The sequence below is a fragment of the Cyclopterus lumpus genome, chromosome 22 (assembly GCF_009769545.1).
Source record: "Cyclopterus lumpus isolate fCycLum1 chromosome 22, fCycLum1.pri, whole genome shotgun sequence".
Lineage (NCBI taxonomy): Eukaryota > Metazoa > Chordata > Actinopteri > Perciformes > Cyclopteridae > Cyclopterus > Cyclopterus lumpus.
In genome coordinates this window covers 14691544-14763632 of record NC_046987.1, presented here as the reverse complement: position 1 = coordinate 14763632, position 72089 = coordinate 14691544, and the positions used below count along the sequence as shown (strand labels likewise).

Genomic DNA, 72089 nt, shown 5'->3' with positions numbered 1-72089 from the left:
ATATTGGATATGTGCAGGCCTAACATCCAGTGACACGAACTCCCTCAAATCAAAAAAATGTTCATCCATAAATATCCAAGGTAATCATCTCTAAAAGCCAGCAGAGGGAGAAGAAATGCATTGGCACGGACCAAACCTAACATGGCCCTCAGGTCCTCTTTATGAACTTGCGCCTTTTGTACTTTTATTGAGCTATATCATTTTTTATGGTTCATCATCATCATCAGAGGATCTCATGTGAGAATCAAAGCCTAATGTCAGTGTTGAGGGAAGAAAGCAGTCAGGCTGAATGCGGTCTTAGCCCCGGGTTTCATTTTCAATCGTCCTTTTTTTCCCCCCACACGTGCCTTAATTCCCTGCCAGATGCGATAAAACGGATGTAGCCTGTGGAAAGCGGGGTGACTGTCTTATCTACAAGATGATATTCACTGCCTTGCTCTTTTTTTTATCACCTTTAAAACTCCCTCATACTTTCACACAGCCGCCTGGATCGTATGGTGCCTCTCGTCAAAGGCACAAGAGACACACTGAAATCCATCCTCACCTCAGTGCTTTTGAATTAAATTTGACAAATTGCTAATTTTAATTCCCAAAAGAGAATATGCCCCAAAGCTTTTACTCTATGCGTTTAAGTTACATCTTTTCCATCAGTCTTGAATTTGAAACAGTTTTGGAAGGGAAGTCGAATGTTGATGATTCATGACTTTGAAAATGATTTTTTTTTTTGTGTCCTAAAAGGGAAAAAGCTGTATGATCATTAACCTCTGGTTCTGTTTTGCATCTCCCATGTGCATACAAGTCATGGTGGAAATATGTGAGGATCCTGTTTAAACTGACATGACCTACACAGAGGGAATAATAGTGTAGAGATGATGGGGGAGGAACAATTCATAAAGTCTCTTTTAGTTTATGTTGAACTATTTCCACCTGTTCCACCCAATTTTGCTCTCAGAGAAATTTTCTATCGACATGTAAAATATTTTGCTGCCCCCCTACAATGCTTATCAGAAATGTCAAACTATTTCCTGAGCAACAGAGGAGGACTCGCTCTGTCTCAAGTCGTTAGTTTGTTGCAACACTTCAACTTCACTATTGGACCAAAAGCTCTGGATCTAATGTGAGGCTTGTTATGGAGGAAAGGCCACCTAGCAACCGCAGATGGTCGCCACGTGCCGCCTGTCCGTACATTTGTCTTGTCAACATGGTTCAGCGGGACAGTTATTCAGAAAGTGGACTCAAGGAAATGACATTTAGGATCACACAAACTGAGTGTAGTCTTCTCTGTACTATTTATAGAACGTGTCATTTAACCACATTTGCTTTAAAGAGGAACACCGCTGATATACAAATTAAATAAAAGGAGAAGAAAGTATAGAATAGAAAAGCTGAGATACATGTTTTTATTTGTTTTTTTTAAAATACTCAATTGTACGTCCGACGACGTTATGGAAGTACAATGCTAAATCAATGCAGTACTCTTTTGATATCATGCATCCATTTACAGTTTTTTGAAGGCAACAAACAAGCAATACCAATATGGAGGAAAACATACATATAAATACACATTGTAACTGCAAAATGCAAAAGTTTGTTATTTTAAAAAATTGACTGATGCCAAACAGCTTCAGGCATAATGTTTTTTTTGTTTTTTTTGGACACACAATCCACACATGCACAGACAAACACAGCCAACACATGCACAATTGCACACAAACAGTCCTCCTGTCCTTGCTCTGCCACACTGCTGTTTACTGGGGGTTAATATTCATCCTTTTTGCTGGGTGATTCTGGTGTCCCTCCACCCATAAGTAAGCAATGAATAAACTGTAGCTTCCAATAAACCCTGGATGGTGTGTGAAGTGGATTTGAAATATGGTAATGAGAGCATGTGTGCTTTGCAAGTATTGAGCCTGGGCTGGACCACCAACGCACACCAGAGAGGACAAGCAAAGTTGCACATGACAACAAAGGACTTCAATACCAGTGCAGAAGCAACAATAAAATGGCATCCCTGGGTGCAATTACAGAATTACTAGTGGTGTAGTGGCTTTTTCTCATTAGAATATTACCTCTGGCTCCCACCAGCAAGTTGAACCCCATTAAGATGACCTTCACTGGTACAGCACTCATTAAAGAACGCTGAAATGCTCTTTTTCATCCGTGGCCGTAATGAGAGGACTCGTGTACATATCAATATGGAATTTTATCAAGAAAGGCACAGGCTGCAAATTATAAGGACCTTTTTGAAAAGTTCACTTCTATTATACCCCTCTACCACATTGCAGCCATACTCGCTCCCCCAGTAAGTTAATATCAAATATGAAACCCGATATCAACGGCCCCAGAGACATGTGTGCATGCTATGTGTGTGTGTGTGTGTACATGTGTCTGCATGTAAGCGCTGCCATAGTGTAAGCAGGCGCGTCCTTCATTGCATTGTGTCTTTAATGTTTTGATATTACAAGCCATTCATCATTTCATCTTGACACCTTCATAAAATAAAACATACAGTAATTAATTTTGTTAGACAGAGAGGGAGAGAGATCAGAAAAGAGATGAGGAAAGGACCATAGGAAAAAAAAGGTTTGGGACTCCTAAATTGAGATTTAACTTAATGATATTTGATGTGTTAAATCTCGTACAAATTGACTTTATTTTCAGATTCAACATGTCAAAGGAAGAGCAATGAAGCCAATGGAGTGTAACATGAATATAATCCTGATTGCATTCTTGATTTCATAAAAATCCATCAGATTTCTGATTTGTCTATATGTGTATAATTAAGTTTTAATATTGTACAATCTCCATATTTCACCACTGATACTGTAAATGCCATTGCAACAACATCAATCTCAAATAAAGTATTTTACATCACATCAGGGCATGTTATCTGGTTATCACTCGTTCTCTCTGAAGCACAACTTCTGAAATTTACTGGGGCACATTATTCACTATCGAAATTATAAACACGCAATAACCACAAATATAGAAACCACTCGACAGACTAGAAACTGTGTACAGTATACTTTCATTTTTTATTTTAAAGACATCATTACTCCATCACAAACCCACTTCTGGCTGTCAGTTGTGGGCTACACATCAGCCTGTTTCACACCGCTAAGCTCTGAACCCTCTCACCGTGCTGCAGACAGCGGAGATGGATGCTTACACTGTGGAAAGTATGAAATTAAAAGAAAGAGTCTGATAAATTGACAGCAGGCACCTCAGGATATAAAAGCAGGAGATGGAATGATCAACCTGACTTGAGGGTGGAGCGCTCTGCCGCTGAGGAGAGGCTGATGGATATACAGCAGGGTAAAATGTTTGGCTGTACAAAACGTGTGCAGCGTTGTGTGTTCTTTGTTTCATTTGGGATTTGCATGTTTATACTGTACGCTCATGTTATCAAATCTGGGTTTTATTTAAAAAACAATAAAGCTGGCGTGCCTGCACAAATTGCCTTCATACACTTTAAATCTTTTAAATGAATATAAATGAATTCATCATTGCATTAAGGATTATATATGATATATGATATATATCGAAAGAGGCCTTTTCAAGACACATGGCTGATTACTCTTGAACAAAAGTTGTTAAAGTAAAAAATGGGTTTTACAAGTACGAACATGACTGATATGTTCTACTCAATAAGCCAACAAAAAAGTAAAAATACATCAACTGCGGAGATTTAAAAAAAACAAAAAACTGCCATCTTTCCTTAGTGTAGTGATTGTCTGAAATGCTGCCACAGCCATGTGGTCGCCAGAAGCATTGTACTTGTTCTATGTGGCTGTAGTTGCTCCTGGAAACCACTGCTACATACAGAGAGAGACTAAATCCTCCAAAGTCACAGCAGTGAATCAAATATTATGCTATGAGAAAGGAATCCCATTGTTTATATATCTGACATCAGAACAGGACGGATAGTATCAGCACAAAAAATACCGTTTGAAGAAGTATTATTGAACTAAAAAAAAACGCCAAAATACTGGCTCAGCGAATGTACATATGCCTGAACACATACAGCCTTTGAGGTACAGCGTCACTCTCTCTATGCTGCCCGCACGTGCGTTAATATTGAAGAGGCCACAATCAAGGCGTTACTGTAACTCCTTTCTTTCGAGCTCCACTTCTCTGCAGTAATGGTGAGGATGTAGTGGCCTTTCCAACTGGCTTCATTCTTCACCTCTTGCCTTCCCTTCCTCTTCTAACAGTGGTCCGGCCCTCCCCCCTCCCCACCCCCAGCATACTGCCTGGCTGCTCACCCCAGCACAGGTGTTTCCCATTGCCAGTCACAGCCCCTCTCGCCCTAACACCAACATTGTTTTAAGGGAGAGGACTCTGGGCTCCTTCCACAGCCTCCCGACAAGCCATTGGACCCATGTTTATCTGTACGCATAAAACTGCATGCATCACAGTGTCCACTCACTCAGCCTCTTGGGACAACACATGGTTTTAACATTAGCTCATCCCCCTGAATGGAATAAGAGAGCCACCACAGGAGAGAGCTGAGAAATAGGGCAGGGGACGCAAACAGACTGTTAGCAAGCATCATCCACTGTGTACAGTAGTTGCTTCACAAACACTATATAAAACAAGTGCAGCGTGATTAGGCTATTACCATACCTGAGTTAATGTGAGCGGCATGCATGCAGTCATCTTGATCATTTAATTTAAGTGTGCCCCGAGGTCGAGCAATCTTTATTTCATCATCTCAAAGCAGTTTATTTCATTAAAACGTCTACTTGTCTATCAGTAAAAACCTGTTCCTTTTGAGATAAGCTGGCGGAGTTCATCATAATTGTAAATGTTTGCCCATAATTTAAAGACCTTGTGGGGTCTAGTATTCTTTGAGATGAAAAAGGTTGTCATGCATACAAATAAGAACAAGTGACAGTAATTCCCGCCAACAGTTTTCGATTAGTGGCAATTCATAAAGAAATGTCAGAGTTGGTCGGACCTGCAGGGCATCATAATTTGGCACCACGGTCTCTTTTAAATCTATTATTCTACTTACTTCTGGCTTTTTGCCAACAACGTTACTTTAATTCCGCCATAACTTTTTATTCTTTCACGCTTTTCATCACTAAGTCTCTGACTTCTACTTCTCCCACACATTTACAGTGTGCACATTAATGTACACAGAGGATCACGCACGTATGCACATCAACACACACACAGACACACACACACACACACACACCACACTCCCACACACATCTCATGGCGTAGCGGATGAGAGGGGACTAACTGACAGAGATTGCTGGGTAATTCAAGCCAACATGATTGACTTTATGATCACTTTAAAGCTCCAACTAGTCTTTATGCTTTCAAGAAATGCCAAAAGTTTCCAGCACAAAAGTGGCAGGGAATCGTGAAGGGAACAAGAGGTAGAGAAACCCCACAACTGCTTTCACTTCAGAGCACACCTCCCTCCCTTCCTTCCTCTCGCACTCTTTCACCCTTGGCACTTTTAATGGCATAAAATTATGGGCCTGCAAGAGCGACAACAACTGTCTAGGTTTAAAACATAATACGTTGACAGGAGTGACATGGCCATTTTCTCCTCCTACATTAGCGTTGAGATGTGGCCACCTCCTTTTGCTCTTAAAGAACCAACCGCAGCAGCAGGCCAAAGTCGTCAGACGTCACTTCCTCTGTCATTACTCGCTGACACACTGACTGCTGCTGCTTTTATACTGACACAAAGAAAAAAGTCTGAAAGTATTTCAAGACTGCTCTCTCCTTCTTGTTACATTAATGCACACTAATCACTAGGTGGATGTGAACATTTTTGAAAAATCAGGACGTCTCAGGACAGACATAAAATATTTGGGTGCTAGGGAGAGAGTACACAATCACCTTCAGTATCAAAACGTGGTGATGTCATACCTCACCCATTGTAGGGTTTTCTTATCTCATTTGTCCTGAATGTATAAGGTTTTTTTAGATATTCTTTGATTTATATGATTGTAAACTGAATAACTTTTATTTATTGAACATTACCTTGTTCCTTGGGAAATTATGCTGAGCATTTTTTCTGACATTCTTTCGGGTTACTGATTGGGTTACGGGTGAATTCATTGAAAAACTAAATAGATTAATATATTATATGCAAAAATAACAGTATTTGGTGACTGTAGTTTTACAAGAAGAAACGGACACCATCAGGAACACTGATCGCTGTCATCGTAAGTCCATTAAATAACTCCTCCGCACTCCCTATTACACTATAAATGTTGTGTTGCAAAACCTCCTCTCCCCCATGCAGGATGCCGGGCCCAGTCCAAACCGAGCCTCGGCCCTGCATGGAGCGGTGACGATCCAGAGAAGGAAATCCTTCCTGTGGCTCAAGGGCCTCAGCTTCTGAAGATCTATCCCTTTACGACCACATTCTGTGCTGTTTGCTTCTGCAGCCTAAAAGAGAAAGAGAGAGAGCGAGAGAGAGAGAGAGAGAGAGAGAGAGAGAGAGAGAGAGAGAGAGAGAGAGAAAGAGAGCCATGGAGGGATCTATAATTCAAATAAACAGGAAGAGGATTATCGCTCATAAGCTGCATAAGAACTTCAGTGGGGAATGTTGGGTTTGCTAAGATCATAAATAAACAAGATCTCTAGAAAGGGAAGAGAGGGACCTTCTTGTTCTGGTGTCAGCTTGTCCCAGCGTAATACATGTGTTATTGTTGCTTTAACTTACGTTCTCCCTTACATGCAGCGTTGTCCCAGTTGCATGCTGTAGCAGAGCCAAGGCCTTTGTTTGGCTAATGTCCTGTGGTGGCTTTTGATTCGTCTAAATGACCTGTGACACCTCATTAGCTCCTCAAGTTGGCCGCTCTGCATCGTATTATTAATGGCGACATTGAAAACAGAAGCCATATTAACCACCTCACACTTAATGGAGTTGGTTTTGATTAACATCACCAACACTAAAATGACAGTTAGGTTAATGGGAACTTTGAACAGGACCCCTAACGCACGCCCACGAGAATGCAGACTTGCACACATCACACACACACACACACATCTTCCCTATCTTGGCTGATATCATCTTACCAGGGATCTGGGTGGTTATCATAGTGAGCAAGAAAAAAAAGACTGAACGGCCCAGGAAGCCTCCACTGACTTGTCTATATGCAGCCTCATTAGGGACATTGATGGATGGGCTATTGCCACCAACGGGCTCGCCAGAAAAGCTCTGGGTATTATTAGTGTTTGTGTGTTTATAAACTGACACTTAATTACAGGTGCAAAATCATACCACATACATTAACGAGTCTCGGCCCATTGAGTATAATGCAGCCTGGATATTTAAGATTAAGAAGAACTGACCAATAATTGGTCAATGCTTGATGATTTAATACTCAAAAGACATAAGGAGAGACATAAATAATGCTTTTGGAGATTTAGACTGATTTTCTGCAGGAAATATAAGTTTGAGGCAGCCAAAAATAGAAGCCCTTTCAATTGGGAGAAAAAAGCCTTTGGAAGTTGAAATACAGGAGCTGGCAGCATATTTGTATTTACTCTTTTTATTTCGGGAAATTCATGTGTATTCATGCTAAGTTGGTTGACCTTTCAAATACCAGAGAAAATGGGAAAGGTTTTCTTCTTTTTTTTCCATTATAAATATAATCTTCTTTTGAGGATAAATATCAGTAAAAGAGCAGAAATCACAGTTAGAAAAATTAAATAAATGGTCTCTATTTTGTGGCCATTCCCCAAAAGTACAACTAGTCCAGATGCAAACACAAGTACTGAGATTTCACATTTATCCAGGAATTCAGAAATTTAAAACTATATCAATCGAGGCCTATCAGAAAAAGACCTAAATAATTCTTTTAAAAAATATTTCAGTTTTATATACAGCAATACAAATATTTCTGAAATAAATTTCAAACACTGCGAACAGCTGATCTTTATTTTACTAGTGAGCTCCATGTCATAGAGAAGTCACTTCCCTTCTTCTTCACACACACTACTGTAGTTGCGTATCAGATTTACAGCTGATAGTTTACTTTTATACCAGAGGAGGTCATACAATATGATATTTTCTGTTTCCCAAAATGGCCTCATCCAAGGGCCCAGGCATATAAAACATACTCCTGACAGCGATACATTTCACGTGATGACACTACTCTGAAACAATCTCGATATTGCCTTTCCCTGTCATAAACAAAACCGGACCACAGTCCTGTTCGCCGTGTGTGTGGTGTGTGTGTGTGTGTGTGTGTGTGTGTGTGTGTGTGTGTGTGTGTGCGTTGCTCTCGACGTGTCTATCCAGCATGTGTGTGTGAAGGGGGAAGGAGAGAGGAAGAACGGTGGAGACGAAAAAAAAAAACCTCTCTTATTCTCAGCGGTAGACGGAGTAAATAGATGGGTTCACTCCGGGGAGAGCAGTGAGAACGGTTGTAAAATGCACAACTCCATGGTAACTGAAGGAGAAGTGGCTCTGCTGAGAAAAAGGAGACAGGAAGGAGAGAAGGCTGAGAGGGAAGAGGAAGGAAGAGTGAAAGAAGAAAGAAAGCAAGAGGAAGTTGAGGCGAGCGGACAGACAGAAAGGGACGGAACAGACATGGGGGAACTCTGGCAGGTGCTTCATCATCTGCTAAGGCATTGTCGGGCCGCCCGTAAACAGTCATTGGGCTCCTCGAGGGAGCAACCTCCTCCATAACTAGCACAGGTATAAATCTGCCTCTTAGCCACTAAATTAGACACATTCTTGAGAGAGTCTCGTTCTGCAAGTGCTGCACAAACCTGAGGGAAAAAAGGAAAGAGAGAAAACTAAGCGAATCCACCGAGAGTAGTAAAGGAGGTGCATGAATAAGGTACAGCCTGTGTGAATTTAACCAGATGGCCACTTTGATCTATATGAAAAATTGTTAATGTTTTCACACGCATCGCCGTTATGAATAGTTTCTTTACACTGAGCAAGAATGAATCCCCCCCCCCCCCTCATCTCAAAGAGCTGTCACTGCGTCACGTGCACGGAGCCTGCTGTGCCTCAAAGCCGAGGGCCGAGTCCAGGGTCTGCGCTCTGTCACCTCGTCACAATGTTTATCCTTCATTACGACTCCAAAAACAGCGTCACAAACATTTCTCCCTTCAACGAATTTTTCTAACATCGTAACGTATGTATGAAGTCGTGACATTGTGCGACACTTGGATATTGTTTTTAACACTTGGGGAAGAGGGGGAGAGGTTGTGGTAAAATACACCAAGAAAGAGTGATCTGGTTAAAGTTTTGACTGTATGTGTATCCATACATGTACGGCCATGACGGCATACTGTACTTTTTAACCCTGCCACACATTGCATTCTAAAAATAGCAGGACAATATGTGGACTTCCACTAGACTTTGATGAAAGGCAATTTAAATACACTTTCTATGTGACAAACCCTAATTATAAGAACACTGTGACACATACGGATCTAAAAATAAATACACAATTTTAGACAAACTATAACTCGTTGATAAAGACAGAAATAATTGTTTACTTGGTGTATATTTACATGCCATATCTGCTCCGCTGAATGCTATCTGCTGCTTTGAACAACTTTTCTGAAGTCGGAGGTCACATTTGTCATGGAAAAGCCCCGCAAACATGGAACTCAAGTGTGCTGCGATGTGTTGTAACAGGATGCTAATCTCCGAAACACTCCATCTGTATTTGCTAAAATATTGCCTCACTCACAACACGTTTGCTTAAATGGCACTTTACTCAGTGCATGTTTTCAAAAGGTATCCTGCGGGTCAAAGAAAGGAAATAAAAGGAGGTTAATGTGCAGTTATTTCCCTGTCGGAATTAATAACTAATACTCTTGATTTTTAAGAACAATTGTTAAAGTGTTTTATGAAAAAGGTTGTGTCCTGTTTTGAGTGGGAAATCGCACAAATTAAAAATATAGTACCTTTTTTTAGATATGTTAAGTCCTATTTTAGTGTTATTATACATGCCGGAATTACCACTTTAAGTCTGCACATAGGAAACAAAGGACTGTAATAATCCAGGCGAGTAGTCTCGGCCAAGGCTTTGTCATTCCTCCATTTTAGCGCCACTATTTTACTAGTTCCTCGCTCAGAGTTTCTATAAAAAAAATCCCCACAGGACTTTTTAACATTCTAATAAAACGATTTTACAGAGTGGTGTGAGTGTGAATTTTGAGGATGATTCCATGGAAAGAAAAAGAGGTGAGCACAAGATTGTCAGTGAGGGACAGGAAGAATAAAAGGGGAGATGGTGAGCATACTTTACTCATAAATCAAGAAGGCACAATATGTTAAGTTTGAGTGGAATCATGCTGAGTAATAAGAAAACGATCAGATCAATGCACTCTCCGTAAGTTAATGCTGCCGTACAGTTCAGTACAAACAAATAGTATTGAAATAAGTAATCACGCTGATGTGAACATTTCAAACCAACTTTAAAACTAGATTAATCAAAATGAAGTGTTTTTCAAAGTACAATTTTTCTATTCACATTTGTTATTGAAGAGAGTTTCATTATATTTGTTTGATTGATCACACAAACACTAATGCATACTAAATCAAACAAGCCATAATCAACCTTTGATACAATAAGCCCGGTGCTGACAGAAATAATCCACTGGCCACCTTCTTAATGAATAATTGATGCCTGTCTTAACGGGCTAATGAATGAATGTGGTTTGGGTTTGAGTGATAGCCCTCTCGTTGGAGAGCTATCCCAGGAGGGACGGGGCACTGGAGACAGAGGTGCCATCCTCTATAACCTGTATAATTGGTCTTTTGACATAAGTGACTTGACTGTGTGTGTGTGTGTGTCCGTGTACCGCCAGTGGAGACTGACCCTTTTACCCTATTGTTTATTAGCACTGTTCCAGGTTATCACACCAATTAGGGCTGGGATAACAGTGATCAGGAAAGGGAGAGAAAAAGTACAAAAATGCATACTATTAGCTGAGGGAACGGAGGATCACTTCAGGCACGGCAAGCATAAGAGCGAACTCTTTTGACCTGAATAAAAATATTCTAAAAAGAATAAATAACTAGTAAGCAAATATGGAATGGGATGAAAGGAGTCGCAGTTGCACAAAAAAAAGTTTTTTGTTTTAAAGTGCATGCTGTGTATCTCGACTAAAGGAAGAAAGAAAACACTATGGAGAGGTGACGAGGCTCGAAGGCTGTTCCCTGTGTGCATTTGTGTTGGGCTTGTCCAAACAATCATACTTACATTTTAGCACTATTATGCACACACCCTATTTCCACAGGTCTGATAACATTCTCACTGCAGTTTCGGTGTGGCACTCTCACTAAACAATACCTTATTGACACGAGCTCTGGCCTCACAATAGCCACAAAACATCAGGGTTCCTGTTTTTGTTGACACTGTTTGAGCCGTCCATTGAAGGCAAAAGCCAGTGTGGACTCAGCAATGCATAATTGGAGCTCTCTGTCACACAATACAACAAATCAACCCTTTAAATGTTTGAGCATGATAAGGCAGAGAGAGGGCACAGAGAGGGGGAGCGGGACAAAGGCAGGGGGAAGTCAGGTGAATGTAAGTGTGGAAAGTTGATGGAAATGGAGAGTTAAGAGAGACTATGGAGTTGAGCGCCACTAGGGGACAGTAGTAAGTCATGGACGGCAGCAGGAGAAGTGCACGTGTTTGTGTGTGTTTGTATGCGTGTGTGTGAGAGTGTGTGTGTGTGTGTGTGTGTGTATGCATGCGAGTGTGTGTGTGGCAAACAGTGAACAAAAGACTTTCTTTGTTGCACTCTCAGATAATAAAAGAATTCAGAAATAGCTACTTGACTGCTTTAGAAAAGATCTTGACAATGCGTTGGCCCATAATGCACAGAAACAGCACCAGATTTACATAATCATATGTAATGTAAACCACTACGCAGCTCCACAACCAACAAACAAACTGACTGGGGAGAGGGGGACGGAGGGAGAGGGATCCGCTTTCCCCTATGGACTTCATATACTTAATAAAAGTACATTTTACTTCATCTGCTCACAACAATAGGACGTTTTGCAAATTTTGTGGGATTGTGCTCATGAATTCAACCCCAAAAAAAGCTTCTCAGGTAAACGCCTAAATATACTTAAAGCACAGAATGAGAGATACCAGTTTGAAGCGATTTTTTTTAGATTTTCTCAAAATGATTTATTGCTTTAATTATGCAGTTGCACACAAAAGAGGCACAGGATTTAATGCTGATTCCACAGTGACAACGTAGCAGACATGTTATAAGAAAGCAAGCCTGTGTGTTAATGAGACACAAAAATACAGGGACCTTTCCTTTGACCACAGAGCAAGATGAATGGCCAAAGGATTTCACGGTGTAACTTGAGGCATTGCTGCTTATATTTGCTCTTTTTGTGTTACGTTAAAAGGGGTCATTTGTTTGGTAACTGGTTAAACAAGAGAAGTTAACACCTCCACGTACTTCTGATGTGAGATATAACTGTCAGGAGGGAGCCAGTGTTTCTTTTTTTGCTATGGTAACCAAGGACGTATATTCAAAACATGCTGCCGCCTTCTCCTCCTCCTCCTCCTCCTCCTCCTCCTCCTACAGCAATTAAAAGCAGAACAATAACAATATTCACCAATGACAGCAGCGTACAGTAGTTATGCCCTTCGTTAGTTTCACAATGTTCCTCATGAATTAGTTAAGTCTGTTAATTGCACATTTATTACACTCAAGGCCATAGAGAGATGCACTAAATGGTTCCGGAATAGAATAATACTCGCGCACGTATCATGAAAAATAAATTGAGCTTTTAGATTACAGTTTAACGTTGTGTCGCAAAAAATAAGTCTCAACTAAATTTATTTACCTGCTATGTTGTCTTTTAGAAGAAATTATTAACCCGTAATTGTATTGGTAAATAAAGGGCCAAATTCACAATTACCACTTTTGACTTTAGTCCAAAAAAAATTGTTCACAATATGTGATAATACATTTAGAAATAACAAAATGATATTTTAGGAACTTTTTTTTCCAAGAAAAAAAAAATCTTAAAACCAACAGCCCTAATTATTCCAATATTTACATTTGTCTCGAGTGCCTCCAACACAACATGAAAACAATCATTTTCATTCAGAGACAAGAAAATAAGGCAAATATCAAAATCATGCACCGGCATAATCTCTTTGTGTTTACACTTTATCATCGCCTTTTCTGATCTCCGGCGGGTTTCATTATGGAGTGACGTTTGAGTGACACTGCGCTGGCTGTCACAGCCATGTGCTGAGGTTCCCTCTCATTTCCAGCACCAACAATAATAATGACTATTCAAGTGCGAGTCCCACTATTTGTGCTATTGTTGTAGGGTGTCAGACACAGGCCCTGACGTTTGCTATGCTATCAGCAGGAGTGTACAAATACAAACACATTTGCCTGAGTTATTGACCTTTATCTCCCCACTTTCTTGACAGCCTTCTCCAGTTATTGACAATACAAACACATGGGACGACGCATAACCTTTCATTTACAGAGCACTCTCTCTCTTTTTTTCTCCCTCCCTCGCTCGTTCTTTGCCTTAGTCGGCATCTCTCTGCTCTTGCAATTTGTTTAAATAAAATGGGGCAGACAATGGTACTGCTCATTTCTGCCATTTTTCTTTCACTACAAATTTCAGAGGATAATATCATTAGACCGATACAATGGTTGCTATTCAGCCTTAGATACACAGATATTTCAAGTATTCAATATAGTTTTGACATGCTGACATTAGGGGAGAGGGTTGTTTCCCTATTTGTTTGTTTACAATGTCGATTCCATCATAAATCGTATATTCCAAAGGCAACATGTTTTTCTTTATTATGTTCAAATTACCACAGAAATATACTCATGTCCCATACAATGAAAACACCAATAATATGCAAAATACGCAGAAATAAAAATCATTTAGAAAAACAAAAAATATACTGTTGAAAAATAAATATTTACAGTGTAGCATTTACATTAATGTTTAAACACACAGAAAAGTATGTAGAGAGTAGTTTTATTTATGCAGAATGTGGGCAACATAATTATTCTGAAATTGGGACTGAATCCATAAACCCATAATAAACAGAATAATTTACTGCATCACAATACAGCGTTGAATAACAATGGTCATAAAAACCACTAGTATTCCACTAATGATTCCCCTCCAGGATTTATTGTGTTTTTCAATGTGTGTCCTCCTGCATTTCAGCGTGAAAAATAGCATCCATAAAATACGGGTGTCCCCACCAGTCAGCCCCTCTGCAGGTACTTCAGAGCCCCAAAATTACATTTTAAACAATCCAGACCAGTGTTTGGTGACCATGGTTAATCATCAAGAAACAAAGACATCAAACAATATTTGATAATGAGAAAAATGCCTCCAGGATATTAGGGGATGGGGGGGGAGAGCACAGCGTGAGCCTCGGCAGCAGAGCTAGGTAGAGAGGCCAGACCAGACACAAGCCGCATACATATACGTCTGTGGTGATGCTGTGTGTCTGTGTCACACACAAAAACCTGCACACGCACGCCAACACACGTGAACTTCTGTCTCACACACACACACACACACACACACACCTCTTATGGAGTTAAAAAGCCATTAAAACATTGCCTCTTTTTTTAAAGTTCATGACGAGATAATTAGAATTCAGTGTATGGAGCCAGTGGTGAGATTACAGCTTTGTGAAATTGTGCTTCATTTTGAACTTGCATCAAGCCTCAACCCAATTATCTGCAGTTAAAATGACTTAGTGAGGCTCCAAACTGTGACTGACAAAAAAATACAGACGAGCCAAAAAAGTTTTTCTTTTTAGATAAAAGTGATTGTATTGCCCAAAATGTTCTAAAAGGCGAAACTTCTATTTCATGTATCATTCAAACCAAATATGATTACATTTGGATGACATTAATGTATCTTAAAAGTGTATTCATATACTGGATAATTATACATTTTAAATATTTTTAAAAACATATAATTCTTAAAAAAAACATATACTTTATAAATAAAATATATATTTTTTCTAATACATGTAACCGAATGGTTTAATTTTCCATTAGGGCAGGGTAATTAGTGCTAACTAAAATATGAAGTTGGGCAGACAGGGGAAGGGGGGAGGTGGGGGTTGGGTAATGAGGAGAAAATGTTTGTTTTTTTGCCTCTTCCTCTGCTGTTGGGTTATCTTTGATTGACGCAGCGTTAACGGTCTGGCCAAATCGAGGCAGATACAGCAACCTCGGCCGAACGGCAGCATGTGCAGCCACCTCGGACATGCAAATTGCACCCAGGCAACCCGTTGACTATGATTAATGAGTCTGGGCTGCAGCCTTTGTTTCGCCGTGCAGCCGTTTAGAGTGAAACGCAATCCCAAAATATTATCAATCCTGTGTTAATCCAGTAAATTTGTTCACATCGCACATGTTGTTTTTGAGCAATTTACAGCCAAATGTGTCCATGTGCGTCTGATCCTGTATGTGTGTTTTATTGGGGTGAGCACAATTGCATTTAATTACATGTTGTGTAATTAAATTCATTAAAAGATAATAAAATAAATGGAAGAAACAGCTTTGAACGCGAGGTTGAAACACATGTGTCTTGTCTCCTGTGATGTAAAATATGGATGTGGGACTTTTAGGGGCAGTCATGCTGTTCAGGGGGGAATGCATGAATCCGATACCTTGCTAATACTACAGGCATTTCCTGGTTATGGCTTGCCTCGTGTTTAAACTGTGATTTTTAGAGCTCAGATCCCAGACTCCCTGAAGATTGGAGAGCAATTCTGTGGTGCAGAGGAGTGAAGTCACTGACTTCACAAACGGAAAAAAAGAAACATTATGACAGTATTGCTGACGATCTAATGTAACAAAACGCTCTCTATGTATGGTGAGTAATATCACTGGATATGGTAAGGAGGGACTAATGTGCCAGACATGGGAGGGCTAGCAATTTCCTTAAACTGCGTGATGAGTAAAGGAAATTACACAACCTCACAAATCGTACATTCATCGGCTCAAGATGCTGTCGATAAAAAGGTATTTCTCACGCACACACACACACTTTCCCTCTGCTGCAAGCAAAATGTAAATGTTCCCCGAGCATTAAGGAATATAAGTGTCATTAGTGGCACAGTGCTTAGCACTACAATGGTGTGCCGAGAGCAGTGGAGCAGAGATCAGTGCAGCATCTCCTGGATATCAGAGGGAGACATCCTTTGTAAATTCATCTCCCACTGTGAGCAGGCTTCACAGCTGGTTAACGGCACTGCGTGTACCAGTGCCCTGTTTACACACAGCCTCCAAAGCACTCCTCTTTCCCCTGCGTCCATCCCCAGTATCCCCTCCATCGCCTCACCATCTCCTTCAGCCCTCATCAGCCCACTGTGGCTCTAGCCATCAAAGATGCAGACAAACTGATTCAATACACACACACACACACACACACAAACCAAAATCTCTGATCCCTTCGCATTTGGGGCCATTACAGTACACTGCCTTCCAACCCCTTCTCTGATTTTTATCTTTTTATACCATCACATTACACTGATCCTTTTATACCTATTACACACGCGGCTCCCCACCAAACCCCCTGATCCTCTGATACCTAGATGAGTAAACTGCTCCTCCTGCCCCTGACCTCAGCCCTTTGTAGCAATCAGACCAGACTTCCTCAGAGGCCCTGATCTTATCTGGCCATACCAATCCCACTACACAGCTCCCTTTTGTAGCAGGCACAGAGCACTGAGCCTTTTCAGATCCAGGGACTGTGCTGGTGCACACACAGCCCGAGACCTCAGCTCATCTCAGACATCATACTACACTGCCCAACAACAATGAGCTCTATTTTCTGATGCACCACAGGTCAGATAGAGCCTTTCTGCTCACCGATGCATTGTTCACCCACAATAGAGGAAATCAGCAATGTTGTTGTCAAAAGAATGCTTGACTCTACCACAGAATGGTTTGATGTAGTCAAACCAATGCACATTTTTTGACTAATTATTTGTTGTTACTTATTACGATATTGTTGTTTTATTTATTTTTTATAAATTGGAAAAATCTGAAACTGACCACAAAATGACTGTGATACTTCCCTGCTGCATTGGTCTGTTAAGATTGAAGGTGAAAGAGAAAATCTATTAGGGTAGACTGAGGTTTAGCACTGTTCAGAGACTAATTACACAACAATGCCATTGTAAAATTATATTGATCTCAAGGGCATGTATTTGACAAATTAGGTCTTAAAAGATTTGAATCCTATTGAATAGTCGTCTAAAATCAACACTCCAGTCAGAGGCATCCATATGGTTCAGGGGGAAAGGAAGAAACACAACAAATCAGTAATTGACTATTGTCTATTTTCCCTTAAATAGCAGTTTGCGTTTGTAACTTATAGATAGCTATTTTCATTGAAATGCAAGCAGTTTGGATTAACAAATGTTACAACTGTATGCTTAATAATTTTAACAATATCCTTGTATGGTTTACACATCTTTTCTACAGTCGTACATCATCATCCTTGGCCTAATTTACATATTTCTGCCAGGGGCATTTAAAGCACTACCTTGGTTAGGTGAAAGGTGCTGAGGATTCTGGGGACCCACAGCTGGGGATGGTCCACACAAATGTCTTGTGTCGGAAATAATGTAGGCAAGCCCAGACCAATATTTTCTTAGGGAAGCAGAATTCCTTCCTGCAAATGTAAAAGAATACAATATATACACATTAATGATGCGTCACTGCGTTGTAATTTGGTAGACTTTGTGTTTTCTTTAAAGAAAAAGTAGGCTAATCACTGAACTTAAATGCACTTTAAATGTTGTATGTTGGAAGTGTAACATAATCAAATTAGATAAATGACCAAAACACTTTTAACACTTTTCTCCTAAGATTTGCAGTTGCTTCAACTTTAAGAATGAGGGGAAATTAACAAGAGCCTAAACTGAAGTTGAATGAAGCTCCATGAAAGCCAGGGGAATATATAGTGTGCTTCGCCACTTGATCATTGAATGCAGTTTATTTCAAATAAATATATATATCGTAGCCCTATGTTTTAAGTTGCAATGGACTGTAGGCTGAAGTAGCATTATCAAAGCAACAGAGCACGTTTTATTTGAGAAGCACCATCTGCAAAGAAATGTACGCAAGCACAGAAGTAACGCTGTCACCAGTTAAACTACGACATTATTGACACATAATTCGTGAGCTGTATTTACCGATGTAGAGCCCTGTACACACACATAACAGAAAGACGCCTCCTTCTCTGTTCTCCTTCCACAGTTCCCCTCCCCTCTTTAAAATACTTCCCCTGCCCGTATAGTTTAATCTTTTTATTTTCTGTCGGATTTTAGGGTTATCAACTAGCGTTGCAGCAGAGCCGAAGACGACTCATATCAAGCACCCGCCTGCATTTGACGAGAATCCAGTGATGCTTCCGAGGTGCTGCGAATCAGCAGCATGTCTCAGCTGGGTCTCCGCCTCCGTCCCGTCAAGTAACCAATCACCTGCTGGTATACTCAGCTTCGAGGAAGAATCGACCAATCACACCGCTGCTCACACAAAAGTCACCTCTTCAACTTCCTAGCGGGAAGCCGCTATCTGGAAGTGCACACATGCAGCAGGAATTAATGGTAAACAATCATTTTTACGTGTTATGTATCGCTCTACACTCATATTTGACAATCCGATACAGTCAGTAGTCCTTCAGTACCCTTTCGAAGAGTAGACGAGCATTTTTATTTTGTGGTGTCGCGTTAGCCACAAGATAAAGCTAAGCTTGGCTAGCAAGGCAGGAGGTAACGTTACAGCTGTTTTTGACAGCTCACGTTGTTTACCTCTGGAACCTAGGTTGCGTCCGTTGATTACACTCTCACTCTGTGTTTGCACAGATAGATACAGTCAAAGGCACACGGCCAGCATAGTAATCAAATCAAAATGAGGCTATCCCGAGCTGAATATAAAAAGATCGTGAGATGGACTGATCAACTGAGACCCACCCGCCAATGTATGAAGACGCTGAAGGAAAGATTACCGAAGTAAGTGGTTCCACACTTCTTTCTTCTTTTGTGAGCTCCTTTACTTGTGCGGATGTATTGTGTGTAAGTTACTGCAGGTGTGTGTTTATGCCAGAGGGTAAACACACCAAACTGCTGTGCATAAGCATATGTTATACTTTGTACACTGAGTCATTGATTATTTTCCAAAATGCACAAAATACAATTATGATTAGATAGTAATTTACATACATAAGAGCTCACTTCAGTGATGCCTTTACCATCTGTCTATCAACTCCCAATAGCAGATTCATTTATTCCTGAGTCTCTTTTGTATCTCCTTTTTTTTTTTTTTGTGGATATGTATCATCCCATTTAATTCACCACTTATGATCTCTAATTAATTCCACACAGGTTTCTGTATAGGCTTCCACCACAGCGTTAGCCAATGTTTTGCCATGCAGTGCCTGCACATCCAGAAATCGAAGAGAGAGGTTAATGGTTGTGTTTGCCTTTCTCCTTGACACTGAGGGCCCTCACTTTATTGAACGTAACATGTGTAATCCCCCAAGGCCACCAGGACACCATGGCTGATCCCGCTGAGGTCACTTACAAAGTCGTATGTATTTGGAGCTTCCTACTTCCATTGTGCCCTAATCACCAATCTAGAAGAAGGTATCAGGTCCCCAAAGGGGACACAGCGAAGCTTGAGCTTGGCTTTGTCCTCACTGTCAGCATTTTACAGAATATGTCATGCGTATAAAGTTCATCCAATATCCTGTATGTTTAGGCACCAACACTAGGAGGTCCTTCTCACATTTATTTTTAGTTTCCTTTCTCCTTTTGGTTTCCTAATCTAAACTGTCTTTAACAAACAGTCCACATGCCAGTTTTTCAAAAAGTGGTACTGGTGGGTGTAATAATTAAAGGAAAACATGGGGCCGTTTTCATTCCAATAATTCTGCACGATCTCTCTCTCCCGGAGGTGCTGGCTCTTTTGTTTAGTCTTGCTGGTTATTGTTATCATTTCGTTCACCATAACCAATCTTGGGGAGGCCCTTGCTCTTTAAAATCCCTGAGTCTCGTCACTGGGCCTGACAGACAGGCACGGCAGCAGTGTTTTCACAGCCTGCGAAATTATTCTGGTTGTCCAATCAGCTGAGCTGGGCTCTGGAGGGTTAGTGATTGGACTGGCAGGAAATCAGGCTCTTAAGACATAACATATCGACTAGGCCATCCATCATCTCTTAGCATGCGCTCAGGCACGGCAGTCAGCCACCCCCACCCCACACCCCTCCTGTCCCCTTGGACTGTGTGGGAGCCCTGCCACTGCGTAAATATTGGCCAGGCTCAGGTTGGCAGGGGGAGGGGGGGGGGGGGGGTTTAGGGGTTTGTTGTGGACAAGGCTGCACTCTATCTCTCTGGAAAAAGACAGGTATCTGGATATCAAATCATTTTGCATCGCATGGGTCGATTTGCAAAAGATACAAGCAATGTTGAGTGTAGACTGTAGATTCATGTGCTGTCTACTACTATCATGATGGAGGCTGTTGTAGTTTTTTCAGGGGCATGTGCCACATTTTTGTTGCAGCTATTATTTTAAATGCTAATTTCAGCATAACATGATTTATTCTTTTTGTACTTTATTTAAACTTTTTAAGAACTATATCTATCCAATCAAACTAATGGTATTGTTAGCTAAACAATCTGTGCTGATAGTATTTAGTTTAAATTAGGGTTGGACTATAGTTCGGTATTATCTGTTATTTTCTTTAAGTGAAATCATATTGCGATGATCACGGTTCCATGTTAACATTACATTACAATTTGCTGACTAATGTTTCTTAGCAAGTTGTAATTAAAACACAATACTAAAATGAGTTATTGAAGCTGTGTCTGTAATGTCAAACAGTGGAACATATGTATGCATTATATTATATTATTATCCTTTTTATTAATTAACTTTCCATGTCCTGACTTTATTGATATCAGAAAATAAATGTTTTATTGATATTGTTTTATTTAACTATTGGCCTTTTTGAAATCACCATTTTATATTTGCATTACAATGATTTATATCAATATGAATAAGCATTATCCTGAAATCTCTGAAGGCTGTATTGAGTTCAAACCCATTTCATAATCATTGCTTTTCGGGACTTAAAGGGAGGAACATTTTAACTTTGAATAAAATGACTGTTAAAGGGCCATTTCAAGGTAATTTCCACGGAAAGTCTGTCGGTCTTTCTGTTGTACTATGAGTATGGGTAGTGGGAGGAGTGAGGGAGTGTCCCATAGACAGACAGAAAGAGAGAGATGTGATGTGGAGTCCCTCATCTGTAACGGCTGCATAACACAGATGTTGGGAGTCATCTGTCAGCCTGGCCTCTCTTGCCGGGCCCGAGCTGCTCTGGGGGGAAAAGAATTGGACACGGTGCTGTCACTTTTTACCCCCACTCACAATGGAGGGACATGCAAATATCAACCCCCATTCTCGCCCTCTCTTCCTTGCCCTCGTTTTAGCCAGCCGCGGCGTCCTGCCTAGTATCTGGACCGCGGCTAGGCAGCGAGGGGGGTGGGACGGCTCATCACAGGTCGGTGTGGGGAGAAATGTGACATCAGTCCCATCAGGTCCTTCTCTTGCCACGTATTAGAATTGGAAATGATGGGCTGCTCTCTGAGGCCTTGCCTGGCTTCCCCCGGGTCTAGAGGGGACCCCAGTCTTTCCACCCTTTGTCCCCAGAGAGAGTCTGTGTAAGAAGGGCGAGAAAAAGAGGGAGGGTGTATGAGAGTCTTCTGTGTCCTTCTGTGCTGTATTATGAATGAATTTGGATGTAATGATAACCCCCCCACCCTCTTTAAAATGCCATTCAGCTCACTCCTCATATGGCTTTCACAGTCATGAAAGTAGGAGGTTGTGCAGAAAGGGGGCGATGCCTCTGTTTTGGAAAATGCTTAAAAAGTAAAGTGTGAAGCATCCCTCCCCTCTAAACACAGCCTCTCTCTTTCACACACACACACACACACAGACACAAACACAAACACAAACACACACACACACGCACACACAGACACAGACAGACAGAGCTCCCTGGTGAGGAGTCCCTGAACGTTTTTCGAATCGGGCCCTAATGTGCCGTTTTCATCAGCACTGAGGCGGGCTGCAATATGGTGCTGGGGCTCGCTCTGGGAATATGAATGTTGATTAAGCATGCGTTCAGCCTTTTGAAATTCTGAAGAAGTGTCAGAATAATGGATGTTGAGCAAATGTCAAGCATTTGTTAATTTCTCTGTTATTTGGGGTTTATCTAGCATGATCTTTGGAAGGAAAGCGTGGGACAGGGTTGTTGTGGGATGTGCCATTGATATGGTGATTTCTTGGCTACAGACACTTTGTTTTTGATGGTAATATCTAGACCCGGGAAGAAGCTTAGGGACATGCTCATTGATTATTTATTGTGGCTGTGTTTATCTTGTGTTTTTTACATGCCGGAGGAAGCTTAGGATTTGATAACAGGCACGAAACATTAAATTGGCCAGCTCTGTATACATTTAGTTTAACAAAATCTGTGTTGTTGTTTTTCTATCCTTTTTTATTATTCCTCAGACTATATTTTACAGTGTAGGGCAAAGTTTTGGAAATCCATTTACAGTTATTGTTATGTTAAATGTGTATTGTTTTTTTTTAAGACTCACACACCCTAATCAATTGTCTTTTTCACAATAGTAGGAATCTTGTTAGAAATTCCTAAAGATCTTTTTACAAATCAAACGGCAGAATTATCTTAATGAAAAAAAATTGAAGATTGTCTGGATCGCAGATTTTAAATGTGAACAATGCCTTTTAAAAAGGTGAGAGGACATCTAAAGACTTATGAAGTTTGGAATATATCAAACTCATAAACAGTGCTGGTGCTAAATGTCCCAGTCGGAGCGTTTAACTCCCATTTAACTGTGATCGCCACTATTGTCTCTGTGGAATCAACTGAGTTGCTCTGTTGTAGCTCTTGTGAAGGTAGAATACGACAGCTTTTTTTGTAGCCTGGAAGTGGCAATGACATTACCCAGAGACTGATCAAGTGTAGAGCCTGTGGGGGCAGCCCCGACGGCCTCCGGTGCACAGCCACACACTCCTGGTCGCCCATATTGAACAAAACACAAACTGGCAGTTGGGGCTTAGGGGTACAACCCTTGAGGGCTGAGAGGATGGCCAACTAATTCCACAGCTTTATGTGGTTAGATGAGCATTGGAAGAGTGAAGGGATGAATGAAGTGTAAGCAGAGAAGAGGGATGTAGAAAGCAGAGAAACTGTGCTGAGTTTACAACTTCATGGCAGGCTAAGGAGTTCATGAATAATAGATGCAATCAATTACTTGATTAGGAAGCTCAGGAATGACTACTTTCTCTTCATATCTGAGGGATGTTGTATACTGTGTACAGTAGATTGTAAAGCCTTTTCAGCTCATTGGGCTAAAAAAACACTTAGGTAAGCAGCCTGCTTGTTTAAGTAAGCGATTATAAGGGACACTATCTTGAAGGATGAAAACTCTCTGTTATTGGATTGCAAGAAAAGAATTTGACAATTATCGACAGAAATATGGTTTATTGTGAGTAAGACCATTATATTGCCCGCTGTATTCGTCTGTTTCGTCCCTCAACCCCCAAAGCCAAACGCACACAGAAGGAAAACCTACAGCTGAAAGCAGCGCAGTTCAGCTGGGCGGCTACGGTCGGGCCTCTTGCCCCGGGTACTCTCTGCATACTGGGATCAATTGCAAAAGAAGAATGAAACAAATTGCCCAGAATGATACAAGTTCCCCAGCCACGCTTGGGGGAGTAGGCAATTGGTCAGCATAATGTGTTTCTTTGCCAGACCACTTGAAGGATAACACGGACCTCATTTTCAATTTCCACGCGAATTTGCAGAAGCAACGATGACAATAATTACACGAGAACAATGGCAACGCAACATTATAGTTTTAACATGTTGTGTCACACAGAGAGTCATGAAGACCCTTAGCTTTCAGGAGGAATAACAATTAAGGTGGTGATTGTGGGATCTTTCCCACTGTTTTTTGCCACCGTTATAAAACAGTTGTGACGTCTTGGGGCACCTCGGCAGACAGACTTTTTAAAGATTGTAATAACGTGAAGAGGGCTTTGTAGGGGTCATATTTGTCATCTATTAGGACAACTGTAGGCAGTAAGATGCCCTGTTGTGCTTCTGCTAAAGCCGTTTCTGTCCACAGTCCCCCTCAGGCTTGTAGGTCTGTGGCCCTCTGCAGAGAGGGGGGGGGGGGTGTATCAGTACATGTAGTGGAATTTACTCAGGCTTTTGGTGAATCCTTCTTCAGTTATGGTAAAAGAAAGTATAGAGTATATTGTTCATTTCTCATCCTTTACATGCTAACTAACAAAACTACATAACAAATAAAGAATAATAAAACATTGCTGCGGTTACAGTAAATAGCATACATGGCGGCTGTTGCATTGACTGTAATAGGAAGAAGGCTTTACAGTTGTTTTGCAAGGGGGGGGGGGGGGGGAAGTAAAACTAATTTGAACTGTAAACATGTGTGCTGATTGTGCAAGTATTTGTATGAAGCTGCATGACACACTGAGATTTGTGTTTGTTTCTATTTCTTGTCACAATATATCACATTTATACATTACCGCGTAAAGATTTTTTTTTTTGGTACACATTTGTTTTGTTGCTGATGACGGTAGGCTTAGCTGAGAAACAGATGTTAGCATTTTGCCTATCAGCATGTGTAATTAGCAGCATTTGCATATCCAGAGTGTTCAACACTCAGCTGTTTTTCACTTTATAAAATATTGATCCATAGGAAAGTAAATGCATGATATATTATTGTCAGCACCTTGCTTGAATGAAATTATGTATAAATCCCAAGTATGCGAGGGTAGCATTAGCTAATCATTTGGCCATAAAAGTGTGGATGACAATAGATCCAAGTGTGAAAAGTAAGCAATATTTCCATACACATTGTAATAGTGAATCATTTCATCCATGTCATTCCCTTTCTTTTTTTTTTTTAAAATAGCTTCATTTCCATTAGTAAAAATATGTGCTACGCCTTAATTAGCCAGTTCCATGCCCTGAAGAGTCGCACCATGCAACACTCTCTGCATGCAGATCCACCAAATGCTAAGTACTGTCGCAGCATATGATACCAATGCCATTAGCCAGGTGGCTTTCATTACCTAAATTACAGCTATTGTTTATGATTAATTATTTGTAAATAGGAAGATGTTGAATTTAATTGATCGCTTGAATTTCCCCCATATCCTATTAATTAGGTTGATGGGAATCTCTAGGCTTTTTGTGACTGCTTTCTCCTGTATGCTTAAGACACTGATACACTCTGAATGCACGAGGAGATTCAAATATGAATTTGTCAGATTCATAACCAGTGGATAGCCTAACTTAATAGAGCCTAAAGCACTGACCAGACAGGCATACCAGCCCAATGACAAAGTGAAAGTCCCTAATTGTTTTTAATTTAATCTGCTGCTTTACTATTTTGGGTGCCAGTGCATATTAATGCTCTGTCTTGTGTTGTGAGGAAGGGTAATTAGGTTTAGAGTGAATGATTCCCTAACCACTCTTCTGTCTCCCAACCTTCTGTTTCCCCATGTTCTAAATTATAACCAAGAGGGGGAGATTTTTAGTTTTCTCTTCCCACACAAAGGTCAATGTAACGATGTACTGTAGTGTCACAGACTCTCTGAAAAGTTAATTGTTTGTGTTCATAAATTTAAACAATGTAACACTGGTTTAAATCCAAACTGTCAAACATATTTCTAAATCACAATGTACAATTAAGCAGGCAAATTAAATAGGACAGAGATTGATGATCTCAGTTGTTTACATAGACATCTAACGGATGCGTTAAACTGAGATTTGTCCGTCTGTGTGGATATATACCCTCAGAGTTCAGGTTCTCCCAGACTATCTCTGAGAAGAAAGTTGTTGTTCAGCCTACAGTCCTTGTTGGATTTTTTTAAACTTTATTTCTGTCATATCAACGCATTAAAAATGTTTCATGCAGAAACTAATCCTTCTCATAATGTGCACAAACTTGAATAAATTACGCCTCATTAGCTTTGTTTAAAAACAAAATTTAATCTGGTTTTGGAATATGTATGGAATAGTTTTTTGTATTAGTTAATTTATATTTATAGCCAGTGAGAGAGGACCGAGTCCCTCTAATGCTGGTATTAGGAGTCAAGGTGGTGGATGTGTTACAGCTACTGTTCAGCAGCCAGATCAGATCCCCATTGTAAGACTGTACTTAGCTCTATATTTTAGCATGAAGTGAGCCTACTGTGCCCAGGAGAGCACAAATTGGATATACATTAATGTAAAGTCTGCAATAACTTACTATTAATGTCTATTAAATGGATAAAAGGCCATTATACAATATGAGCGTTGTGTGAAACTTGACAGACTATAAAACGCAGACAGCTCTTGGTTTTGTTCCAGGTATCTGCCCTCATCTCTTTACATTGCTTCATACTTTTATCTTTTTCAAATCTTAATATTTGGTCTTGTTTCGGGACAAGATGTTGAAAAAAAAACTGATAGAGGTAAGGAAGAAAAACTAAACTTCATGAAGTTCTTAGTGTTTTGGAAACCGATATGTTTTCCCAGATATTTAGAGCAGTTTATGTCCCTTTTTAAAGTTAACAGGGTATAGATTTAGCAATTAGGCAGTAATCATGCTTATTACAGAGAGTAATCCATTTAAAACCTAACAGATGTCTGTTCCTACAGGGGGATTTAGATGGTCCCATGCCAACAATAAGGCCTTAATGTTGTTGAAATGCTCAGGTGCAAGGTTGAAGTGAGGAAGAATTTTTTTTCCTCCCTTAAGTGTCCACATGTTGACAGTTGACCACTTAATGGCCCACTTAATTGCAGTGGCCCCTTCGTCCCCAAGCATCATTGTAAATTAATGCTGAGGTAGTAGTGTTTTCCGAGAGTTCCCCCTCTCCTCCTTTACTTCAAACATTTGTTAATTCACCCTTTGACGAGACTCGAGACAAGACTCAACTGTGTGATGGGTCGAGCCCCAGAGAGTTCAAATAGTTGAGAATTAGCTGTTCTCCAGCCAGAGCAGTAAAATTCTTTAAAAATGGCATCTGGAGAACCCAATATGACGTCTTTGGTGGGGCAAGTCATTAAAACTGATCAACTATTCCAGTGGCTGAAATGTTTTTATTAAGATATGGTCACAGACTGAGACTCCAGACGGAAATCAATGTTTGAGATTCCTTTGGTTTTGTTTACATGTCAAGTGGTTGTTTCATGGATTATAGTGATTGATGGTCAAAGACTATGTGGACTCAATATTTCAATGCGGATTGGAAGCTTCATCTTCTCGTCGGTATTTGCATACCATTCTCACGAGACTTGTAATAAAAAGTCCATTACATTTAACAACCAAGTGACTTGAGAAAAGTATATGGAGACACAAAACTACTTTGTCACTGCTTTGAATATCTTCAACCCAGAGGATGCTGTGGGGGTTGGAGAGCGGTATCGAAAGGGCTGTGAGTCCTTGTTGGAGCTGCCTGTTTTCCAGGTTTGCCTCTCTGCCAGGTGTTTGACATTGACTAGAGCTGGTGATGAATGTAACTTATGGCAACCCATGGAATCGACCGACTCCCGGGAGTCCGAGCTTCCTGGAGTGAAAGTTTCCATTTTCAAAGCCCATCAGTTGCAGTGGGAGTGCTTCAGAATGGTCCATATGCCAGCTCTGACAGTGAAGCTGGAAAACGTTCCCCAATCTGTGCATTGCAACACAACTCACACAAACAAGTACACACTCTCAGTGGTCAACTGCATTGCAAAGAGACCAAACAAGGGAGTGTTATTGCCAGTCAACGCTGTCTTTCTCTCAGCGATTGGCCTTGAATCCATTATATCATTTGCATGAATGTCATTAATTTCCCTCCAATTTTGCAATATTTTGTTTGGTTTTGATTGACTGCACTTTACTTAAGAACAATTTAGCTTTCAACACTCTTACTGTAAAGAAAGGGGATAGAGGAAGATGGTCTGTATGAATGAGTGAAAGAAAAAAAAAAAAAAAAGTTTTCTGATCTCTCATACAACACTCAACCTCCCCCTTTCTCCCACCCCCACGCCATCGTGGCAGGAATCCTTTGTCAGAGGTGTTCATCTGGAACAACTTTGCCACACTTGTTTTCATGTTCTTTTAGATTACAGGGCAGCTGGCCCCATCTTTGAAGCTCCCCCTTTCCCTTTGTCTCTGTGCAATGCACTCTGGTAATTAACTTTGTCCTTCTTTTATTTGTTCCAGTCACTCGCAGTCCACTCTTCTGAGCATCTTCTCCCTGGAGTACCAGGTTAGAAGTTTTCTTCCTTTGTGAGCCCTGACAGGTGCCTAATTGAATGATGAATGTCCCTTTATTTCTTTGTAATTGAACTGCCAGCTCTCTGATTGGTTTGGAGGATGCCCCCCTACCATACCCCCATATATTCCACCCCCCACCCCCCCACACACACACACCTCCACCCCCTCCCCTCCATGTTCACGTTGAGGGCCCTTGCCTGCCTGAGCCTCAGTGGATGTCTGCCAAGCCTTCCCATCCATCTGTCTAATAACATCTAGCCCCTGCTTATTTGGTGGACCTGTAATAAATTATGCTAAACCATTATTATTCTGACAATAATAATTTCCCCGTGTAGTGCGGCTGCGTGTGCTAAATGTTTGCTGACTCGCACTGTCACTGCTGCTTTCCCCGCCTGACAGCGGATGATGATAAATGGCCGCTGCCGCCAGTGGCAGAAGGCAGCACAAGCAGAAAATGGAGTCATTTATCATCCCCCTGACAGGTGTCAGTCACACTGCCTGTCTCTGTGGAATTACATTTTCTGTGTGTAGTAGTTTTTAAATAAGTAGTTTTTTAACCAATGCTCTTCCTCTTTTATCCCTTGTCCTCCTCCTTCTCACGGAAGATGGCAATTGAATTGCATGGAAATGTCAGGGTTACATGGAATGTGGAATAGGGTCATTGTTTGATCGAAAAAGGGGAAATGAATACAAGGTTTGAGTGAGGGGGGTAGAGGGGGATGGGGGTTTGAACAAGGTTGTCTTGGCACAGTTTGACCCCCAGCAAACTTATTGAAATTAAATAACTGTGACCAAAGGTCTTTTGCGCTTGTTCATATACAATAATAGAGCATGTAAGAGGAGTCAAAGCTGAACCAGTCTGCATTTTATTCAGGGAAACTGGAAACATGTAAGCTAAAGCTTTGCCTCCAAACAATGTAAATAATGGAATTGTATGGAAATAAACTTTATTATAAGCATTATTATAATCATTTATTAATAGTACATTATTGTTACATTTCTCTTTGGAAGAAACGAACCAAAAGAACATTCTCAAGACACCATGCACCAGAAGCTATTGAAAGCTACTACCAAAGGTACTGTATTACTTTGTATTGTATTACTTCAGCACTCTCTCTTTATCTTCCATTCATCTCTATCACTATTTTTCTTTATCACTCTTTCATCCGTCTCCCACTGCTGTGTTCTCTCTTTGTCTCACCCGTTCTGTGACTGTGGAAGGGACTGGCCAAAGTCATGGAGTAGGTGGGCCACCATGACAGATATAATCTCCCCCAAACAAATCACCACCCTGAGGATTCATTCCAGACCTCCACTTGCACCTGCTAAGCTAAAGCTCTGTTCTCCATGTCAAATTGAACGCAGAAAAATAAATATATAACCAGCCGTTGGATATTTGCCTTACACCGGCTTATGATGGGATGATTATCTGTAATTCAATAAATGCGGCTACATTTTAAAAAGGAAAAACAGGCTGTAGGGGGGAAACCTCTTTGCATATTGCAATTAGCCTTTATCTAGCATATTAGACCATTGTTCTGGGGAAAACAAGGCTGGATAATGCACTTCTAATCCATTTACAACAACAAACCACAGAGACGATCTGGGTAAGATCAGAGTGGAGCTGCAGTTTTAGCTGGCGAGGGAAAAAAGGCTTTTTGGGCGGCAGGGGTTAACTAACTATCACTATCATCTGGCTTCAAGGAAATTTGAATCCCTTCAAGCACGGCTGTTTTAACCGCACCGGGCCTGCCATATGCCACCTAGGGCAAAGTCATCAGGGACATTAGCATGTCTTGGCTAGCCTGGTCTTGTCCCCTCCGACCCTTCTGTCTGTCTGCCTGCCTTTTGTGGGCCATATTTGTTCACTGCTGTTGTTGTTCTTTGTTATAATAAAGGTATCTGATTGAAGCCAAAGCACATCCCGCTGCTCCCGTCCTGCTCGAATTGGCCAATGAGGTAATGGCATAACCTTTAGTTTTTTTTTTTTCTCCCTCTCTTTCTTTTCTTATTTTTGAAAAAATAAATCTGAGCAATTGACGCCCACTTTTGTTCTATTTACAGATAGATAAAAATTGGCTGCAATTTGGCATTTTCTGCCTTGTCTGTTAGTCATTATCAAAATTGGTAAATTGGTCCGCTCCATTATCAATTATTTAATGTAATTAGCCCTCGCCTCCATTAAGCAGATGTTCAAATACTTTTTGTGTTTTATTATGTAATTTTCCAAATTGCACTTCAGACAGAGTTGTCCCAAACTGCGGACAGGTGATAGCTGGGTCATCGGTTAATTCTTCTCTTTAACACGTGTTTACCTTGGGAGGTCAGTGCAGGATTTGTACTCTGGTTGACGTTGTTGCAAACGATTCCCACACATAATTAGATGTGAACTTGGTATAAAACTCAAATTTATGTTATTGGGTGTTTGTACTCTTGGCCACTAGTGTCTTGTTATACTCTTTTTTTGAAGCCAGATACTTTGTCACATATTTATTTATTTATTTTAATTTATTTGTCATTTGAATACATTGTTAGTATTTGTTTTTCCTCGTATTTTGGTTGTTAGAATATGCGGCGTAACATATTAAAACATATAATTGCAGTTTTAAATGTTTATCGGTGCTTACGCCAGGCAACAATATTTCTTAAGGGTTTATTAATCTAAAATCAGAGTAGTTCACATGCATTAGTGGCACCTCAAAGCTAACTGCCATTATTCATTCTCCATTTAATTGACACATGATTTTTTTTTCTCCAAAGGATTAAATTCAGCTCAGAGATAACTGTCTATGAACCATTTAACTGTCATTTTAATATGCTACTTAACATTTAAACCAAGCACTCATGGTCTCCCAGACCGCTAATTGATGTAGTTTCATCCCTTTATGAGACAATATATCTCCAACAGAGGAAAATGATTAACAATGATGAAAACTATTCATGGGTTTCTTTTTTTCTCCAGAAGTCTCCTATGAATCGGTGTTTTAAACTCGACATTTGCTATTTTTTTTGCATGCTTTATATGGAGCTTTATGTAAAGGTTACCTAAACATACAGGTTTTATAACAGGTGCAGTTATGCTATATGTACCTGACACCCATTAGCTTTGGGGTCTAATAAAATGGGAGTTCTACTGACCAATAAATAGTTTTCTGCAGGAGTCAAGGTTCTGTGAATCTTAGTCACATGTTAAACTCATGAAGTGCCGCAGTCTTACTTGAGAATGTAGATGGACTCATGATTAATATGAAAATTAAGGAGATGCAGATACCTGAACTAATCAGGTGGCCCTTATTCAGGCTGGGCCAGCGTTGGTAATGTTGCCATTTTTCATGTGTCAGCTCTGATGCAGGTTTCCAGAAATCTGATGCTCTTCTCTCATTATCCAGAGGTGTGAATGGAGAGCAGGCCAATAAGCACAAAGAGGAAAGGATTGAGAGGACAGAAGAAAGAGAAGATGAGAAGGGTTGGGGAGAGAAAAGGGTGCTACAGTAGCTGGAAGCTACACATGCTAAGTTTAAATGCTAATAGTGGTCTTAATGAAGATATAAACTCTGTGCTCACCCCTTAATTTTTATAGACATGTTTGGCCTTTTTTAGAAGCTGCTTTCTCGCAATATTATGGCGTTGTTAACAAATACTGCTGCGGGTAAAAACAAGATATTGTTTAGACACAAGCCGCTCTGCTCCCAGCGTTACCAGGAAGCATCAGAGGAAAGATGAAACACTCCAATCTCACTACAGGTTGAGGGCAAATTCACTTTTGGTCCCCAATTATGCTACAAAAAAAAGAAAAAAGTAATAAGAAAAACAGATCTTTAACTGCAAGAACGTTTTGTTTCATAACGAGCCGGCTAGGAATTGCTTGTCTTCAAGCAATGTTTTAATTCCTTCCATACTGAATTTAGCGGGGAATGACTTCACGCATCTCATTATTTTCAGTCAAAATGCAACGCTTTTGAAAATAGATTTGCTCATTTCGCTTGCTTCACCTTTTTTCAAAGCATACTGTCGAAACCAACTTCAACATTTTTGGACCTTTTTTATGGATGATGCCTGTTAATTGAACTGAATAATAAAATAAATAATAGCTCTTGGTTTTTCATCACATGCCATTCTAACACTTTCATGATAATGTAATTTATAATGTGTAGGAAGGCATTGTGCTTCTCAGAAAGTGGTCAGATAGACACCTTCAGTATCGGTCATTAGTGCTCCCTTTACCTGTCAGGGCATCTGCCTGCACTCAAACTAAACACATTGCACACCTCTCAAGGTTTGTGTTCAAAGTATGCTGGAGCCATAGGCCCTATCCTTCCTATTAAGGGCTGCATTCCCACGGTCCCTCTGGTGTGTCCTGTTGGTTCCTGAAGTTTTGCCTTGCTGATCATCCCATGATTAAAGCGCTCCATTGTCTCTCGCTCATACGAGATGAGAGCCTGCGCTCGTCCGTCTGACAGAGGCGAAGGCAATTCAGTGGGGTAGCTGTGTAATTGGCAAACTCTTGTTCCTGTGGGACAGGTTATTGCAGAGCAACGCTTTCAATGACCAATTTTCACAGGGATTGTTGAAAGTTAGGTCAAGGTTTGGAAACGCAATAATATCATTTAGAACCATTACAATCATTATTATTTTTGTGACATCAGCCAAAGTTAGACTGGCCATGTAATTTCAGCGCGGTAATTCTTAGGCTCTTTGAAGTATGCTCGCACTTCCTACTAGATATGTGGGATTTAGTCTGAAGGTTTGTAAATGGAGTAATTCTCCAGAGAGGACTAACATTTCCATTATACCTATGTTTTGAAGTAGCATTAACTCCCCAGTGGCGCCAAAGCCAGTTGTTATTTTATTAAGGCAAATTCTTTTTTTCATTCTTTTTTTTCAATCTATGTAAAGGTGGATCTGTCTCCTGCACTGATGGCTCGTATCATCCTGGACAGGTTCCTTCAGGGCCTGGAGGGTGGAATGCGTGAGTAACACTTTTCCATTTCCCACTCTGTCCTTTCTATCATTCCCCCCATCAGTCTTAATTGTAGCACTTTGTCTTTTGAATCTCTTTCTGTTTGAGTCCCAATTCCAGTTCTAGCTGCTGTATTCTCAGCCTGTCCAAGGCTAATGACAGACAGACCACATTTAGTACTAGCTGCATCCCAGGGCACATGACTGGCAATTAAGCACTGGGAGGACCACCCACCTCTCAACTGCAGTGTGGATCAATTCTAGCTCACCTCATCAGTGTTATTTATAACACCACTGATTTCTTTCCTCACCCTCCTTCATCCCCCAATGCGTCCATCTACCCCCTACCTTCTCTTCTTCCCTCATCCCCTTCTCTTTCCCCGTCCCTACTCTGGCATTCAAAAGAAATTGAGTTGAGGAAAAGTGTGGCCGAAAAAAGAAAACCATTTCGGAAACAAAATTCCAGATGCAAATATTTGTCCAAGAGATTGTCCAGATATTGTGTCAATAAAGATAATACATGTACATTCTGTTTCTATTTTCCTCTTTAGTGCTTTTATTATGTCATCTTCTGTAATAATGTTTGACCCCAAAACTGCCAGTTACACCTTTTTACATGTGACGTTTGTTCATTCAAACAAAAACCCAGGAACTCTAAATATCCATAACATGATTCCATAACATTCCAAAAGGCCTATCCTGAAGTGTGTGTGTGTTTGCATGCATGTGTGTGTGTGTGTGTGTGTGTGTGTGCCTGCAGTAGTCAGTGCTTTGAGAGTGAATCGCATGATGTCAAAAAGACGCGATTCCAATTTAATCAAGAAAGAGATTAAAGTGGATGTGTGTTATTTTCAACTTCGCCACAGCACAGCCATTCGTCAAAGTCAAAGATGTGATTGCTTTGGACCCACCGTTATCCACTGCCTGTCAAAATACTAGTCTGAGCAGCTTGTAGAACAGGGCATTCATCCAGGAGAAGCACTCCGTCTCAGATAATAGCACACTGCATCCCTCCATCTCCATACAGTGAAAACGTCCTATGTTATTGCCCAGAATAGATTTGTAGCTGATGAAACTTTCTGGATGATCTTTGTTTAATTTCAAAAGAGCGTTGTAGCCATGCATTGTTTCAGTGTGTTTCAGGTGAGTGAGTAATGTCATGGTCGTAGTTCTTCTCGCAGAAGCTAGGTGACTTTTACAGGATAATCATAGATCCAAATCAGCCTAACTAAGCCTACACGCTGTGAGAAAACACTAGAGTTTAGGTCGATTAATCTCTTCTGTTTTTTCAGGTAAAACAGTTTGACTCCGACCTACTATTTTCAAATGATGATGTCATTATGCTGTACCTTCCATATGTTGCCAGCTGTGAAGTCAGTTTTTTTGAGGGTGACTTTTGATTTGACAGAGCTCCTCTGCAATCTCACCATGAACTACTTGGCCTTTGCAAATTAATTGTTGTCCACATGGACTGTGCGGTCAAATCGCCCAATCTCCCTGTGTGCATATTAGACTCCAGTAATGTGTTTCCATTATTAAACAATGCAAGGATAATTGTCTTTGCTGGCAATTAGCTAACAGGTTGGTTCAGTGCTATTGTCAAGTATATCCGTCATGCCCCCCTCCAGCCCCAGACTGCGCTCTAGTGTGCATGTACGTGTGTATTTGTGTGTTTTTGTCGGACTCCATAGGGAGGTCGGGCAGGCACATTGCAAAGATCGATAGACTTCTATATAAGGGACATTACCCCCAACTGGGTGAGTGGCTTGCCTTTGCCTAGCACCATCGTTTTTTTTATTCCCCTTCTCTGTCTCTTTGCATTTAAGAGACACAGGAATGGGGCCTTTGGGACTGTGGAATGTATGTACAATCACTAGTGCTGGATCAATACAGAGTTTTAAATTGTTTTCTGTCCCTTCCTTGTTTTGTTTTGCTTGCTTGTTGTTGTTGTCCCCCCCACCGCCTCCACCCACACCCCTGCCCTCCCTTCACACTAGCTACACACACCACCTCTACCTCACCTCAACCTGACAACACCACCAACAAGCTCCCTCCCCCTCTCTCCTTGCAGCAAAAGTATTGGAGAGAGCATCAGCCAAGCAGAATAAAAGACGATCTATTGGCGCTTGTAAATAAATCAATACATTCAAAGCAGTTTTATCACGTATTGAATATGATATCAGCATCCATAATGTTCCTTGTCTCATGAAGCAGGCAGGGCAGTAGGGGAGGAAAGGTCACGTGTGCCCTTTGACACTCTTTAAACCCACTATTTGCAGGTGCACTTAATATTATTTTTAGGAAGAAATACAGCAAATCTCCAGAATTCCTCTTATGGTTGTTGGTTATGGACTAATGTCACAAAGATTAGACAGTAGGTGTCAATTAAGTTTATAAGGCCATAATAAGGCACTGTATGGAAATATTTAATTTAATAACAATAAAACATAACTACGGTAGTAAATTGTATGTTTTCATTACAGTTGAATCTATCGTTGTGATCAAATTGAAAATTGTTTAAGCTTTCAGATTAAGTCATTATAGTTGCTATATATCATCCATCCATTCTCTATGACTCAGACTGGAGCCAATCCCTGCTGACATTGGGCGAAGGCAGGGTGCACCTTAGGGCTTAAGTATAGAAGATGATCATAAAGTTAAATTTAATTTAAACTTAAGTGATTGTTTTTCAAATGAAATTATATGAAGAAAAAAAAGAGAAAAATGGCGTAACCAACATTATTGTAGGCAACAAAAAATATATTTTAAAATGTTTGAAAATGCCAAGAAAGATCTACATGGACAGTGGATTTAACCCAAATCATGTGTGCACAGCGTGTGTCTCAGCCAATAAATACTGTAAATGATACAGTTCTATTGTAACCGCTTTATTGTCATTCCAACTCTGTCTGTAGATACTACCTCTTATTGCCTCACATTGGGGGAGCTCCTGCTCTTTCTATTCCCCCTTCTGAAATCTCTTCATCTTTCTCTCTATTCCTCCTTTGACAGGAGTTGATATGCCTCTAGATTTAGACATACTTTTTTTGAGGAGGCAATTTTGCTAGCTATTTGACCTTTTCCATTTTCCCAAGGCCCAGCTCCAGATTAGATTGCTGCTCCATGTTTTGTAACTATGTGATTCGACTGCCTTTAAGATTTATTGTCACATTCCTTTACAGAAGCCTTGTGCGCAAGGTTATAAATGTCCTGTGTTTGAAGTTAACACTATGAGAATGTTAGTGTCTACTATGATCCTTTGGTTCCTTGACAAAATTCATAATAGCTGCAGTGTTTTGCAGATCAGACTCGTTGATAACTGAATATTGTATCATGTTCTAGCCAGTAAAGTCTCAACTTTCATATCCACTATGGATGTAATGGTTCATCCTCTTTTGTCTTCAAGTGCTCTTCTCTTCTTTCTCTCACCTCTCCGCTAAGGTGGAGCTGCTGTGTATATGCAGCCTCTTTTTTTCCCTTCAAATACGGAGAGCAAGGGCACTTCATTAGCAAGAAGGGAGGGAGTAAGGAGGCAAAGGCAGAGTGTGTGCGTGTGTGTGTGTGTATGCATGCAAGGGGTGTGTACAAGGGAGGTAAGCAGCAGCGTGGCACTTCACTTGACAAGTATACTAATTACTCCTTTTCAGCAGAGAAGCTCCAGTCAGCCTCTGCCACAGCCTAATGGCCTGACCTAGGAAGCCACTCTCCATAGCAGAGCCTTCCCAGATCTACTATTACTACTGCTACACACACACACACACACACACACACACACTGAATTGTAGAGTCTCATCTCGCCGCTATCAGGGAGAATCAGGTGGAAGCAGATCAGTTCTGCCCCAGTAACCTCTTCAGGGACTGAGCTCCTCCTGCACAGGAGATACCTCCTCATATCATCAACTAGCACCTACACACCACCACAGATATTTAAAAACACTTTTTTTCCCCGTTCCTCTCATCTCCCTCTCTCTCTCTCTCTCTCTCTCTCTCTCTCTCTCTCTCTCATTCCCATCTTCTGTTTTTTTCAATACGGGAGGATAAATTTAAAAGGAGTAAATTGGAAAATCAAATGAGGGCTTTAGGCAGCCGCAGAGATTTGCAGAGCTGTCCGCCAGCGTCGCAGAGCCTCATCCATCATGTCCCACAAGTAGTCAATTCCTCTAGTATCTGTAAATGTTTTCAGATATTAGCCAATTTATATGCTCCGAGATTCATCATGGAAAATCAGCTTTAGCGGCGCACATTATCAGGACCTGTCTCCCCCTTGCTCCATGAAGTTTGATGAACGAGTGCCCCTCCACAGCTCAATGGCTTGTGCATGGGGGAGGGGGGGGGGGGGGCATGGGTATATAGAGGAAATGGATAAGCGCCCCCCCACCCGTGGCAAAAAGTGGTTTTTTTAATTAATAAACAAACTTGCTCATCAGTGTCAGGGGCAATAACAATCGTCATCCGTTATTGTTTATTATGGTCCTCCCTCAACAAATGTTGCTATCTAATGAGGTTTCTCAACACTTTTTTGCGTTAGAGATAATGACTTTTACACCCTCATGGAGAAGGGAAGAGTAGTTACAAATGACGCAATAAGAAATAAAGCCAAGGTTATGTTGCCGTTACCTTGCTTCATATATTTTATCTTTGGAGTTGCATATGAAAACAGACTTGTGATTTGTTTACACTGGTTGTTTTCTTTAGCAAATCCCAATGGAGGCGTAGCGTTTCACATCTATTATTCTCCTTTTCTCTGTTCTTCTCTGTTCAGATGTTGACGGTGTGATATGGTGCCTTCGTCAGAATTTATACCAACATGGGACAATTACAGTAAATTTGGTGAATGTTTACAAGGTGCAGACTCGTGCTGCAGGGCTTTGTTCTCTGTGTCTGGTGTTCTTCAGATTATGCTTTTTATTTTCTTGCACATGTTTTATGTGTGCGTCTGTGTGTGCCTTGAGTCTGTGTATTTAAAGAGCATGGCGTGTGCGTGCGTGTGTGTGTGGCAGAGAGGAGCTCAGGGTGTCATAGAAGAGTGCTGCCGTGCAAGGCGGGGGCGTCTTTAATAAATGTATGCTGATGTTGGAGGCTGCAGCGATGCGAGGGATGCAGGAGCCCTGTTGTTATTTACTGCTGTGTTTGTGCACAGCAGCGAATCCTGGGCCTGCAAATGGCATTACAGCCCGTGATGAATGAGCATTAGGGTAAACTCATTTTAAAAGCATCCTGATTTATTAGCGGTCTGGCCTTCCATTTTCATCAGGTCAATGCTTGGCTGAAATTCCACAATGTCAGCGCCAAGGTCACCTCTTTATGGCTATTTTTAACCCCATCGTTCAAAAAGAGCAGGAGGAAGGGATCCTATCACTTATTATGGCCATCTACCAAAAATGTCAAAATGCTGGAGAGACAAGGAGAGCGAGGTAGAGAAACCTGGAAGTGTGTGTTATGTGAGAGACCAAAATGTGGTGGTGGTCAACCCCCAATTATGAGCGCTAGTAAGACAAGAGCTTTAATGGCTGCCGTTTGCCTTCGGGGAGGTTTATTACACACCACTGTTTTGCAGAAGCAGCGTCAAATCTATAAAAGGACCATTAGGAAGAGGGAAAAAATCAATCAAAATGCCATTAAAGTGGAATAAGTTGCCAATATTGCTGATGTGGTTGCGGGTCCTTTGATTTTCCTTCAGATTATTAGGCACAGTCGAGTAGTGACTTTGTTAAGGGAAACCAGTGTTGTTGGGGAGTAATATGTCTCCTGGCTTCATAAAGTTTGCTGCCTCATATTTCCCGCTTTATTGATTATCCATTATCATTTGTCATGAGGTGTCCTAACTCAAGGGGAAAATATAACCCTCTTTCTTCTCCGCCGCCTGCACTGCACAGGAGCCTGGTATGGATCTGCGTGTGAAGGTACCAATCTCTGAGAAAAATGAGCAAAGAAATAAAGCACAGCGCTGTGCCTTGCAGCTCTAAGAGGGAGTGTGAGGTTATGGGTTGGGCTGGGGGAGTACCGTGGCTGGGGGAGACTGAAACGGAGAGGAGAGAAAAAGGAGGAGAGGTGGCAGAAAAAGATGGAGACAAAGAAAAATAAACCAAAAGAGAGGAGGGAGCACTGAATGCGCTTTGTTCCTCTTCAACACTCCTCCCTCTTTATTTCATCATTTAAGGTAGATGAGGGAACACAGCGCTGTTGGTCCAGTCTGATAGTTTTCTCAGGGAATGTCTTTGAGAGAAATGCAAAGTGAGAGACGACTAAGAAGAAAGGTCTTAAGGGCTTCCAAATGCATTTTTATTAATGAAATGAATTGAAGAACCACTCAATGATCAAATCAGTGTTTGTAAATGTACACCCGAGTCTTTTCCAATTAATCCTTTTTCATTTGGGGTTTTTCAAATGCCGTTTTTATAAATTTTCTATAAATCTTCACATAAGCTGTCTTGTTTTTAACAGTTCTATGTGCGCAGTTTATTAGATGAGCTTGGAGATCGCTGTGCAGTGTTGGTACAGGCACCATTCAAGCCTGAAATGTGAATAGAAACATTCCTTGTATTGTCTGCAATGCTGCAAGTCTTTCAGGACCATGTATCACTAAAATGGCGTGCCTCAACCATTTCGTCACACAATGATACAATCCATTTAATCCAAATCTTTTTAAGAAATGATTTAAGGATTTTTTTGCTGTTGCACTACCAGCAAATCAATCCAGCAGGCTTTCTTTTCTGATTTATAATGTTAGTAGAGCAAGAATGAGGATGAGAGATGCAGAATAGTCAGCGTTCATAGCATAGATAAACTACATGGGGCTCCTGTGCTCTGGACTGAAACATTTATCTATAGAAAATCCGTATAGACACCAAGCAGCCATCTAATGGACTAGTGTGGAAATACTGCACTAACAGTCGCATGGTGATTTACAGTCTGTCCAGCCTGTCTTTTCTCCGTGTATTATCACACTTTGCTCTCAATTCAATGCAGCAATTATAATATATATTTTTTACATTTGTTTGTTACACAAGCTTCAATGTTTGACGTGATTTGCGAATAAATAATAATACATTTTTGTAATTGTTTCTCTTGCCTTTGTCCTGTTCTCAGCCTCTAAAACCGTCCTCAACAGCATGCTTAAGGAGCCGTCATTAATTCCAGACCAAATGTTGGCCAAACACATCTACCAGGTAAGTGTTAACATGAAATATTACAAGAAACCATTAAAATTGTGTTGCGTCACGGAGGGATTTTGAATTACTTAAATTAATTGTTATATAATTCTATTAAGTTTGCTGCCCTTTTCCATGTAACTAATCCCCTGCTTAGGTACAGTGAGTTTTTAGGTGTTATTGAACCACCTGGCTGACAGACGGCATCAGCCGCTCATGTTTGCTGATGAGGTCACGTGAGAGCCGGCGGTCATGCCTGCCAATCTGCCAGCATCTCCTGTGTTTTCTCCTTTCCCGGCACTGTACGGGCTTCCTTCCTTCCACCCACCCACTCTTTTCGCACGCCATAATATTTCTTCCCCCTCTTTTCAGTGCACAATAAATGACTGCTGTTATGGACCGCTGGTAGACTGCATCAAACAGTATCCTATCCCATAAAATGTTAAGCCTGAAATTGACGAGGAGCTATTGAAGGGGATGAGATGTGTCTGGCTTCACCTGACATAAAAGTTCTGCTTCACAGAGGAAGTGTTTCATCCTGCCCCACAATCACCGGTATAGCGGCTGAAAGGCGATGGAGGGAAGAGGAGCAGGAGATGATTGGCTGATCTAAATGCATCTCCATATGCACATAGTGGATCAGACCCAATGTTCTATGATACAAGAAAAAAGATCATTCATAAGCCTTGTGGCGGTTATTGTGTTCTTTTATTTGATATTTTAATTTTTTTTTTTCATACCTGTTACTTGCTGATTTAAAAAAAAATCCTTTTTTAATATAATTGTATTTAGTCCTGATAAGCCCCATGTCGTTCAGCACCATGGAGAGTTCTGGGCACACACAGTCCAATTTGAACTATTAACTTTGATCGCACATGAGTTTCATTTTATTTATATGTAATTCGGTTGCACTCATATTTTATATTTTTCTTCCCTTTCTTTGCCCAACTATAAATACCCCCCCACCCCCTTAACTAACGGGGGCTTAGCCTTGACTAAAGGGGCAGAATTAGAGTCCAAGCTATTTAGGGGTAAGCAGCTGGGTCGCAAACCAACTGTTTCCTGGGGGAGGAGACTTATTTGAATGAGTGTACATGGGTACGTCTGTATGTTATTGTGTCTGTCCAAGCTTTCTTGTGTGTGGTGGGGCTGGGTTGCTCTGTTCATAGCCAGTCAACCCTGTCCCACTCCAGCCTCCTTCCACATCCCCCCTTTTTTTACCTTTCTTTGGCTGTCCTCTCGTCAGTGTCAACTTAGAGTCAGTTACTCTGCCACTGAGAGTTCATTATAACCGCCCTACTATGTGGTTTGAAAGAGCTCCATCCTCACATGAGAGCAATGCAGTTGAGTCAATCATGATATGTATGTATTAATTAAATCCATTGTGTGTTTAGTGTTTGTTAAGGGCAGCATAATGGCCTCAGAACCTTTTTCTCTCTCTATTGGAAAAAGACAGTTTTGAAATACGGCCTTGGTAAATGCAGGATTATTTTCTGTGGCTTCAAGCAGCTTGTATTCTGATGCAAAATGGCATTTATTCTAAAAACATTTTTTTTTCAAAGATTTTAGAGGAAGGAGTGGGAGTGGAGGAGCTAGTGCAGGCACTCAATGCATTTTGCCAACTTGGCATTTGTTTCTTCCTCATTAAGTTAATGCACTTTCGAGATTTGTTGTGAAAGCAGATTAAGGTTGACCTGCAAACTTTGATTGGACTTGAGTAGTGGCTTTCACTTTGCATAGTAAGCCAATAGTGGAGAAAGATTTTAAACTTTTGCTGGTGTCAAACATACACATGCACAGTTGAGCTCACATCACCTCACATCTGTGCACTGATCCTGTTACCACTGCAGACTACATTGTACTTTATGGTTTCCATAGGAAGCAATGTTACAGTTAAAATCCTGATTTATGTTGTGAGTAACCTTTTGGTTTTCTCATGAATAACTTTTGTTTCATCTTGATGCCAAACTTAGACAACACTACTCCAACACGTTCCAGCAAACCTATAAAGTACTGTTACTGCTACATGTTCCTTGACTATGTTTTCTCAGCGCTATTGGCCAAGAGCACGAGGTGCTGCTCTGTGACAAACTGAAGGAGAGGAACCTTTCCTTCCTGGGTAAGGCATCTCTTGACCTTCTCATCATATTTCTACAGTCAATCTGGGCATGGCGGTGTGTGGACTTTTTGTAAGTTTAGTAAACCAGAAACTGTTATCAAATATCTTTGGCTGCTGATGCTCTGGCATACAATGAATATGTGTAGAATAAAAGCTTCATATGTATTCATCTTTTGTTAGTGGTTGATCAGTTTTTCAGAGTTATTTTTTTTTCAAACATTCCTGTTTCCATGAACATGAATATTATGTTGGTACTATTGTGGGAACCTCGCCATTTTTTTCCAATTAGTTGTTCGGGGGATTTAATGTTTAGGGTTTTTTGGTTATAGTTTCTATTTTTTTTTACCAAATTAGATTTTTGTTGTCTTAATATCTTCTACTTTGCTAACACCATTATCTTGTTGCAACAATATTAAATCAAGGTAGAGTGTCCAGGTGTGAAATTGTGAAACAGGATTTTGAATCCCCATCCCATCACCCTCCCCTAGGTCAGATGAGTGATGAAGGATAAAAGTCATTCCCACTGTCATTAAGACCATATCATATATTTGAACCTGGAGTGCTGACCTTTCTTCAGAGCTGTACAAAGGGCTGTTCTAAAACTGTCAGAGTTCGGGCAGCACCAGGGCCACTCAGGCGGCCTAACCCCATCTGATAAATGGATTGAAAATAAGCTACCCAACAGCAGGGATGGCCCATTAATTTTAATCAAAGGTGATGTAAAAAGGCGATCAGAGCCACCTGACAATGTCAACAGCCCAGTAGGTATGAATAGAGGCTCCCATCCCACCACATACACATTAACACCCACATTACCACGCCCTGGATGCCCCTCCGTACCACAGGCCTCTGGCAGCCTCTCTGACCTCACTCAGCTCTCTTTCTCCCCCCTTGGCTGACACTACCTCCTCACCACCACTGACACCGCCACCCTCCATCTCTCCTCAATTCCCTTCCATGCCCCATTAGTTGAGCTTGGCTGGAGACGAAGAGGCAGGCCCTTGGAACTGAATGACCTGGTCAGCCTGAGATTTAATGGAGAAATCAGGTGTTGTGGGGATAATGGCCGAAGCGCACCAGAAGTCAAGGACAATGGCTGCGGCCTGTGAAGGCAGGGGTCAGACTTACAGAGGCTATAATGCCAACCTTGTCCCCTTGCTGTATATTTTACAAAGCTCTGCCAAACTGCAAACTGGAAAGCAGCTCTGCAACCGGGCTTTAAAGGTTTTTGTGCATCGACAGCGAATACGTCGCAGATGTAGTTAATGGTTTTACTGTGCTTGCTGTCCTCTACTGTTATTCCTTCTGCTTTGCTAACACTTAGGTTTTTCTTTTTACCAGCACCTTGGTGAAGGTTGTTAGGTTACCTGCCTGTGATTGATGCAACTTAACTTGCAAATGTTACAATTCTGCACGTTATCTCCTGTAGATGAAAACCAACTGAGAGTTATGGGCTACGACAAAACACCTGATATCATCCTGGAGGTTCCCATTGGTTAGTATTTACATAATATCTTATCTGAAATTGCTTGTTTAACTCGGTTGCCTTGTTTCAAGACGGGTTATGCAGTTATCAAAACGTGTTTTCTTAGATTTTGGTGAATGACTGGGAAAACAAGTGGCTTTCTTTTTTTCTTTTTTTTCTCGTCACTGATTTTCTGAGGGTTGCTCTGTATTTCTGTTTCTGAAAAGCCGTGGAGGGACACATCGTACACTGGATTGAGAGCAAGGCCTCATTCGGAGACGACCACAGTCATCGCACCTATCTCAATGAACAGTTCTGGAGCTACTGGAACAGGTGAGTCTTCTCTTCCACTTTGTATTCTGCTTTCATACGCTTATCTAAATCAACCATATTATGCTATTTTCCCAGTTGGCATAACGTTTTATAACTTCTCCTTTTTGACCACAAACCACAATGGTCTTTTCTCAGTATTACAAGGGCAGCTCATCATATCTCTGACAAACAACGTTGACCACTTCCTCGCTGGCACAGACCACACTGACCCCATACTTGAACTTCCACATGCTACATCTGCACATCATACTACTTCCACATCCACTCCTGTCATTGGAGCCTTTTTACAGTCTAAAGGGTCTGCCTGTGAGCTTGATTCTTTTCCAGAGTACACACATTGTTTTAGAAGGGAAGCTGGTAAATGGGTGATTAATCTGTTGCATCTGTTGTCATGAGAACCGTTGGACAGGAACGGACCCTCGTAGCCCCTCCATGGGGGAACGGAGGTGTGTGAATGTGTCTGTCTCAATCAGGCCTGTGTATTGGCAAGAATCTGACGATACAATGCATCATGATACAGGGGTTATAAGTCAATATATTGTCTTTTATTGCGATTCTGTGAGAAAAGCAATATATTTCATATGCATAAAATCGGAGTAAATTCTTTTTACTTTTTTATGCACTCGGAACAGTGGGATCGATATGTTTAATAATTTATTCCACCGCTAGTCTCAATGCTAGAAATGAATAAGGTTTATTGCATCGTCTATTGAGAGAACATCATTTTGATATATCTTATCTTTACGCAGTCTACCCACAGACAACGGCAACTTTGAATTATTATCACTGTAAAAAACAAGATTTGACGTTTAGCCCCTTTTTAGTTATTCATTAGTTTAAAGGCTAAACATGTCCAATAGTGTCTAAGCCATTGAGTAAATGAAGTCGAGGTCATTCACACATGGTCTTCACCTCCCTTGGTGCCGGGTTCCAGTCGGCAAGTTGAAAAGCCGCTCACAGGGCCGCCGCCACTCGCCTCACCGCGGCCCTGGCCCCCCTCAGCCGTGACAGCCAGCTGACATGTTGTGACATGGTGCTGGAGCGCCAGGAGGTTCCAGACCACAGGCACAGCCAGACTCTCTCTGTCTCTCTTTTTGTTTTACTGGGGCATGTGCATTACCAGGTCAGGATTTCTCCCACATAAACTACAAATAATCGAAAATTAATCTGTATTTTTAGCAATAACTAAGTAAATGAAAGGGAAATAATGGGTCCCCGTTCAGAAAATGTTGCCCCCGCTCTACTGATTTCACTCAGAAACTGCCAGCAGAGCAATCATTTGATTTTAAGGGAAGATGACTCATCCAATTGCATTGAGCAGTTAAAATGCAGGAGATGAGGTCAAGGTCATAATCAATGGTGTGTTTTATTTTCTCAGAGTAACATAGTTTTATTTGTAAATGGCCTGCTTCCAGAAGAAAAAGACTATTTACCATTGTTGACGTCAGGAACTAAAAGCCTCTGGGGTGTGAATTTAAAAAGGACCAATCTAGATTGTTGATGGTTACTATCTTTGTTCGGCCTCATTAAATATTGCTAAGAAAGTTGGTAAGAATAAAGGCTTTGCTTAAGCTCCCGATGATTCCCAGACAATGTTTAATGAGAAGGTACTAAAATGATGTCTCAGTACGTCAAACTTAAAATAATGCAATAAATAAGGAGGGCTCGTTTGATTAGCGTGACATTAAGATCACACATATTTTACCGTGTAAGTCAATGTTCTTTCTTGCTTTGAATTGAAGAAATTGGCATTAATCTGTCTTTGGTCTTCCTCCCTTGGTACTTGTGGCATTACTTTACAGTGGATCAAAAATATCTGAATGCTAGCAGGCTAATTGGATGGTTAGCGTTAGTCTGAGTCTTACATATTTGCCTACGGGTGTCTTTCATTGATATTCACTGGGGCGGCCTTGTCCGAGTGTATTAAGGAACTGACAAAGTAGATCCCATCATGTCCGCCAGCAGCCCGGTCAGATAAACATTGTTGTGTCAAAAAAGAAAAAATGTCAGTCCCTTCAGACCCTACCTTTTCCAGCACCCTTGTAATTTTTAATTGACATTTACTGCTGACATTTGAAAATGTGCCTCATCTTTCTCTTATTGTTAGACCTTACGGATTACCGTCTGAGGTGCATGTGTGTGCGCACATGTGCAGCTTTGTGTGTGTTAGCAGTGAATTTGAGGTCAGCTCTTTGTAGTCACACAAAAAATGAACTGATAGAGAAATAGGGTACAAGAGAGCGATGGGGTGACATCATCCTCCTTTCACTTCTCATTAGCTGGTTTTAGTTTATGAGACGGGCCCTGAAGAGCTGATGTTTAGAGTGTTTGTCCATTCCTCAAACTCCGATTTCAGCGTTTGACTCTCAACCTTTTGGTTTTCTTTGTGACTGCCCTTGGAATCCCACAGCAGTGTTTGTAATGACTTCATTGCTCCTGATTGACATTTCCAGTGATTTGCTTATTTTTCATGAATTCCCTCTTTGCTTTAACTGAGCCCCTTCACCCATTGCTTGTGTTAATTGTTCTTGGTTTGCCCTCGAGCGTTGTGGAGTGAGCTATGGGGACATGTTTTTGTAGACGACAAGAAAAAAACATAACAAATTTTCCTCCAAAGCCCTCACCAACCGCATTTATCATCCAAACAATAGTCTTGCCAACACACTAACCCCATAATGAACCCCTCTTCAGTGGAGTGAGGGGTAATGATGCTTCACCTACAATGCTCCCAAGAAAAAACGATGAAAAAAAAGATGGAGAGAAAAACGGTCTTCTTGCAGAATCAAACGGCGTGTTCAGGCCCAGTGCCTGGATGAGATGGCGTAGCAGCAGCTATTGGTGTCTTCAAGCCATCAATCTTAGCTGGTGGCGTTCCAGAACCAGTGAGCCCTCTGCTCTGACGGATGTTCACATAATTGAGTTATCCATCTCGCCCAACTATCAGAGTTGCATAAAAATTATTCACCTGCTGGTGAATATTAAACACATAATGAGCCTCTTGTGTGTTTTAGGAGAAGTGGGTAAGGTTAAACACAGCATGTAATGAAATATGGACCCTTCTGAGGTGCCACCTTAACTGTCCCTCCTTGATTATGGTGTACTTAAATCAATTATGGTTGGCAGCGTTTGTACGATAACTCTCTGAGCTTAAACTGAAGTTCTGCCCTTGTATTTCTCTGAATAGTTTAGCTCATCAAATATTTAATGCCAAATGCATTACGATTATTATTTAATATCTTCCTGCACTTGATTGATTGTTACTTTTGGCTTTTTCTATTTTGACGTGTGTGTGTGTGTGTGTGTGTGTGTTAATTTGTAGTTATCAGACTCTGGAGTCCTTTGTAAAAGGTGTTTTGATGCTTGATGGATGGATAAATAGATGGATATATAAATCAATGATTGGGCCTAGTTGTCAGGATGTGTGCATCATCGCTACTAAAAGAAAATATCAGTCAAAACATTAACTCTACAGCCTGGCATATCAAAGCCCAGGCACAAAGCAAACATCTGACAAAAATTAATACAAGGGTTTCTCTTGAATTTATAAAACTACTTGTTGTTTATATGTTATTTGCTTGTTTCATAGTCTCACAGCATCTCTTCTCTGACGGGGTCCAGTCATTAGTCATTTTTCAGATTCTGAAAGATCTTTGTGGCCCTCGATTGCCCTCCCTGCCCGCAGTTGTGTACCATTTAAAGAATCAATAGAGTAAATCAGAATTACCACAAAATAGCTTTTCAGCAACAACACTACTTTGCGGTGGAGTATGGCAGATTAAAAGGGTAAATGTAGAGTTAAATAAATAGATTCCGAGCCCTTTTCCTATTTTCCCTCCCCCATTCGACCCACGCCCACACAATGGACAGCCTGTGTGGAAATGAGCATGGACGCCAGCCTGCCCCCCTCCCAAAGTAAATCAGCTGTGAGATACGTAAACTGCAAATGTGTCAGAGTTGAAAATGTTAGCACTCTTAATGGAGGCTTGAAAAGGTTAGATCTGATAAAAAGCTGTCAGCCGTCCACAAAAAATGATTTATAGCAATATAATGGGACAGTATGCCTCATTTCTCCCTCATATGAAATGGGGGTTAAGACTTTTTGGTTTGCCATTATACATCATCTGGCTTGACCACTTGAAAATGTGTTGAGACTTTAATGCAGGCACATGCATTATGTTCCATCGGGCTCTTTTGTTTTAGTCAATCGGAAAGGCATGCCTTGTTGTCAATTAGATCATTTATGTCCTCCCGTAATTTCAAGCAGAAAATTCTCATGCTCCAAAAGTGCATATCGATCTCCATTCAAATGTATTTTGCGTCCTTTGTTGCAAAACTTTTTTATGCACATAATGGAAGCAAAACCACAATTAATGGGGAAGTCATAATTCTGAAGACTCACCAGACTGTTCCTACAACATCACTAATCTGCTTGCTGACACATTTGGCTAATGAATAGACAAGAATCTGATTTATGTGATGTTTTATATTAGTTGACACAGCTGCAATTAGACATCTTGGGTTCTTTATGAACTTTTTCCAATTATATCTGGAACTGTATGCTGTAGATTTTACATCTGAGATGTCACGGTATTTCTGTTATATTCCCAGAACCGTCAATCCATTTGAGACATCAAATTAATTTTTTTGATTAAAGATATTGTACATAGCCGTCTTTTTTTTAATGGACATGTCTATCATTTTTTTTGTTGAACTTTCCCAAGCAGTAATGACAGGAATGCTTAATTAATGGTGTGATGTGTTGCTGAAAACCCATACAGAGTTATGTCTAGAAAAGGTTTCACGGTGTGCCTAGATAGAGCCTTATATGTACAAGCAGGCTATTGGCACATCTGACTTGTCCAATATGAATAAAAGCATTTTTTTCATATTTATAAAATGCATTTTAAAGGGCATTTTAATCCAATAATAGTGGCATAATAAAAGCAGCAGCAGGGCCATCACAGGACCGGAGCAGATAGGGGGTGTCACCTGAGAGACGGCGCCCACAGGCCGCGGCTGCTGCTGCTGATCCAATGAGGCTGGACATTACGGGGCCATCCCCGAGGACAGGTACTGGCGCTTCTGGGGTGACAATGTGACACCTCCGAGACCTGGACCCTGCCAGACCATACCTCACCTCCCTGTCAGAGATGTGCACAACAAGAAAGGAGAAAATGAAAATAGTATCCATTGCAATAGTGGCCTTTAAAGAATCTTTATTATTCACTTAAATTACATTTACCTAATATGTGGCTAGCTGCGTTACTGCACCTACCAGCACTGTGTTCAGTTTCTTAAAGAAGACTTTCTATTGATATGGACTTTTTATTTACTTAATATGCATGGTAATTTCTAGTTACAGCTTAATTTCAAACAAATATTTTTCCCTTGTAAAGCGCAAGCGCCTTTGACATTGCCTTCCTCCTATTTATAGTTATGGATACCCCATGCAGTGCAGGAACGTGGCCGCTTTTATTGTTTCCTTTGTTATGACATCCTATCGTAGAATATTCCACAGCTAGAAAAATAGCTATCCACAATGGTGGTTCCTTTAGGGCTTTGCGAGTGTTTGTTTTAGGGCACATCGGCACACAGAAGTGCAATGCTGGCCCCCAAAGCACAAGCAACTTGGAATATTAATGACAAATGACAAGTCGGCTCTGATGCTTCAAGGATTTCATGCTTTTAAGGATGCACATTTGGGTGCATTGTTTAAGGCGTCTGGGGTGTAATCCGCACTCTCAGGTCTCGAGCAGCCTCAGGATTTAGCTCTGGTTAAGCCTCCATGGCTCCTATTTATTTTTGTAGGGTTGTATGTTGAGCATTATCCAAATTTGTCATTTACCATTTGAGTGTTAGAGCCGCTTTGACACGGCCGCTGTGTGTTTTTAAACGAGGAGCGGGACAGAAAGCAGCACCCCGGCGATATATATCCCTCCTCCTGTCTTCCTGCTCGCCTGTGACACTGAGAAGGAGAAGAAAGCCCGGAGAGAAATGAGGTTCAAGCATGTCTACTCCATGAATTCCTGTTTTGCCATGGAACTTTTAAAAAGATTAACTTACATTTTTTTGTCAGCTTTCGCAATGTATGTCATCAGACTTGCGGAGACGCACGTTTTTACTCCTTCTGTCATTTTTGCTGTCTTCCTGCCTCCCCCCCCCCCTCCTTTTCCTCCTTCTCTCTACAGTGACCTTCTGGGTTTCATTCCAGGAGGAAGTCATCAGCATTTGTCAAAAGCCTAGAAAGAAAGTGGTGGACAAGGATTAGAATAGCTTTTTAAATTTTTTCTTACGAAAACTTAATCGAACTGGAGAATTTCAAGAGCATTCAGGTCCCCATTGCAGGCAATGTGATGCAAAACTTGCAGTCATATTTCCTTGACACAGAGAAAGCCCAGAAAAATCGATTTTGTACACAAGACACGGTGCTCGCTGTGCATCACAGAAAGGCCACTTATTGCTGCTGGATATCTTCCCATCTGTAGAAAGTGGGATGGTAATTTTAGGGATGTTTGTTATCATACAAAGGTTGTGCTCTTGTATTTTGCTGAATATTTTGCTGTCATAAAGGCTAAAAGTAATTTAAGAGGATTTTTATTACCACTTTATATCCACATACACACACACATTTAAGCTCAGTAGCCATAAAGCTACAACAGAAATATTTAATGCTTTCAAGGACCTTTTGTTCATGAAGCCTTTTTAAGCATTTCATTTCATGCACCTCCACAGCTGCTTGAAAAGCATCTTAAGACTGGCCAACTAAAGGGCTTAATTGTGTCTTAACCTCTGAGTAGAGCTGGATGAAGGAGACCAGGAGTCATCAGACGATTCCTCCAGTGTCCTCCTGAGGCCTAAGGAGAGCATTGGACCATGAGTCCCGTGGCCTGTCACAGGAAATGAATGCGACCAAGAAAAAGAAGGGAAAAAAAGAGGATATTCTTTACTGGTATAAAAAAAAAAAAAAATCCCAATTGAATAGAAACAATCTGTTCTTTTGTTCTTATCAAGCAATATGGTCCTGGCATTTTGTTTTAAGGAATGGCATTTGGTGTCGAGAAAGAGAGCTTTTATTTTTCCATGGTTCAAATGGATACAGGAGAGGAATGCATATTTTAGTTCTGGATGTGCGATTTCATGACATGGCAAGTGTTTAACAGCTTTTTGGGGGATTAAGATTTCCTGTTTTTTTTCCAGATCTATTTTTTTTTTTGTCCAGTTGACTTGTCTCACTGCTCGTACCTTTGCTACACGTATGGTGTGGGTTGCTTGTGCACATTTTATTTTTAAGTATACTTAGGTTTAAATCAGTGCTGCTGTATATGCTACGAATTAATGGTTTAGTTTAGTCACTTTATCTCTGCTGTAATTTTTTATGGCGGTCAGCATCGTCTGGTATATTTCTGAACACAAAAACAGAAAATACTGTTTCTATAGATATATTTTACCTAATGACAGCCAAGGAAACGGTGCTTCATATTTCTGCCTTTGTTTTTAAAGAGCAGCTCTGTGTGTACCAGATAATGTGCTGGTCCTCATGGTCCATGGAGGCCCATCAGTCACTGTGTGGAGCTGGTCGCTTGTGATAAGTGGTTCCTTATAGATAATCTAGACACTGGGCTTTTTATAGGCCCGCTGTCCCTCACATAACCTTGTTTTTTGTTTGGGGGAGGGGGTTACCACCCGTGCTTATTTTCTTTATTTTCACCTTATTGTTTATATTGTTTGTACATTTAGACCTTTTCCTAGTCTTGTACTTCCCAACAAGTACTAATTTGAATTTATGTGTAACCAATGTTCATATGGAAAATATATATTAGCAGAAATATAATTCCATATAAAAATGTAGACATACAATGTAGACACTGGAGCATGCAGCAAATAACTTTTTTTAAGAGAATAGTAATATCTTTTAAATCCATAAAAGCCAGCATCACCAAAACCCCAATCAAAAAGCACTGACGCTGTTCTGAATTTGCACCCATCATTCTACATTCAGTTAAGCCATCTGACCTCATCCAGCTTCCAAAATAACGTTGATATGAAGTTGTTTGTTTCACTATGTAAGACCTTTTATCTGATTGCACCTCATGGGAATCATTTTGATTGCTCTGTCGTAAGCAACTTATGAAGAGGTATTTGTTTTTGTGAACTTTTGCGTTTATATTTCAGTATTAATTCTCTTCATTGCCAGAAACACAGAAAGAGATATAAGCACATCGGAGTCTTTCCTCACCCGCCTGGCATTTGTTAAAGAGCTTCGTCAGGACCCTCTTCCCCCATCTTTGTTCCCAGGCAGCCCTTTCCCTCTCCCGTCTCTGGTTTGAGTTTCACGTCTCGCGGCGGTCTGATTGCCTGATAGCTTAAACATCTCTGCCTGCCTATCCCTTAGTGGGAGTGTGTAATCAAAGACACATGGGGAGCCTGTGTCCAACTGCTGACCTTCTGATTTTGCTCATCAATTCTGAGGGTTAATGTACACGATCCATCAGGTCAACAGATTTGTCTCCCCGAGCTCTGTCAGGTCTATAAATGATTAGGTAACGAATGCATTTGGCCACTGAACCCTATTAAAAATTCTTAGAAAAAATGTGCACTCAAAATGACTGCTGATATATTCTTTCCACTCTCGTGTTAATAATGCTAATATGTTTGTTTTTTTCTCACTATTATTCATTTTAAATCAGCACAATTAACCAAATGTCTGTGACAAGGGTTTAAGGAGTTAACAGGGTAACGATATTATCCAAATTCCAACTCTGTCCGCTGTCGATGTAACGTTTCATCATGGGCGGGAAGGAAACGGGCGATACCCAATCCTTTTCCTTTTGGACTGATGCGAGATAACAGAGGCACACATTTCTGAACAAGTGAAATATAAACTCTGCGCAGAGTTTGGGGCTTTGAGACGCCGCCCCCCTTTGAACGTCCGCCACGGAGATGTCGGAGAAATCTATTTCTCATTTTGAGTGATATCTCCATCAGCTGGCACGTTCGCACCATGAATCTTCCCCCATGTTAAACCCGGAATCTGTCTCTTCAATGACGGCCGTGTGTTTCAAATGACCACTCTTATTTTTTGTAATGGGTGTCTGTGTGTCATGGAGGTTACAAGTGAAAGGGCACAATAGAGCTGTCTGGCGAAAGGCCTCTGATAGAAAGTGCCACTTCAATTTGCACACAGCTGCAGTTAAGCCTGGGCTGGCTCACTGTCCGGCCCGACACTTCACGTTCTCTTCTCCTGCGACGGGAATGGATGTGAAAACTATTAACTTTAGACAGAGTTTTGGCCTGACCAGTTCTGATCCCGTCCCCTTGTTCATGACTTATCTTTAGCTTGTTTTGTCAGGATTGCACTCTGACAAAGACTGTCTCAGACACCATTTACATCTTATTTATTTAAGTTTGCTGACTCCTTTAGTAAAAACTTGGTCTTAATGCCAAACAAAACAAAGTAAAAAAAAAAAAAAATCATATATATATAGAGAGAGAGAGAGATATGTCTATATATATATTTGTGTGTATGTATAAGTATATACATAATTACGTATATATATATATATATATATATATATATATATATATATATATATATATATATATATATATATGTGTGTGTGTGTGTATATATGTATATATATATATACATATACATACACATATACATACATACATACACACACACACACACACACACACACACACACACACACACACACACACTGTTGTGCACAATTAAATTACATCGTACATTCATTTTGATATCACTTTTCCATTAGAGAGGTCATTGGACTGCAGACTACACATCTCCTAATTTGGTGATGAGGGGGTTTAACAGTTTGAGGAACTCTATCCGTGGAGCTGCTGACAGTCCTCAGCCCCCCTGAGTCCTCGCTAAGGACGAAGCTCGCGGTTAAAGAAAAGACTACTGGCTCTGCTTAAAGTATTCGTTGTGGTTCGTTGTGGTTTGAATTAGAAAGGGGATAAATTCTCTGAATAATGATCGCAAAACATTTAGCTTCAGCTGCCCGGTTGAAACAAAACACGCTTCAGTAAAACTTTGAACCATTTTTCCTTCTTTTTTTTTTCCCCTCGGCCGTTTTGTTTTCAAACTGTAGTGCTGAGTTCATGGGAAACTCTGTCCCGGGTTACCTGCGCCCATGACAAGTAATGGGGGAAAAAGCATTACGGCCACAAGAATGTTTTTGCAGTTAGTTGAAATATTACTAACCTTGTCAAATGTCATTTTGAATGAGAAAGCAAACATATTTTAATCAGGGTTTTAAAGGCAGGGCTTTTCAAACTGTGACTCTCGGAGACAGGGGTCAGCTAATTGCAAAGTTTGATGTCAAGTTGGTGCTCTCCATTTTGATGCAACTGCCTGGAAGCACGCTCACACTCATTCTCCCTCTGTCTCACACACACTTTATCACACACGCAGTCAAATGAAAAACTACTGAAAGGTCTGAGGGTTCCCAACGCTGTAATGTTCTTTGCTTTTATTTCCTGTCAGCCCTCCTCTCAACTTTAACCTCCAACCTCTCCTCGCCTGCATCACAGACCTCTAGTGCTAAGATTTAGGGATCTTATTCATAATTTTGTTTATCAATGTGTATGGGCATGCCAGTGTGTCAAGAGTAGGGTATGGCAGTCCTCAGTCTATCATCCATCTCCCAGGTACCTTGTTGAATAACCACTTTGGTGGACGAAATAATTGCAATAAACAATATTGTCATTTAATCATGATAATGTAATAATAAAAGTAGAGCCTTTTTTGTGAACCTTTAATTCCTAAAACTAAAAGACGTTGGAATGCAGTTTTAAAAGAAATAAAACCATACAACCAAGAAATAAATAAAATGGCGTCTTCAGCTCTGTTAAAGAAAAGAAACAGGTCCTTTGCGATGCCCACGTCTTATAAACAGCAGGGAAAACTCTGCTGTTTATTTTGGCCTCATGTTGCCTAAAATGTTGGCGACATTCTTACGCAAACAAACGATTAGATACGTCTACACCACCGTGGAAATTGAGGTCTCAGATTGTAACAGTGTACCGTTATCGTGGTATGCTGTGGCATTGGAAGTGAAGGTTATCGTACCGTGTACATTTTGCTGAGTGTGCGAGTTAAAAGGTGTACAGCCAGGATAATAATAGTGTAATACCGTATAGCGTGAAACTGTGATATTTTCTGAGATGGTTTTTGTACTGAGAAAATCTCATATCGTTACAATTTTATGAAGCCATGTCCATACAATGTACGATTAATCAATATAGGTATCATTTTGACAGGCCTGCACTTGGAGCAATGGTACGTGCAAAGCTCTCCCGCCGTCCTACAGCAAAACAATCCTCCAAACACACAGGCCCAAATGTCTTTGGTTCTCATAATTACTGTATTATCTAAAGCGGCGGGGGGAGGGGGGAGGGATATACATTATAAATTGTGTTTGACAAGGTGGGGTTAGTGGTTTTGTCGTGGCTTGTCTTTAGTTATTACTCATACTTCCTCCTGCCAAAGATAAGGTCTGCTGGTGAGCATACCAAGGTGAGCGCTGGCGCAGGGCCCTTATCGCCATATTGATTTAGGGCAAACCCCAGTGACAGAGGTCATTGTGCAGTAAAGCTATCCATCATTCAGGTTTGATTTCTGCTCTGACCTGTCTCCAAGTTGTCTACACGTAGGCGAGTCACAGGGAGGAGAGGCCACGGGAGGGGTGGACTGGGAGGTGTGATGTGTGACGGTGCATCGAGGAGCTCTGGGTAATGCTCACGGTTTGTCAAGGCAAGAATTCATCATTTTAAGACTGTTATTTCAGGTTGATTCATATTTACGAATTAAGGTAACATTGTTTACTCAATTTGATCTTCTAATTGTGGTGTGGAATCACCAAATGATGTGTCTTACATTTAAAGCTTTGGATGCTTAAGAAAAATATGTAGCCTTGAATTTTGCTCCACTGGTTCCTGATGGCCATCTTTCCTCTGTTTATTCTGCCACTCACAGTAATTCTCCACGTGTCCTAGAAACTGAGAAACATTTTCCCCAGATTTAAAATTCAAGGTATAGTTCTCAGTCTGTGGTAAATACATTTACATTCATAAACACAGGTTTCCCTCTTTTGTAGGGGTATTTTTTCAGCTGTCTGAAGATGAGTATTTATTGCTCTGAATGTTGTCCGTGGCCTTCGTGGCCAGACTTTTTAGGCTTAAATGTTCTTTTCATCCTGGCTTCAAATTGGTGGCTTGTACTTTCAAATATGCTATAAGTCATATTATTGATTTGTCATGAAGATGATTTATTGCACTTTTTTTCACCAACTTGTGCAAGAGTTTGAAGCTGCCAGTAGCGATGGCTGTAAACTGTCGGCTGATTCCTGAGGGTATCCTGTAGAATCTGAAGGCATCTTTAGTTATGCCGAAGTAGCAATGGTGATGCTGCTTACTCTTACCTACCAGAGGATAACTTAAGCAGCTAATTACACTTCAGTCTGTAATCAATTCCATGTCAGGTTGTCTGAGAACCTGGATTTGTGGTGGATTTCAGTTAAATACAGGGGCAGCTTATACATTTTATGGTTCTCACCTCAAATTAAAGTGTATTTCCGCAATCCCCTCTAAAATGTGTCATATCCCATTACGCAAATTTGGATATGGTAAATTAGCGAGCAGAGTGCTTACGCTATGAATATGTTTTTTTGGTGCTGTGTGCAGGGGTTCGCTCGCTGGGGGTTGGGGGTGTCTTTAACTCTAAAAAGTTGTCTTGAATTTTTTTTCCCTTGCTAGATGATGTGTTTTTGCAATTCAAATATTTGCTCTTTCTCTTCTCCATTGCAAAGCTCCCTTTTGAAGTGGAAGAGTTCTATCAGGACCAATGACAGTGTGAGCTTGCAGCGTGACAGCGCGAGAGGCAGTGCTGGACTATTTCTAACTGCATATTTAAATAGCAAGGAAATCAAAAATCAAAAATGTATGCAAATGACGGCATGTTTTGCATGCTGATATTTCTATGATTTGGAGCTTGCATATTCAGGTGGTGTTCAGTACATGCTTAGCTTTAGCAACATTAATCAGAATTACAGTACTTCATGTCTTCCCCACATCCTTGATCTCCCTCTAAACAAACATTCCTGGGGGTGGAAGGCCTGCAATTTTGCAGATTTACTTTTAATGAAACCTCTGCTTAATGTTTTTATGGACCGTTTTTAGTGGAAAGACATATTTAAGGCCTTAGGCTTCATAGGAAAGTGTGCAACCCAGAAACTCTGAATACATCCTTAATATGATTTTTCTTTCTATTGCACATTATGGAAGACCTAACTACCTAATCTTATTTACATTATTCACAGCTATAAGATATATATATATATATATACTGTGTATGCCTTCATGTTATGTGGGAAAGCCTCTTTTCACTGGGAATGAAGATTTTAGACGTATTCATTATAATGAACATACGCCATTATCATATAGTGGGTGATCTGGGAAATGTATGTGTTTTTGCAATGAGCAACATATCAAGACAAAGCCCGCGAAATGGGCCTATGGCCTGTCTGCACTCCTAAAGGTATAGAAAATACAGTATAAAATAATTAATTGAATTGTCATTTGTTTGAGCAGCCCTTGCTCTCTGCACCCTATAATTCCAACCTCTTTCCCCCCCTTCCCCTCACCACATTTTTCCCTTCTTTTTTTTCTAAACAGCAATTAATCTCATTTTTAGCCCAATTTCCAGCCCTCTGCTGGAGTCAGAGCAAGTCTCCTGTTTTGTTCCTATTTGGCTTGGTTCCTCTGCATAGTCATTAAGGGCCCAATTAATGTCACCCTTTAGCTGAAGAGTGCTCATTTTTATTGGGGAGCTGACAGTCACCGCCATGAGTGCCGCAGTGTAATATGCATTAATTGCCCCGTAACACTGGTAATTACCAGTTCTTCAAGCCTCTCAGTAAACTGTCATGCCCAGACACGACTGCTTTGAAATAGATTACTCATTAGGGGGACCTGCCCTGTTTTCCAATGGGGGCTCGCTGGGTTGGCATAAAGATTTAAAAAAATCTGGTGCTTGAACAAATAGTTGCCAAGAGCAATTTCCTATTACAACTTCCCGGTAACAGCTTGTCTGTGTCTCACTTTTTCTTTCTTTTCCCTCAGATGGCATTCCAGCCATCACTTGAGTTAAAGAACAGAAGTACAGCTAGATGTCCATCACAGGTCTTGCTGATAGCAGTTGTTTTGACTCCTTGTACCTCAGGTTGGGATGGGTATCATGAGGATTGTATCAATGCTGGTACTTTTATAGTAACTGCGTATTGGTTTGGTTCCTTATCAATGCTCTTATCGGTTCTTTTTTATATTTTGTGAGAAGAAAAGATAATTAATTAGAAACCTTTTATTCTTATGTAAACAAATTGTATTTCTTAAGCAGCAACAGCAGCAATGTTTAAATAACTCCCGATTGTAGACTATACTATTTAAATGCCAACAACAAATGTAAATAAATCAATACATTTATAAAACAAACAATGTTCTTAGCAGCAAAAGGCTAAATAAAGTTGGCTGTAGTCTCAGCTCAACAATCTACAAAAGGTTCCAAAATCCTTCAAATACAGGCGCAGATGAACAATTAGCTGAGCGATTAGCTTTCATTCATCAGCCTGGTCTTATTATCAAACTCTGTACGGCATCGCTAACGTCACCTGCAGTGGACGAGGATGGACAGCCGCTCGACAAACAGTGGAAAGCGCTGCATTTCTGCACATTTGAGTTATGTGTCGCGAAATGTTTTGATAAATTGCTGGTATTACCAGTCTTATTGCATTTGTGACAACAAGAGTTCTCTACTCCAGTCAAATGTAGCCATACTTTCCATCTTTTTGTTCTCTCTGTCATGATGGGTGTTTCCCGCTGTACTGTGTGTGTGTGTGTGTGTGTGTGTGTGTGTGTGTGTGTGTGTGTGTGTCAGACTAAAGCACAACTCCGCCCCTCGTGCAGAGAGAGAGGAGGTTTGCAATGTTGCTTTTTGAGTTCTCACTCCCTGACTTCTAAAGTAACGCAAGCCTAACCGTTAATCCGAATCTTATCGATACTCTGGTCAGTTCCCGTTTAGAAACACAAGACATCCCTAGCATCAGGATTTCACCATTCAGCATATTGCCTCGGTTTGAACTGAAATCTTCAATGTTGATTGTATTTGTACAACACTGTGAATGCCCCGAGACTAGCATTGAAAGTGTCAGCGTTGTTGCTTAATGTGGGGCATTGCAGGGCCTTTGTATGTAGGATGAGGCCGCGTTGACGTGAAGTTCTTGTTCAAATATTGATGCTAACTTTGCTCAGGTCTTGTGTTTGCAGACTGCGGTTCTCTCCGTTTTAAACATTAGCTTGTGCTTCACGGTTCCTGAAACGTGCCCGGCATATCCGCAGAAAAATACATTAATAGTGAATGCAAATAGATGAATTTAAAGAACTGGTTAGACGACAAAAAGAGCAGATGTAGTGTGGGTGTCGCCGTTGTTCTGCGATAAGATATCATAAAGGAGGGACCAAATCAAACAATGTTAGCTATCACACATCCTCTCGACAGAAAGGTGTTGGCCTATTTAGTCACGCTAGAAACAATATTTAGATTTCACAGCTTTGTAAACACTCCCAAGTGTGCGCTGGGATGAATTATTCTATGGTCCCTGTTCTTTCTTTCTTTTTTTTTTCAAAAGCACTCTTCTGTCATTACACATTTACCATAGCAAGGAAAATAACAGAATGTGAAGACCAGGGAAAAGCCTCTCACACACACACACACAGATAAAAAACATGCGCATGCATGCACACACAGAGCTTCTCAAAAGGTGCTGCTTTTGTTTTATCTCCCTTATAGCACCTGCTCCAGGCAATCTGCTCCCACTCGTCTCAAATGAATTTTGTCACGGCCTCTCAGATTCTCAGCCAGCGATGCGCTAATGAAAGGAGATGGTACAATTTGAACTGACCAGGTAGCAGCCAGCAGCGCCCAGCTGAGAGCAAGGGATGAGGACGCACCCCTCTTTGAAACAAAAGACAAGTCAACCGTTCGCTGATATACCCATTACCCTACTCATTAATACCCTGCAGACCTTGGCGTGTGAGTGTGTCCGTCCGTGTGCACTTTTGCGTGCGTCTATCTGTTTGTGTTGGTCGAGCACTTATCGAATTGTTTATGACAGGCCTAATTGGGCTAATTGAAGACATTAAGATTACCTGTCAGCTCTGTGTATCCAGACTCCCTATCTATCTGACAACTCCTGACAAGTGAGGGACCCCGTAGCATCCGTCATGATGGAGCATTCCCAGGCTGTAATAGGGACAATAGGGGCCACTCTAATTTGATGTGGACAGCCTTGGCTGCACAGATCGTGTGCGTGTGCGCGTGTGCGTGTGTGTGTGTGTGTGTGTGTGTGTGTGTTTGTTTTAAGTGAGAGTTGGGGCTCTGTGGCTAATGGAGTCCCCCTTGGCTATGTGACAAAGCGATGAGGCAGTCTGAGGGGAAAAGTGAAAGGGGTCTTCAAGTGTTTAAGGACATGAGAGGGAAGGTGCTCGGGGTGACGGCCTTCCCCGATTGAATGACAAGGGAGGAGCGCTGACATCTGTGTGTGCTCCTATAGCAGACAGACCTGAACTTTTTGACTTGAGGAAAGACCAAAATGTAACTGATGGGCCCACTTTGGCTTTTGCATATGTGTGCGTTCTGTCATTCTGTCATTAACAGAACACCACTAATGAGAAATATCATGCATAAGCTATATATTTTGTCTATCTGTGTTCTTAAATCGATTCATTGGAAATATAGTTTAGTCATTATAGTGTATCCCCCTCCGATCTGAGGGGCAGATATTCATGGATCAGGGTTGCCAGATCGTAAGCAGAGCACAGTCCTATCTTCTAAGGCTTAAGGAATGTGCCTGTGCATATTTGTATCAACCCACCCTACCTCCTGTTCCTCTCCTGTGTGGGCATTGTGTGTGGCTTTGTAGCATCGTCGCTATGACAGATCAACGCTGTCAGCCCAGGAGATCCCTCTGTTTGTTTGTTCTCCAAAAGGGGTTAAACTGTCAAGTTGACAACTCACAAGACCTTTAGACTCTTCCACTACCGCCTCTCCCCGTCTCTCTTCTCTCTCTCCATGGCTCCCTCCCCCTGTCCACCTTCATCCCCCCCAAACGAGTGAAAATCAATACCAGATTGCCTGAGGACCACTGTTTGGTGTGGGCCTGACCCCTAGATGTCCCCCACTCTGCTTCTTTCATTACATGTAGCCCAGTATTTAACTTCCATCCTCATCCCTCGCCTAATTAGTTTCGATAAGCCCTAAGTCTCCCCTCTCTCTCTCTCTCTCTCTCTCTTTTGTCCCCCCCTCCTCTTACACATTGACATTTTGTTTTCTCGCCCTTTGAAGGGACACTCTGGGCTGGGAGTAATAAAAAGACAAATCCCAAAACGCGCACAGAAGCCCCCAGCAATTCTTGAACTAGAATCCTTTTTTTGTTTGCGTAGCAAATTCTTAAAAACTACAATGAAATTAGATTTGCACCCCAGATCATCAGTGAAAACACAGGGGATATCCTGTGTTGTCCAAAGGCTAATGGTGCTTTGTGGAGGGCCTGTTAGCAAGACTACACCCACCACGTGTGTGGTTTCCCACTCGGCCTCCCAGTTGGATTGCGTCTCTGTTGAGTTGTCCCGTCACAGACAAAATAGCCATTACTATTTTTGACTATTTACAGAAGATGCTCGTTGGCTCTTTTTTTAATTTCCTCTCACTAAACCTTGTAAATAATTGATCAGCTCGAACCCAGAAAACAGCTCCAGTGGTTTGTCCGCTGAAGGTCTGTGTGTGTTTTTATGTACCACCCACATGTCCAGGTGCCGCCACTGCGCCGGCTGGCCTCGTCGACCACTGACAAGCACCAACGACATGTCGGCCCCCCTGCTCTGCTCCCCCCCCAGGGGCTAAAATTACCCTCTGGAATGTAAACAGACTGCAGAGTAAGCACACAGCTTTCTGTGGCCCTTCGCCTGAGTCCGTCTCCAAACTGGCCCCCCAAACTTGGACAGTTCCATTTTGGACTCCAAGGCCAAGTTTGACGGCGGGGACACCGTTACCTGTTCTCCATTGCAAACGTTCGATGCAAAAGCTGAAAAAGAACTCTGTTTTGTTCTTCTTTTACTATTTCTCCTCAGTCCTCCTTTCCCCTTTTCATTGTACCAGACAGATGGGCATTCACACCAATTCATTAGGTGTGTGGGGTAGCTGTAAGCGGTGGAGTCTGGGTGAAGAAGTTCATGGGCCGGGCGCTGACATGTTGATTTAGTGGTGGTAACACGACTGCACTTCCAAAGGTGCTGACTTGGACGAAAGCCAGGCCTCTTTTTCTCCCAGGGAGACATTAGAGGCCTCACTCTAATTTCGGGGCAGGGTTCTCCTCGTGGATGCAGAGGCCAAGAGGCCCTCCACAACAAACATTCACACCTGCCTTTCCATGCCGAACTTTTTCATTCAGCCCTCAGTGGAGTGGCAGCAGAATTGAAGATATAAGACTGAGCCAGTGGATATTGTGGCTTTTTTTCAGAATGGAAATGCAAATCTCGTTGGAAAGTACAGACCAGTTAGAAGTAGTGGTGTAACGGACCGCGGTTGATCCGTGATCGGGAGGGATCTCTCCCCCCCCCCCCCTCACGTTGTCGCACGCATGTGAACCGCGGATTAATTACACAGTTTGATATTAACCACCTCAGTGTGAAATATAGTTTTACTGACGACCGTGATCTGGCAATATTCAGTAAAATATGAGATCAAGGTGATCGACATTTTTGCTTTTCTAGTCGGTGATCTCTGATAATGTTACATTGTAAACAACCAATCGGTGTTTAAATTGACACACGAGATTCCGTTCGGTTACTTGAAGATGCGTTCAGGCTCTGTTTAGTGAAAATGAGTAGGCGAAGGTCAATTATAACATAATCATGATGTGTTCACGTGTAATCTCGTAAAATGTAGTGTTGTTGAGAAACTTGAATAAGTCCAGTTGTTTGAAGGAGATGTTTTCAAATTTAATAGATATTCGAGTTGAATTATGACCCGATTACACTACTTCAAAGCAGATTGCAATACATCATTAAATATACGAATGACAAGATTTGTTTTAATCGATGAAATTATATTTTTTGATTTAGTTATCATTTGAATTGTGTGTGGAAAAAAACGATAAGAAAAATAAAAGCGTAACATTTAGAATTGTTGATGGTTTACAGACTTAAGAGTGGTTGAAATATCTTTTGGGACAAAAAGCCTTTTTGTCTATAGACCATCTGCTATTATCAAACAACAATATGGATCACCACTGATCTTAAATTAGTATCGGTGCTCCCTTGTTTTTCTTTTGTGCTGAATCTGATCCATGAATCTGATCCGTGATACGATCCGAACCGTGAGTCCTATGATCCATTGGCCCACTCGTTAGAAGTGACAAAAGGTTTGTTAAAACTTCAAATAGAATAAATGTTTGAAATTAGAGCACTGGCTTGTTTGCTTCTGTTTGCATTGCGCACGTGTTTGGATGTTTTATATCTTTGTTTCTATAGCAGAACACAATGTGTGAGACAAACAGCCAAGTCTCAGGCACACACACATGCTATGACCTCACACATAAACATGATATCATCCATACATATACACACGCAGCGCTGTTGCTCTGCTGGACACACCAGGTTTGTAGGCGCCCGGTCAGGCTGACGCTGCCCTCGCAAGGGCAGATAGGGTTACAGTACAAACTGTTGTTGATTAGGGCCGTGCCTGTCGTGGGGGATCATCCTAAATTGAAAACACATCAGCCGGCAGGGGTTAAGGGCAGGATTAGGACCAGGGCTGCGTGGGGCGAGCAGCAGCGGCAGACACAAAATGGCCGTCCCTCTGCATGCTTGTGACTGTGTTTCCCCAGAGACAGGTGGCAATTATCGGCCAGGGCTGCTTGGAGTTCACAATAACAGGTTAAAGGAGCATGTATCCCCTCGACGCTGGAGTCCTCGCCGTCTGCACAGGCGCCCAGCCCCCAGCAACCGCAGGGAGCTTCCTGTCTCCACGCGGAACGTACAGACATGGTTACTCATCAAAGGCCAGAGGAACTCTCTGGACAGATCGCCACATTAGCACTGCGGCCAGTGTTTGGCTTTAGAGACTAATAAGCCTCATCTGCAAATGATAAAAGCCCGGAGCCTTTTTTTTTCCGCTGTTATTTTTACTCCTCGTATCAGATCTTATGACGGTGATCTCAATCTTGTGTATCGCATACATTTAAAATGTACACACGTCCAGACTCACAGATAGATATTGCAGACTCATGATTTCAGTACAGCACTTGCGTAGGAAACACCCTTTGCATCCATTGGCATAATAGGATTTAATAATATCAAGTGTTAATGAATACCCAATAAGTGTGTCATAACTGAGGAGATCGAGCTGTTTTCATGATCTGGAGGGTCATGATAAAGGATGGGGAGTCGATATCTGAGAAAAGATCAGGTGAAAGCTGACTGACTGAATGTGAACACAGAGACAGAGCATTGTTATTACTACATTCATATCACAAAAGGCTGGATTTAATCGTGTTCGTAAAAGAGGAGAAAAGAGACATGGATTTGTCTAAAGTATAAGTTGTTCCATTACTCCAACCCAACTTTTAATATGGATTGTTATGGTGTCATCAGAGAGCTGTCGTCGGTACGTTTTGTTTTGTCGTATGCACGGTCCTCCAAGCTGTTTGGAGCAACTTCTGAACACTAAACAGACACATCCATAGCCAGACCACACCTTGTTTGGTTTCGCTCCACATCCAAAGCAGACCTGAGTGTGTCAAAGCACGTTGGACCGTGACAGCGTAGATCTTAGAGGGGACCAGCACAAATTACACACACACAACGCACACTTGTCCCTCAAATATGTGTTGCTAATGCGGTCGGCGACATGCTCAGTTAAGGGACCTAACGAGTTCCAAACACTGATTAAGCTTCCTCCCATTGGCTGGAGGATGCTCGGGAAGCATAATATTGTACAAATGGCTCCTAACCAGGACCAAATGGCGTGAGGAGGCTGATGCTTATTAAGTCACGTGCTCCTTAAAATAATCACGTGTTAGCCATGTTATCAATCAGCTGATTGTTATAGAGTGTGTGTGTGTGTGTGTGAGTGAGTGTGCGTGTGTAAGTGAAGATAAGGTTTAAGTTAATGTGAGAAGGTGGCTAAGGTGATAGGCGGTCGTGAGGGAGACCGAGGTCAGAGAAAGTGATAATTCGTTGGTGGTTGAAGAGTTCCACAATACAGTGATTAAACACTTACAGGTTAATAAAACAATGATAAGAATAACTTATTTGTACAATTCATCATTGAGAATTTTCTTTTGTTAATTTCAGTGCAAAGCTCAGATTTGTTTGTATTATAGTTTCTTTTATCCACAAATGTGTTGATTTTGCTGTGAGTAGCACAAACATACCTGCCATCCTCGTTGTGTATGTTCAGATTCAGTGTATTCTTCAGAGCACATAGAAATAATTGCCCTAATGCATTAAATTGATACATCTGACAAATCCCTGTAATAATAATTTGTCTATAGAATAGGGCAATATATTGTTAGATATTGTACTATATCATGATTTCAGGTATAACGTTTAAATATTAAATGTTATTTCTGCATTACAGTAACATTATTATTTCTTCATAGTTATTGTAAGTGAAACAAAGGTATACAAGATACAAAGGAAAACATTAGATTTGATTTTGTCAATATCGCAGCATAGCCTTATTTGACAGGTAGCTAACACAAATACATTTTTTTTTTTTTTTTATTTATTTATGTATTTATTTTTATTTATCATTTAATTTTATTTATACAAATATACCTATGTAGTTGCTATGGTTACCTGCTAAAGCACTGACCTCCCACACCCGTCATACTCACACATTGCCTCCACACATCTCTGTTAAAGCCCAACACTACGCATACAAACACACGTAAAACCCTCTCTCTCCCCAGAGTGATAAAGACGAACCACGTTCCCTTTCCATACCCCACCGACAGAAAACATAAACATGTCGGGGAGAATTACACCTGGCGAAAGATGTTTTATTTTTTATTGCCCTCTATTCCACCTTAATTGCGATGCTTGTGTAGGCTTGGGTGTCTCATTGAACATACGATTGTATGCTGCGGCTGCCTTGTATTTCTGCTTCACATACCTGAGCAGAATTGAACTTTTCCTTGCCCACGAAAATAAAAGGGGGCGGTGGTGAGAGAAAAGAAGGTGTTCTTTTCTTAGCTCGAGTCATGTTAATGTTAATCTGTGGGAGTTACTCTTCCATTCAACTCCTGTTATTTATGGACGTATAGTTTGTAGCAAGGGATTATTTACCTCCCTGTTCGTGGACGCCCCTCCAGGCAGAGCCTAGCTTTTAAATATCCTATTTGTGTGCACGGAAGCTTGTGTCATCGGGGCGTCTTCATCATAGGGCTGGCTGACTTGCTACAAACAGCTACTACAATGCCATTAAAATACACAAGCTGGACGTACAGTGATCAGCTGCGGGCCATATCACCTGGCATGCAGGCCCTGGGTCACTGCCCCCCCCCCCCTCTCTAAAACTCCACACATACAAACACCTCACACAGTCATTATCTGACCCTGTAAATAAACGCCAATAGGGAGCTGCTATAGCATGGACTGACCATGAAAGGTCATTTGTCACTAATACACACATTCTTGGCTATGTATATAGTCCTTCTGTCTCCAACACAGAGACTTTTATTCCACTATACCTCTCACCCCAATTACACTCAATGCTTTCTGCTTCAAAAGAAAGTTGAGCAGGTTTCATACCTGCATTTCAAGGAGCAGAGAAAAGACTGAAGCTTATGTTTGGCAGTGCTGTCGCAGGTCTACCTTCTGACCTGATGTATGGATGCTGAAAACAAAGAGGTCTTTGTGGGGAAACCTCAGAGACATAGAGTTCATGCTCAGGTAAAGGCTTATGCTGTCTAAATCATTGCCGGGGGGCGTTTGTTTAAAATGGGTCTGCGCGAATTGTAAAATGAAATGACGTGTTTTTTAAAGTCGAGCGTAAATTCATCGTGATTTTATTGATAATTAGTCATGTCGCGTAATGTGTTTTGGCAGAAGTGCTCAGCCCCCTGTTTTAGTAAAGCGTTTTCTCACCAAATGTGGCAGATCAAATTAGCCGTGATCCGTTTGTTCGGTAGAAATGTTAAACAGCAAGTTTTCTTGAAGGGGGGGGGGGATGAGCAGTCTGACCTCCAGCAACCTCAGACTTCTCAAGAAATGAGAAGGGCATACATAAAATCAAGACAAGCAATTTTGCATGTTATTTGAAGGCTACAGTTTGTATTTTCCTGTATTTTTCACTAGATTGGAGTTCATAGTATTTAATTGTCTTTACTGGTGCTCTGTGTTCACATATGGGTGGTGCATTTAAGAGGCAGAGATTTAATTCCATCTCTGCGTGAGGCTTGGCTGCATGACTTGCTGTGTGTGTGTGTGTGTGTGTGTGTGTGTGTGTGCGCAGGCAGACACTAATAACACTCCCTCTCCTCCATTCCAGGGTTTTTGTTCCTGAGTGCCTTGCTCTCATTAAGCTGCCGAAGTAAGCTGCTTGGCACCTGCTTTAAATGCGACCACCACCCGCTCATTAACACTAACGAAAGCGTGGCTGGCAGCCGCAATCCACGCCCAGGCTCGTCAAGTGTCCCCCTTGCTGGAATTAGCTTCGTTTCACAAACAATTTCCCCAACTCGTTACATAGTTAGGTGTTTATTGGAAGATGGTTGACTCTGACTCCGATGTGGTGTGTGTGTAATAAGCACACCACCTCGGATAAGATGAGCCAGCCCACATAATAAACCATAATTTGCCTCCCAAATTTAAACTGATCTTCCAGTCACTTCCTCAGGCGTTATTACACACAAAGGAATTGTAAAAGAGTACATAGGGCAGCATAGACTGTATGTTTTTAATTGCTCTATTGAGTGTCTGGATAGTGCTTGGAACTTCTTCTAATACTGTGGCCATACGGCTCAGTCTTACCCTCTGACCAGACCCTTCCCCCTCAGTGTTATTGTTTGTATTCCCGGGCGCCGATTTTTTTTTTTCTTCCCTCAAGCTCCCTGTAGTATTGACTTGTATTAATTCTGAGTAAGATTCAAAGTCCATTTATTTTCTTTACGGTATGGAAAGGCCTTGGTGACATGGCTCCCCTGTGTTTATAATTTTTGCTTGTTTCAATTTGCGCTCTGCCTCCCCTGACAGACCTAGGACATGATGTATCGTACACCGCTACCTTATCTGTTGATGTACAGTTTTAACCTTTCCAGAAGGTTGCCTCTCTTCCCTCTCTGCCGACCAGTCTCCATTTCCTCCCCTTTTCAGCCTCACCTCCCCATCCAGAGCACAGGAAATACATACGGCACGGCGGCTGAATGAAAAGAAGAGCATAACCCCTTTTTCCAAAGTCATCTATAATGTAAATGTTTAGGTTTTGTTTCCATAACATTTCCATATTAAGAGTTGGCGACCATGTGCAGCGGTGGGCCATGGAAATGATGAGAGTTTGGGGGCTTGAGCTTTGTGCGGTGCTGAGAGGCTGAGCTATGTGTGTGACATTGTGGTGAACTTTCAGTGTGCATCTGTGAGCTTTCTCCAGGGCTGTTAGCTTTGGCCTGTTCGCTCATAGATACAGCACCGTAAATCACACACTGTAAAACGTAGAATCCGGGGACGGGGTGCCGAAGCATGTACTGCTGCAAGGGCCTCTTTGAGGGAGGGTGTGTGTGCGTGTAGAGTCACATTCATTTTGTTTGTGCATGCGTCGGGTCACCAAGTACTGTATGTAGAACATGCAGTGCCTCAAGGCTCGGTCAACAGTACACATGCATAGTTGGCAATGTCACGACAACTGATTCTTGCACTCGCTTTTAACATTTATGTGGTTAGAATATCTTGTCAGAGTTGTAAGGGTCAAACATCAAGGTATTTATAATAAGCTCATACATTTAAACCATATGAGAGACCAAATATTCACGTAATTATTATTATTAAAATGACACCATAGGGTGTTCAAGGCAGTATTTTAATACAAAATGATTGATCACAGGTCCAAGGTTTTATGCACTTTACCTTGGAGGTGAACTTCTGTTGCTCTTTGGCTAGCTTCCTGTCTAGGTCTCCCGAGGCCCCACAACATTGTTAACGGTCTGAGGATAGAGTGTCTGGGACCAGAGCACTGTCAGCCGCCTTGAATCTGGAAGCCGAGGTGCTCTCCGTTCAGAGTTCAACTGTGACATGTCTTTATGCATGGCAGCTAATGTTCAAAGAATATGTATGATCTATATGAGGCAGAGAGGGGCCACCGGTTGCTCTTTGGGGCATAATAAATATCTTGAAAGATGATTCATTGACTTTGTGAGAGGGAGAAGTCGTGAAACAACGTTGCACATTCCCGGTGAAGAACTCCTTCTTTTTAATTGTTTCTACACCTTTCAGCATACCTTTAGGTGTACAGTAGCTACAGTGTCTATAAGAGACACAACACAAATATGAGAGATCAGAGAACAAAGGATAGGAGATGGACAATTAAAACATCTTCTATTTAAATAGTTTTAACTTGACTAGTGAGTTGCTTGGCAAGTCCTTAATTATAGCTTTTAGTTAGTGCAGTGCTTGCCAAGTGAGGCAAAGTTGCTTTGGCTTTCAAAGTGAATGTGAATGAAGCAGCTGGACGCTGATGGATTGGCTAACATTAGCCGCCAGATGCAGAGTGTTTAAGTCTCAAACTTTGTGTTGAACTCTGTGTGCTCCGCTGTGTCCCGAAGGCTTCCTACGACAGGATCCGAAGGCCTTGGTGTAGAGCTTTGTTATTTGTTAGATTATTGTTACTGCACTGCCATTGTAATGTGATCAAGTGTGTATCACCCTGTCAGAAAGATATTAATCTTCCTGGCAGCTTTTTTTCATTTGATTCAACACACGTTTCCTGGATGGTGATCAAAGGAAAAAAAACCTAAGTGACCTTATCTCTCATAGATCAATCTCGCTTGTGTCCCATCTTTCTATCCCTTCACTTACTTATGCATGCTTTTATTGTTTTGCCTTCCAGATCCAACATCAACAACCTTTTAAGCATTGTGCAGATATAAATGTAAAATAAACTGTAACTTGTTCATCGCTACTTCAGAACTCTCAGACCTGACAGCAATGATGTACTAACCAAAAATGTGCTGTGCTGCTTTTGTTTTGCACTGCAGGTTTGGTCCCGGCCTTGTGATCTACTGGTATGGTTTCATAGAAGAGCTGGACTGCCAAAGAGACAGAGGTATCCTGCTCAAAGACTGCTTCCCGACAGACATTGTCCTGTGCAATGCCGCTCAGCAGGACGGACCGCCACAAGAGCCAGAATAAAGACAAAGAGTGAGAAAAAAACCGGAGATGCAAGGAAAGAGAGAGGAAAACAAGAAGGCGGGAAGGGTAGGAACAGGGGTGTGTATACCTAGATCCGGAAGCAATTTGGCTTTCCTGCGGAGTGAGACGACTCTGCCCTGAACTCCACCTGACCCTCTGTCTGTCGCTCCCTTCCTCTCTTTCACTGCTCCAAAGCTAGCACATGTAAACACACAGCACCTTTCTGCATAGCTGACAGCACGGGGTCAGATTCATACCTGTGTGCAAAAACACTGTCTTGGAGGCTTTCCTGGTGGCGGTCAGCTCCCGGCCCCTGGATGGCCTCTTGCAACGCACAGCCAGGGTGAGAGCCAGGACCAGAGCAGGACATTAGGCCCTTCCTTATCACACCCAAAGCCCTGGCCTTTGTCACTCCTTCCTCCTCCACTCCATACGCAGATAAGAGAGGGGCAGTCCGGGGGCTGGGTGGAAGCCTGTCTCTCACCTGCGTCACTCAGTGCCCTCTCAGTCACTCTCCGGGAGGTAAACAGGATAATTTCTGAATAAAGATGGCCTCAATGTGACCTTTTTCACTTTAGAAAATCTTTTGAAGATTTCTTCTTTTTTTTTTACCACAGTGGGTTGAAGCAGACATCGCGACTAATTGTCATCACCACAAATATTGTTAACATTTTGTGTCTGCTTAATCAAGTATAATTCAACAACTATAATGTGTCACTTTTTGGTTACACATTTTCACACAGCTGACGTTACACAACAGGTGTTTCTGTCGTTCTCCTCAGCTGGTTTGCCTGGTGTTGGATATAGACAGTTATATAATACTTTTTCTATTTGTCTGTTCTGCAATTCATATTTTTTCGAACAATTCATGTGTTATATTTTCTACCTCCCTTCCTGATACTCAATTTACAGCGATATAAAAACAGAGAAATAAAAAGTCCTCGCATATAAGAAGCTTGTTTGGATTTTTCTGCTTCACAAATTAAAATGACTCATTGATAATCAAAATTGGTGGTGACTAATTTTGTCTGTACATATATTTTGTGTTTCAATTGACTGACTGGTTAAGTGACATTTCATCATCGAGCACAAGGTCTTAAGTCCGTCCGGAACAGTAAAAAAAAACCTTGATTGTTAAAACCTTTGCATTTTTAGAATGTGTTGCCTATGGTTCATCATCAGTGTCAACTACTTAACATCTAAAATAT

At 41.3% G+C, this 72089-nt stretch overlaps 1 protein-coding gene across 3 annotated transcripts; it reads left to right on the top strand.

The window, feature by feature from the left end:
* The first annotated feature begins 18511 nt into the window (after positions 1-18511).
* On the top strand, positions 18512-71885 carry cdin1 (CDAN1 interacting nuclease 1). Of its 3 annotated transcripts, XM_034525503.1 has the most exons (12): positions 18553-18602; positions 18861-19007; positions 28314-28359; positions 29379-29443; positions 30266-30326; positions 33264-33336; positions 40416-40495; positions 40850-40899; positions 42529-42596; positions 44026-44091; positions 44289-44394; positions 70728-71847. In XM_034525503.1, exons 2-12 carry the CDS (start codon positions 18907-18909, stop codon positions 70879-70881), a joined length of 870 nt encoding a protein of 289 aa, XP_034381394.1. In that variant the 5' UTR covers positions 18553-18602; positions 18861-18906; the 3' UTR covers positions 70882-71847. The 3 variants fall into 3 exon arrangements, with proteins under 3 accessions (XP_034381395.1, XP_034381394.1, XP_034381396.1); XM_034525504.1 differs by having other exon boundaries at positions 18512-19007; positions 70728-71885; XM_034525505.1 differs by lacking the exons at positions 18553-18602; positions 28314-28359; positions 29379-29443; positions 30266-30326; positions 33264-33336 and having other exon boundaries at positions 18914-19007.
* The last annotated feature ends 204 nt before the right edge of the window (positions 71886-72089 follow it).

What these genes read in the sequence shown, in the direction of transcription:
- cdin1 (XM_034525504.1), top strand. Translation starts at nt 18,907, where the DNA reads ATGAGGCTATCCCGAGCTGAATATAAAAAGATCGTGAGATGGACTGAT. An exon ending in ATTGAAAGCTACTACCAAAG is followed by an intron (nt 29,444 to 30,265) that starts GTACTGTATTAC and finishes GTTATAATAAAG; the next exon opens with GTATCTGATTGAAGCCAAAG. An exon ending in CTGGTAGACTGCATCAAACA is followed by an intron (nt 40,900 to 42,528) that starts GTATCCTATCCC and finishes ATGTTTTCTCAG; the next exon opens with CGCTATTGGCCAAGAGCACG.